The sequence below is a fragment of the Anser anser genome (genome assembly GCF_964211835.1).
Source record: "Anser anser genome assembly, chromosome: 1".
Taxonomy (NCBI): domain Eukaryota; kingdom Metazoa; phylum Chordata; class Aves; order Anseriformes; family Anatidae; genus Anser; species Anser anser.
The window spans coordinates 59,178,350-59,249,308 of record NC_139720.1 but is presented as its reverse complement, the minus strand read 5'-3'; the positions used below and the strand labels follow the sequence as shown (position 1 = coordinate 59,249,308).

At 43.1% G+C, this 70,959-nt stretch overlaps 2 protein-coding genes and 1 long non-coding RNA gene across 10 annotated transcripts in view; 1 reads left to right on the top strand and 2 right to left on the bottom strand.

Annotated features, from left to right (window-relative positions):
* NFYB (nuclear transcription factor Y subunit beta) overlaps positions 1-9,073 on the bottom strand; it is a 19,239-nt gene extending 10,166 nt beyond the window's left edge. The window contains exon 1 of one of the 6 annotated variants that reach the window (XM_083812190.1): positions 9,030-9,073. The gene's annotated coding sequence lies outside the window, so the exon portion shown is untranslated. Of the gene's footprint in view, positions 1-698; positions 2,797-5,306; positions 7,856-8,655; positions 8,840-9,029 lie in introns of those variants that run through there. The other 5 variants (XM_083812186.1, XM_083812189.1, XM_083812187.1 and 2 more) reach the window with 5 other exon arrangements.
* Positions 9,074-17,746: 8,673 nt separating this feature from the next.
* Positions 17,747-56,078, top strand: TXNRD1 (thioredoxin reductase 1). 3 transcript variants are annotated; one of them, XM_083812086.1, is made up of 15 exons: positions 17,747-17,902; positions 30,045-30,154; positions 32,375-32,497; positions 35,157-35,229; positions 35,346-35,465; positions 36,335-36,477; positions 36,601-36,716; positions 38,480-38,705; positions 41,041-41,133; positions 42,803-42,879; positions 44,553-44,709; positions 46,780-46,887; positions 48,968-49,063; positions 51,145-51,279; positions 54,495-56,078. In XM_083812086.1, the coding sequence occupies exons 1-15, from the start codon at positions 17,827-17,829 to the stop codon at positions 54,555-54,557; spliced, it is 1,716 nt and encodes a 571-aa protein (XP_083668212.1). In that variant the 5' UTR covers positions 17,747-17,826; the 3' UTR covers positions 54,558-56,078. The 3 variants fall into 3 exon arrangements, with proteins under 3 accessions (XP_083668212.1, XP_083668213.1, XP_083668214.1); XM_083812088.1 differs by lacking the exon at positions 17,747-17,902 and adding an exon at positions 21,874-21,956; XM_083812087.1 differs by lacking the exon at positions 30,045-30,154 and having other exon boundaries at positions 17,761-17,902.
* A 5,061-nt stretch (positions 56,079-61,139) lies between these two features.
* On the bottom strand, positions 61,140-64,437 carry LOC310881063. Its single transcript, XR_014572105.1, has 3 exons — positions 64,354-64,437; positions 64,068-64,231; positions 61,140-63,471 (listed from the first exon to the last, which is right to left on the bottom strand). It is a non-coding gene; the product is annotated as an uncharacterized lncRNA (long non-coding RNA).
* Between the last annotated feature and the right edge of the window lie 6,522 nt (positions 64,438-70,959).

Below are 70,959 nucleotides of genomic sequence, written 5' to 3'. Positions count from 1 at the left end.
ATCCACATTTTGTCACAGGACACAACGCTCATATATACAACAGCAAATGCTTCTGCCCAGGCAACCAGTTACCACATCACATTTGCTTTTCTAGAGGAATAATGAAATTTCTCAAACGCTACCATCAGGTGCTCAGTAGAAAGCTCAGACCAATATAAAACTGTGGCAGACAACGGTTCTACTTTCAAAGGGGTTATTTTAATGGTGCCAAGTACAAGTTGGAATTTGAGTCTCTTAAAACTTGAGCAATCTTGGCTTTTTTCCAGTTGCAGATGTCTTGAAAATTAGCGTATTAAAAAATAAACTTTTCCAGAGCATTTAGCTCCCATACTTCCCAGATATCAGGTCTTTGTGGTTTGTTTTTAAATACTTAAGATTGTAATGATGCTACTTTTGGAGAGGGGAAACAATTCAAAAAATTATGGATGGAGAAGGGGCTCCCAGCACATGCAGATCTCTTTCAACATTGGCTCACAGATTCAAAGATATATTTGAGTGCATTTACAGACACCTTTGCTCCAGATTTTCTTGGCTGTGGACAACATTTGACAAGTCTGCTAACACTCTGTTGTTCACCTGCTCCTAGAGAGTCAGCTCTGCCATCCCCATTCGGTACCCCGTGCCATCCCCGTGCTCCTCCTGCCACAGCCGTTCCCGCTGGCCCCACCACCACGCGCAGCCCCGCGAGATGCAGGTACCTTGCCTGTCCTTAGGGAACCACCTCTGTCCCAACAGGGAGCGGTGGAAAGGGAAGGACTTTATTGTCGCCGAGCCCCTGCAGCTCACTTGCCTCCATTTGCCTGAAAGTGGGGGGGAGGCAAACTTGTGCTATTTTTGCACCTACCAGAAACATGAGTAATTCAGCCTGTCTCAAATCTGAACTTTGCCTGTGGCCACAAGGGCTGGGTTTTTGCTTTCAAACTTTGAAGCAGCATCCGGTGCCACGCTTGGCCACAGATGCGCAAGTAACCCGAGTGCTGCACGCATTCACGGCAATGGTGCCACCGCTGGAGGTGGCCTCGGCGCTGTTTCAAGTAAAAACTCTTCTACCTCTTCTTCACTGTACTGAATGCTGCACACATGCACCTGCTGCTTTTTTAAAGGCACTTCTGGTCATTTTTGATGGGCATTTGTAAAATGTTTTTGCCTCTCACTCAGCAGCTCTGTCCAAAGGAAGGGCAGCACTTTAGCTTTCCGCGTGCCAACTGCCATGCCAATTCACTCTGTCTGCATGCTGCAGGCTCTTCGCTTAACGTTGATTTTCAGTTTTCCAAAGGGTCTAGACTTTGCTTACTCAGCTCACTGTAATGACAATGCAAGGATATTGCAATCCTGAGCATCAAGAACACGAAAACTGACATCACCCTTCCTTAAAACAGTCGTGTCACTTTTCCTTCCTCAATCTGAAGTGATTACGTTCTGCAGTCGGCTATATCCCAAAAGCTGCTTCCAAAATTAATTTCGGATTTTCTGGTAGTCTTGTTCTCAGTTTCATCTCTGAATTTAACTCCAAATTATGGACTCCACAAACTTTGAGTTTATTCATCCCCAGCTCTATTTTAAATGCCTTGAGGTTCCCCTCCACCCCCGTCTCTTTCTTTTTTTGCTGTTCTATGAACTGTATCTTCTGAAATGTTTCCTTCTTCTGACTGCAATATTCTTCAAATTTCTGCAGTGATGTGACAATTCACTTGTGTCTGCTCACCCATTCTGCAGGCACTTGCATTTTGTGCGTTATCCTTAGCGTCTAGCACTATGTAAACACTAAAACATCTCCATATGTACCCATCTGAAGCTTTACTGCCAAGCCCCTGTAACATTAAGGAACCAACACGCTTTCATTAGCCCCACTGGCCTTCAAAAGACAATTCCTGTTTGAGTCTCTTCCAAAAGCCTCCTGCATCTCTTGGCAGCTTTGACCTCATTAGATTAATGCATTCTCCAGGTTCCATATTTACTTTTATTCTTTTCTGTGTCCACATTTCCATTTCTACTTATAATATGTGTGTCATCTGATAATTAGCAAGAATTTTCTGAGGGGAAGCTTATCAACATTACTAATCAAAACCAGCAATTAGATCAGCAAAACTGAAAGGAAAAGGCTCGCAAAAGAAAAAGGCAGATCTGTCTCCGATCCGAAAGCAAACAGGCATTGACAGCCTACTATATACTGAAATTACTTCTGTGGGTATTACTGTAAGAAAGGTTTTTAGCTGCCAGGACAACCTTGGGGCAGCAGAGTATGGGCAGCATAACACCCTTCTGTGTAACACTTGGCAGGGCCAGGTGCTAATCCAGGATCATGGGACAATTTGGCTGGATCACGGGGGAAATTATGGCTGGAAGGGGCTCAGGAGGTCTCCAACCCAACCCCCTGCTTGAAGCAGGGTCAGCTCTGAGCTCAGAGCGGGTTGCTCAGGGCTTCGTCCAGTTGTGTCTCAAAGACCACCATGGATGGAGAGGGCCCAACCGCCCCAGGAGCCTGCTCCATTGCTGGGCTGGCTTCATGGTGAAAAGTTTTGGGCCCCTCACTATGAGAAGGACATTGAGGCCCTGGAGCATGTCCAGAGAAGGGCTACGAAGCTGGTGAAGGGCCTGGAACACAAGTCCTGTGAGGAGCGGCTGGGGGAACTGGGGTTGGTTAGTCTGGAGGAGAGGAGGCACAGGGCAGACCTTATTGCTCTCTGCAACTACCTGAAAAGAAAGTGTGGGGAGCTGGGGGTCGGCCTCTTCTCACAGGTAACTAGTGACAGGACTAGAGGGAACGGCCTCAAGTTGTACCAGAGGAGGTTCAGGTTGGAAATGAGGAGACATTTCTTCTCAGAAAGAGCAGTCAGGCATTGGGACGGGTTGCCCAGGGAGGTGGTGGAGTCACCGTCCCTGGGGGTGTTCAAGGAAAGGTTGGATGTGGTGCTTGGGGACATGGGTTAGTGGGTGATAGTGGTAGTAGGGGGATGGTTGATCTTGAAGGTCTTTTCGAACCTTAATGATTCTATGAAAAGGAGCAGCATTTCTACACATTACTCCAACCCCAGCAAGTTCTGTGGGAGAACTGCAGTCAGATTTCATTTTGTTTTTTTAGTTCAACGCTAGATCACGGTATTTGAATTTAGCAACTGCACTTAATATATCGTACAGTCACCCTACTAATATCTCTTTGAGTTCAGAGTTTGACACAAACATGACTTTGCCTAAAAATGTGGCCACTTCTATCTTACTTCATATGAACACACAGTTGTTTGTTCAGGTATTACAGTTTAAACTTCAGATGATCAAAACTCAAGCAGTCACTTAAATCACCATATATTTAACACTGGATGTCAGCACAGAATCCGTAATACATACAGCACAATCCAACCCTGAGAAAATACTGCTCTAAATACGTTTCTAATTTATTTCCCTCAAAGCAAACAAAAAAAAAAACAGCACAACCTTCCAGTGTCACTATAGCTGCTCTGAAAATGCAATACAACGTAGCATGGAAACAACATGCTGCCTGCTGTAACTGAAGTTCCTAGGAGACTAAAAAAAACCAGCAATTCTTAAGCTGGCAGGCTTAGTGGGAAAAGAGTGACTTCTTTGGATGGAAGTAGCTGTTAAATTTCATAAACAGACAGAGTCCTGGAAGATATAATCCTAAAATTCATGTTCAGAAAAGGGCCGGGTGGGTGGGTAATCTCAGAGCAGCCCTTAGACCTGCCACAACTTTCTTAAAAACACTATTTGCAGATTATATATCTCGTTTGCACGGTGGCAGTTTTGGCATGCAGAAATTGCGATGTTTTTTAATACAAGGTGGTGTCTCCTGCATCTGTGTGGCCACCGAATCACATGAGGAAGGAGGGCTCCCAACACATTGTTTAGTAGCAGGCACTACACTAAACTGCAGTTTTGTAAACTAAACTGCACATCTGTGAAATGCACTTCCATTTTGTAGATCATCCTTCGCCTCCAGCACAAGGAAATTAATGAAGCTTCTCCATACATACACATACTGACTGAAACAAGACCAAGAACCAAGGATGTCAGAAGTGACAACATGTCAGTTTTAAAAATCATGGAATTGTAGAATCATTTAGGTTGGAAAAGACCCTTAAGATCCTCAAGTCCAACCATCCACCTAATGACTCAGCCCACTGCTAAGCCAAGTCCCTGAGCACCACATCCACATGCCTCTTAAATACCTCCAGGGATGGGGACTCCACCTGGGCAGCCTGTTCAATGCCTGACCACCCTTTCCGTGAATAAATTCTTCCTGATAGCTGACCTAAACCTCTCCTGGTGCGACTTGAGACTGTTTCTATGTTGGGAAAAAGCATCTGAACACAGAAGCAGCACAAAGTTGATTTTTTTCATGACACTGTTATCTCTAATAGAGAAGACCAAGAAGATACAAATGAACAGATCCAGGAAAAGTAACCCCAGAAATATGTTGAAAGGGAAACACTCCAGATCAAGGGCATCAAAGAAAACTCAATGATAAGCTGCAAGTGAGTGCACATACAGGTTTACTCTGCCATCTGGTAGAAAGTTTTCTGGGGGATGCTTAAAAAATATGCTTCTGTCAGCTGCTGACAACTCAGACTGTTCCCAGAATATATCTACACTGAATGAATAAAACCTCACTACCTTAAAGGAAATCTTGCATCCTGCTTAATCTTAAAAGCTCTTAGTGGTATCTCTTAGAGCTCTTAGAGTGGTATCTGTGGCTCAGCCAAATGGTAACTAGGTGAGAACACAAGCCCAGAACCGCTAGCCCTGAGGAGAGGATGGGTCTTAGACTTACACGAGCATAAAAGGCAAAAACAGAATAAAAGATAGGAAGATCTTGCCTTCAGAACTACCTGACAGCAGTTTGTGAAACTGGTCTCTCAAGGGAAACCATGTCTGTCTCGTCTTCTAAGCACTTAATGAGGTATTCATGCACACCACCACTCTCCCAAATCTGCTGTCCCACAAGAGGAACAGCAGAAAATTGTATGTAATGAACCGAAGCACTTGGAACTTGCCATGTGGCTGTCCCTGCCATGGAAGCAGGACAGAAATGGTAACTAAAGCAATAGGTACTAACTACTTCAGCTGTTGTAGATTTGTTTTGCCACAACCCCTTATCACAGGAAATGCAAGCCTGAAAACCTGTACATAACATCCAACAGAGACCATGAGGTTTTACTTGGCTTTCTGTACCTTCATTTGCTGCTCCTACATCGAAATACTGGAAGACTTTTTAAAATTGAAAATACAACATTAATTCCCTTTGATTTTCAGTGACTTCTGGAGAATTTGATTTTCCACTGAATTCTCACCTGGCAGCGAAGCACTGTCTCCTACAGCAGAAAACACTGACTGGGAAATGCAGTCGCGGGCACAGGGCATCATTCCAGCAGATCCACAGAAACGTAAAGATAAAACCCCTTGGCACGTGCCCGGAACACAAACAGAAGCCGTGCTGTCTCTCTCAATCTCGGGCTCCTCTAATCTCTCGCAGTGTTCTCCCCACCAGCACAACAGCCTCAGGAGTGGCAGATTGATGCCGAGAGGACCCGACAGCTTCACTAACACTTGTTAGCCTGCACTGAGCTCCTTCCCCTGGACCGCAGGGAGGAATCCTCCCCCTTATGAAATCCAAGCAGGGCCTCTCCACCCTTCCACCTTCCCCCACACATCAGCACTATCTGATGACGCCAGACACATTTATGGCCCATCTTACCAGCCCTAATGTCACAGGCCATGAGTTCCCTCCGCCCTCACCCTGCAGCGTGGATCCAGCTGTGCTCTAGAAAGCGGTGACTCCTACCCACGCTGAGGAGCTGCTCAGACACACCGTTAGCTGCAATATATACAGGTGGACTAACAATGCATACATTTTTACATCAAGTGTGAGTGGATCGGTGATACGGAGAAGATGTCTCACCGTCCATGACTTCATTTCAGGCAGTAAGAGAGAAGAGAGAGAAGCTGGAGACAACCTGAGATGAACAAGGGAATTTAGGTGGCTTTGTTTTTTTTGCAGAAGCCAAAGCAGGGCAGCAGTGATGAAGAAACACAGCCCCAGCTCCCTCCTGCTGCAGCACTGACTGTAAGGCTATGTTTCCATATTAAGTTTTTAGTGCTTTCCTAACATCTCTGGTGAAAGACTAAGCTCATCTGTTTACTAAAACAGCAATCCATAAATCCTTTTTCTTTTAGAAATTTGCTAACATTTGTAAGTTGACTATGTTTTTTCCATCACTGTGGTATTATCTCAAGTAAGTTGTCAAGAACAATTTATTCCTCTCACGCAACAGGGCAAGAGTTTCACAAAGCTATTTCAGGACAGGCCACTATTTTCAGGCAAAATCATCGAAACTGTTGACACTTCAATTTATTCTATCAATGTTATTTATAAATGTTGATCAGCATGTGTGTACAGTGGCATATTTTGCACTTTTTCTGAGCATCCTGCCACTAAAATATTAATTCCCAAATACATTTCTCTAAAGTACTATTGCAAAAATGTCAACTGAAAAGTGGCTTACAAGTGTTCCCCCCACTTTTTTTTTTAAATTTTGATAAAAGAAGATGCAACTTCAAAACAGTTTAATAGTGTTTCATGTTTCCTCTCTTCACGGTATCTTGGACTGCCTTCTTTTTCCTCTCAAATTCTGTACGCTGCCTCCCTCCCTTCATGTAATTATTACCACAAATAAGAGGTTCTGTATTGAACTTTGAACTGCTGTAATTGTCAAATATTAAAGCCTAAAGAGTAATATCCAGTCGTCTTGGCTTCTTTCAAATGTAACTTCATGGCTATAAATGCCAACAGCCAAGACCATATATAATCACCTGCACAATGCAGAGTACAAGGAACTCATGCAGACCTCATAAATAATGATTCAGATTAAACCATCTTGGATCTCCCAGAGAATTACAAATGGATCTCTCCTTTACATTGAGCTGTCATGCCATAGGCCACAAAAGGAAATTAAAAAAAAAAGTAATCACTAAGTTCGCTGTTTAAAAACGCTGTGCTAATGATTAAGCATTTCTCCATTTCTGCAAGCCAATTAAAGCCAGATTCTGAATAATGCCCTAAGCAGATCCTTCCATTTTGCCGCTATTGCCTGGGCTCCTTTTGAGAAAGCGGCGATGTTTTTTCGTTGTTGTTTTTAAGTTGACAATAACATCTATCCAAATCAAATAATGTATCGGCAAGATAGGCAAGGGCTGAAATCCACATTTTCACTTCCCTGCCTAAGTTGAAAAGTTCAGGCCATTGACAGCAATTATTTTGCCCCCCCAAAACCAATCCAAGCCCACTAGATAACTTTTACGTGACAACTCTTTACAAAGCCAAATCTTTTTGGCTAAGTCTCAATACAACTGGTAAAGCTAGAATTTGACTGATTTTGTGTTCTTGCAGTATTACACTTCCAATGGGACCTGCAATACGTTTCTTTCATCTTGTGCATCCTAATAGCTGCAGAAATATTACTAGAACACGTGGTTGTTTTCCTTTCCAATGTGATTGCCTGTGAATAACCTACACGGTGCTCTTCCTTTCGGGATCACTGACTACAGTTTCTGGACGGAGCAGCGGCTGGCACACGGAAGCATGCCTGGGAACCAGGGGAGTCTCTTGCTCGCACAACGCACGCCAGCTTCGCAGACAGACATCCAGGAGGGACCAGCTGCCCATCTCTCCCACCTGCCACCCGTGTTACTGGTTAACCCGCCGGTGTCGCTGGGGTTCGCCAGCCCGGCGAGCTGATCGATCTCACATCCTGACCTGCAACAGCACCCGGCGTTGGGGCAGGAGAACGAAATGGCCCTACCCAAACCTCCAGCGCTCCCCACCACCGCCCTGCGCCCTCCGTGCCCCACACACCCGCTCGCCGGGTGCCTCTCACCCCTTGCTTTCGGCCCGAAGGGCGCCCCGCGCTCCCCGTTATCCGGCAGCCACTTCATCGTGGCTCCCCACGCCGCGGGGAGCCGGGGCCCCGCCGCACCCCGGGGCCTCTCCCCGCACCTAACGCCCTTCGGGGGAGCCTCGGCGGCGGCCACAACGGCGCCGGCCCCAGGCCCAGCACCGGGCGGCCGTGGGCGTGGTGGCGGGGCCCGCCAGAAGCGCGGCGGGGCCGCGGCCCCCCGCACCGGGGCGAGGGGAGGGGAAGGGAGCGGAGCGGGCACGGCGGGGCCGCCACAAAGCCGCCCCCCGCCGCGCAGGGGGGCCCCGGGGCAGCCCGGGGCTCGGCGGCAGGCCGGCCCGCGGCGGGCACGGCCGCGGGGCAACCGCGCTCCCGTCCCCGCCTCCTCCTCCTCCTCGGCCACAAAATGGAGCCGGGAGAGGGGGGGGCGCCTCCCGCAGACGGAGGGGGCACCGGCGGGGGCGGCCGTGCCGAGCCCCCCCCCCTCCCCACCGCCTTCTCCTCCTCCTCCTGCTGCTCCCCGCCCGCCTCGCTTCGCCTCCCCGCTCGGCTCGGCTCGGCTCCGCTCGGCTCGGCTCCCCGGCGGCGCTCCCCCCGCTCCCCGCGGCCGGCACAAAGCGGCGAGCGGCCGGGCCCCGGGGCTGCTCGCCCCCCACTTCCTGGTCCCCGCGGCGGCGGCGCGGCGGCGGCGCCGGGGCCCGGGGAGGGAGACGGACATTTCATTCGAGCCTGCAGTGGAACCGGTTACCAATCATTGGCCGGAGCCAGGCACAAACCTCCAGTGCGGCCCTGGTTGGCTCCCTCCGCAAATCGGCTGTTTGGTTGGACAGAAAATGGCTGCGAAGGAACCAGTCCCAGCGCGGAGCCCCGCTTCCCGCAGCCGGCCTGCCCTCCCTCCGCGCCGCCTCCCCGCCACGCGCGCCGGCTCTTCCCCTCAGCGCGCTGCCTCCCGCCGGCACGGCTCGGCTCGGCCCGGCCCTGCCCTGCCCTGCCCGCCTCCTGGTGCCCGGCCCGGGCAGCCTGGGACGCCCCCCCCCCAAGAGCTGGGGAGAGGGGCCATGCTCGCCCCGCACCGCCGCCTTCCTCCCCGCTCGCCTCGGTGTCGGGGCGCTGCTTGCTTACGAGCGTCCTCGCACCCTCTCTTGGCCTCGATCAGGGCTGCCCCACACCTGCGCCCGGCTTCGTTAGTTGTGGGGGAACTATATTACGTGCCCCCAGCGGCTTTGCTGCTGCCCCGGCCTCTTGCAGGCTGAGGAGGAAGAGGCTGAGGAAGGCGAGGGCGTTGAGGGCGTTGAGGGAGGAGGGGTGCCCACCGCACCTCGGCCCCAAACGTTTTTTGGAACAAAATTTTAGTGAGAGGCGCTGCGAGTCTGTCCTGCCCCTTCTCTCTACAGAAATAAAATCCCGCTGCAGACCTGAAAGCGTTATTCCCTCCCCCCCAATGACACAGGGCCTAAAGGGCCTGGTTTCCTTCCACTTTCAGGCTTTGTTACTGTTCTTAAAATATATGGCCTGCTCGGTGAAGATGATCGTTGGGCTGGCTTCTCCACTGAGGTTTATAAACCTCTCTTAGGAAGCATTTATATGAAACACTTCATAATCCACCGATCCTGCCGTTCACTAGGATTGGAGAGAGTGATTTTTTTGTAGGTGAAGGCAGCCAAAGACATTCCTCACACCGGCCGTCAACGTGTGCCTATTTGTGATCTCCACAGTAGAGGTAACGAGAATGAGTTTGTTTCATACAGGTTTTAATAACCTGTAGTAGTTCTTCATTATTTGGGAGTCTTAAATATTCTACTAAAGTGTAGTAAAGAAACTTATGTTTTACAATGGCCTTTGTTAGCGTTCTTTACCAAGTTAATACCTGATACACAAATACATTCCTCTCCAAATTTTCTTCTGGCGTTTGGATTTAAACAAAGCAAAACCCAATAAACCTTATAAATTGCCCCTTGTTTCCACTTAGGAATGTTAGTTTCTTATATTTCAATATATCAGAAAGATTCATATTCACTCAAAATGTCCGTGGACTGTGTTCCAAGTTTAAAAGGAAACATCAAATGAGACAACTTTTGCATGGCCTCAGGTTTTTACATCAAATGCTATATGTGGCTTCGTTCTGCCTCCTGGGTACTGTGAGAAGTAATTAGTTATTTTTTTTTAAAATACCTGGAAGATGTAAAGTAATAAAAGAACATTTGCTAACTTTGGGGCCTTAGGGAAGGCATTTCCCCTTTATCTATTTTATAGCTTGTGTACACTGAATATAATACCACGACAATACCCTATTCATCTTGCAATGCTGTTTTAAGATCCTTCCACGGATTCTCTCGTCTCAACCTGGAATTTCACAAGTGAGTAGAAAGACAAATGCTCGCCATTGTGCAGGTTCTTCAGGGCATAGCGTAGAAGGTGCCTTTTGTTTTGGACAGCTAGTTGGCATTTTGATTGAAAGTGTGGCCCTTAAATCTTATTACCGTATGTTTTTCAAACTCTAAACAAAAATACTAATTGTTTTACCTGTGTTGGTTTTGCTGACATTTCTCACGGTTGTATTGATGAAAAAATTACTTGTCCAATGATATTATTCAACGTTTTTCTTTAGGACAGCATAGTGGGAACAAGTGCTCCCTGTTACTGGTGACAGAAGAGCTCTCAGTAGTTAAGTATGTCAGCTAGCTGAAACGAGGAGATCCAAGACAGAGTTCTTCTTTACCTACCTCTTATCTTGTGTTCCTCCATTAGTAACAGCTTCTATCGCACATTTAGCACGGAGTCTTTAATTGGTTAATTATTTTATCCATATGCTAAGCACATTCTTAAGCTCCATATATTTGCAACACCATGTGTTCTATTTGTCCCGTATACCCTGACAAAGTGCATTTCAACCTGTCCGATCTGCATCTCCCCTCTGCACAGATTTAGGGGTGTCTTGTGAGAACCTTGATAAATCATCTAGTATGATGCTTCCTGCTTTGTTATCTAGCTACTTATCAGTCACAGTCTCAAATTCCTCATCATGGCATTTAGATGTTAAATTTTCCAGGGCTGAATGTAATTTCTCCTGTCTGTAGTGTGTTCCTTATGTTCTGCAGTCAATCCATTTCTCCTTTTAGACCAGCTCAAATTCTGTCTATACAAAAAGAGGGGAAGAATTTGCAAGAGCGGGTGGAGTTAACTGTAGTAAGATGTAAGAGTTTTGTGAGGTTGTGATCTATTTTGTGAGGTTGTCATTGATGTCTGAAATTTCCAGTAAGGAAATCAATATCTTCACATATCTTCTGTTCTATCTGGTTAGCTAAGAAAGCTCTCAGAGGTGTGAGCAAGTGTGCTACAGGTGTTACTACAGAACCTTCTTTAAACCAGGATACATCAGTCCACTGCAGAATGTGTCTTAATTGTGGTCTGGACTCTGTCATTTGAAAAAATGTGGTTAAAACAAGAAATTACAATTTTAATAGAAATAGCAGTGGATGGTAGTAGGGGGTTCATCCAACATCCTCCAGAGTTCTCATTACTGTGCAATTCTGAGTCTAACAGACTGGACATCTTTTCATTCTTAGCGGATCTTTCTAATGCTTGTTATCTCCTCTTGTAGGTTAGAGCATTCTTACTTGTATTAGACAGTCCTAATTAAAAGATACTTGGAATATACTACAGAGCCAAACAGTGCTATGTGAAAAAAAAAGACTGAGTATGGAAATTCAGGAGAAATTTTCTACAGGTAAGTAACCAAGCTCAGGAGTCACAGCAGGGTGAGATCAGATGAATGAATTAAAGTTCAGGACGTTTTTAATTTTCCCATAGATCTGTAGCTCTCACATACGTTGAAAAGAATCTTCAGCTACCCCAGTGTAGCTTGCTTTTAGATTGTATTGCCCTTTAAACAGTAAAAATTCTGCCACATTTTGAAGGAACTCCATGCTCAGGAAGCATTCATGGTGTGGTCCCACAGCTCTGAAAGGGAGTCATGTGCAGGGGCTGTATTGTGACGGTGCACCTGAAAGGCAGCACTTTAATAGCAGGCGGCTTTGACAGCCCCACCGTGGGGACCAAAGGAGGTGTTTATTCACAGAGGATTGGTATCCAGCCAAAAAGGGGGCTGGGCAAAGTGTGATTCTGAAGTGACTGCAACTCGTTTGGGTGGTATGGTGCAAGCTTGGATTCAGTTCCCTGCACGCTTCTTGTATAACCTTGGGCAAATTACTGTAAATCAAGGCCATCAAATGTCAATTGAGAGGTGCATAAATACCTTTGAAAGTCTGAATTTTAATTATATTGTGCCTCAATTCCCCATCGGCTACATCAGTAACAATACTACTTTCCTAGCTGGAGATGAACTGTAAATTGCTTAGATACTAAGAGAACAAGACATGTAAGGGTGAAGCCATTTCCTGAAGACTTCTTGAGACTGAAATAATTTTTGAGTGATTTCCTTGCACTCAACTGCTTTTTTTTTTTTTTTCTCCATAAGATGTACAGAAATTTAGTATGTTGGTATGTATACCACTAAGTAAATTTGATTAAAATTGGCCAACATTTCAAAAGTTACTGAGGGAGCTAAGACAAATAGGCAGTGCATGAATGCATAAGTCTTGTTCCTTTAGATAAAAAGAAAAATCAACTCATTGTTTTCACCCGTGGAACAGCTAGTCGAGCAAGTAGATCCAAAGATACTACTTGTAGTTTAGATGTACTAGTTACTCTCAGCCAGGTGGGATTAAGTATGGCTAGCAGCAATCCCTTTGAAATGTACCTGCAGCACAACTGACTTGTAATCGGGTAATTGATTTGTTAAAACATGTCTAAAGCATCAAGTATAAACGTACCACAAGAGCAACAAAGAACATCAAAGTACACGTGCAAGAAGGTGGTCCAGACAGAATCATTTAAAAGATAAGATGAGATCTTGGCAGAAGTCTTGGCCATGAATAATACAACAACAGTTGGAGGTAAAACTCTAACTCTGTTTTCCACAAAGCAATGCCACACTTTTATTGAGATGCAATCTGACGGGAGCCTTGCTTTGCGATTATGCAATTATAGCCTCCTGGATAAAAAAAAAAACAACATTTGCAACGGTTCGGGCTCCTTTTGAAACACAGGGGGAAAATATCAATGTTCATTTTAAATGGCAAAGGATAAAATTATTTGGCTTTTCAAACCTTATGACAAGTAATACGAAGTATAGAAAAAAAAGCTTCAGTATCTCTAGTAAAACTTATTTTTCTATAGCTAGATATATGGCACATTTGCAACCGTCATTCACATGGGTTTATTTGTTATCATCTGCACTCAGCTGTATTCTGTGGTTATGTGTTTTTGGTCTTCTCCTATTATCAGCTATATGTGGGATTGAATTTACCCAGTAGCATGAGTATGGCGAAAGACATCTTACTTAATTCTGCTGTGCAAGAGAACAAGCAGCTGCTTAATGGCTGTGCAGTGAAACCCGACATCTCCCATGGGTGGAAAAGCCGTGTTCCATTACAGCTCTGTTTTGGGCATTGCCAAGGGAGCCCAGAAGGCACGTTAGATGAAGATGGGAAGTGAAGACGTGGACTATTGCCCAGTTCAGTTGTGATTACGAATTTACAGTTAGGAAAACCCTAAGACTGCCAGTACTGATACACCTGGCTTATGGAGTAGGGGCTCCAGAGGACTACAGAGCTAAGTTTTGCTCTGTATCATCAGATCTTCTTTTCAAAAGGGTATGTTCCCACATTTTGTCCATGTGTCTGAATTGCACAATGGTAATAGATTTGATGGCTCAGTTTTGCTTGGAATAACTGGAGGAATTCAGCATTTTCTTGGAAGTATCTGACCTTTGCAGAGGCTGTGACACTTGTCAGTATTTGTAGTTTCACCTGTAGAGGTGACTGTATGGGATTCCAAACTGCAGAGTTGAAAGCTTACCACTGTGTCAGTGGCATCACTCAAACAAAATTGTTTTCCGAGTCAGAATCTGTTACAACAGGCGGATTGTAACTGTGCCCCTTAACTATTGCTAAGATACTGACACTGTCACATTTGTAGTGTAGGCAGAGACATAGATTTCTTCTGTCAACTTAATCATGAAAGCTTGAATTCTAACTTGAATTTGTCCAAACTAAGGGCTAGGGATGGATAGGCCCACTCTTTAGAAGTGGAAGCCTGTCTCTGGAAGATGAGCTGCCATCTGGAGATGCCTGTCTTTCTCTGCAGGCTACAGAAGGAGCTTAGATCAAGAGCTTATAAGAGAGGCCCAACTCTTAGGTGGCTGATGTAAGGTAAGAAGAACCTAAGTTTGCAGAAATGACAGGTATTTCAATGACATGCAGAAAATACAAGGACTGTGCCAGCTTTAATAATGTGAATATTTAGGTTATTTTGCATTCAGCACCAATAATTCTGCAACTTATAAGGAGAAAGTGGCACGTTGGTGCGCTTCATTTACTGAGACAAACCTTCCTCCTAGTTTATATATAGACAGAATATACAGAAATCTATTATTTTCGTGATCACTTTTATAATAGCCACAGGGAACTGGGAATCAATTAGCTCAGAAACAACTGAGTGGCTGGCCCCACTGATATATCCTTTAGATTATCACGGCTCTGTTGCAGGGTTCTTCACTGGGAGTCATGCAGCAAATATGTTTGCTATAAATTATCAAGATTTCAAAACAGTGTGAGACACCTTACATTTCATCTTTATAAAGAATGTTATCAGTTAATATCTTAATGTAATTGCTATTTTTATTTATACTTCTTACACATTGACTGAATTTATCACAGCTGATCTCTTAGCACCAACAATGGTATTTTATGCAGCCTATGCTTTATGATAGTCCAGTATTCAAGGCAGGATGCTATGTGTGAGATTTTCAAGGCTTTCTTTTTCTCTACATATATTTTTAACGAGACAGTTGTTGCTGTCCTGCTTCTTAACATGGCATTTTTGAAGATCTGCACTAAATTTTCATGTTGATGGAACTAACAGACTAGAAGACAAACCCAAAGCAGATTTAAATCAGTACTTTAGAATGGAACTGAAATAGGCTTTCAGTTTCCCAAAGACTTCAGGGCTCAGACTTATCTATGACTCCAACAGGGATTTAAATTCATGTCTGTATCAAGGAGATACTACAGGATCCAGGGTGTCCTTAAACTTTTATGATCCTGAAGACTGCTTCCTATGTGTGTCCTTGCTACTGGAAAAGAACAGCGTGAAGATTATTTATGAGGGGGACAGCAGTAGAAATTGAAATGTCAGGCATGTTCTAAACAGAGAGGAATATAAAGTCTCTCTCCCAAAGAGTCGAAACAAAGAGAGAAAGGCAGAGAATAAGGAAAAGGTGTGTAATGGACAGACAAGGCATCAGGAGATCTCACTAGTAATACGGCATTTTTCTTTCATCCTCTTCCATGTGGCATTCTTGTTATTATGTTTTGCTTTCATTTCAGTGGCCCAGCACTGGACCTCATGTATGCGTGCACGTCAGTTGGCTAAGAATAAATTCTAAGATAAATGGATGTGCCTGGCTTTGCATAAGCTTCAAAAAGTGTAATTTCTAGGAGAAGTTAAAATAAAAACTTAGATACTTCTTGGACTTGCCCAGAAAGAGATCTAACCTGGGGAACATAGTAAAAGCAAACAGAAGACCTCTATGGAGAATCACACAAACATGCTGAAAAAGTAGATATAACTGGAGAGAGGATGATCTGGCAAAATAATAAATCAGCAAAAATAGAAAGTTTTATAGGACCTTGGGGTTAATCACAACCTGTGACTCATGGGAATGCATGAAGCCCATGGAAAAACTGGAAAGGAGATTTCTTACAAAGGCTCAGATCAGGAGTGGTCTGATTAAAAGAACAGTTAAGGAACATAAGTTCTCAGGCTGCATTTTGAATGGCCTGAAGGCAGTATTAATGAGGTGGTTCTAATAACTAGGGTAAGAGGTGAGGTGTGCAAGTAAACTGTGTAGGAAGAAGCAGCAGATTGGGAGGAGTGGGATGATGAAGAAGGTGAAAATGAATGCTAGTCTTTGGATGCAGTATCAAGGCTCTGTTCTGCAATGACAGACGCTTTGGGTTACTATACTTAAAATTTTAGAGTGATTTTGGAAAATTAGTATTTTGGATGCATTGTTATGCAGTCTTACGAAACATCTCAAATGTTAGACTTAATTTTTTCTCCTTCAATATGTCTTCACCACATCAACATGAGTTTTTTTTTTCTTTTCCTAATGAAAGCAAACGTGATGAGAACATAACTGAAAAACAATAAGCAAAATGAAATATTGTGAATGATTTCAAGGACAGAAATAGCACACCAAGGTATTCTTTAAACTTGATTTTTCTCATGTTGACTGATTGTCAGCTTGTAGTCCCCATTTTATGGAAATATTGAGATGGGGTTTGGCAGAATAGAGTTCCTTCCCTAAGCTTATTCAGCAAATTATTTTAATAACTTTAATTCTGAAGCTGTAATAACCCCTGAATGCATGTAACGGTTATTATCCCCATTATCATCATAATTTATGCTGTTACAGATATCTGTATTGAAGACATTATTTCTGAAATCTCAGTGATCATTCCCACAGTGAGTTCAGAGACTTTTTTCCACTTATAAATCTAGTTGTCTTTTTTTATTTTTTATTAGAAACTCCAGCTGACACTGGAGATCTCACTGCAGAGTGAAAGAGTAATACAGCATCACAAATGGGAATTGCTGAATTCTTGTGTGCAAAAAAGCTGAGGACTGTGAGGTAATGCCTCAAACCTTAAGATTCCAAAGTTTTTATCCTGTTGTCTTCCCTTTTTATTAGTCCTTTCCTCTGTCACTCATCATTACTGTTGTGTCAGAGTAGAGAGCCTGTGTGTTTCAGCGTTGGGTATAACAAGCATTAGAAAGGTAATTGCAACTCTTCAGGTGTTATAAGCTAAATAGACCCTATAGTTGCATTTTATGTTGGGGGATACTTGGCATGAGTGCCTTCCTCAGGACCACAGAGCAATTCTACAGTGGTGTTAGGAACTGGATTAGGAGCTCCTGAGTCTACAGCGTGCGTTTTGTTGCAGTGCCTTAGCATTAAGCATTTGTCCTTGCCAAGGCCAGCAGCCTCCATACCCAGCCTGCAGCCCAGCAGCCAATTTGTGCGACTGAAAAGCTTCATCCACCAAAAAAAATCTATTTAAAAAAAAAAAAAAACTTTCCAAAAAAGTCATCGTTTGCTGTAAGCAAGAACAGATTGGATAAATTGCCACGTTTGGTGTAACAAGTAAGGGCGAAGGGTGAAGAAAGTTCAAATGGGAGCCGAGGGTAACAACAGCGTGCTGTTCTGCTGGTGTACATCTCTCATCACTCTTTTTGTCTTCTGTGTTTACGCCAGGAATCTCCTTGGCAGGCACTGCTCTTGCCCTGCTTTTGTGCGAGAGCCACCACAACGGGGCCACGAAGGAGGCAGCGCTGAGAGCTCGCTATGACAAGTGGCTCCCGGATCCCCGAGGGGAGCGGGGCGATAAGCTTCATCAGGCTCGGTGCCTCGCACAGCTTCTCCTCCAGTTAGCGTCCTCTCGGTACGATTTCTGAGCATTAACTGCCAGAAAAATGCTTCTCGGACACCTGCCGAGTTCCCTCCTAACGTCGGCCTGCCCCGGGACGGCCGGGGGCTGAGGCAGAGGCCGCGCTGCCTCTCACCAGCCCCCGGCCGCCCCGCTGCCCCCCTCACGGGAGGGAAACAACGGGAGGGGGAAGCCGAGGCCGAAACCCCCCGGCTCCGCTGGGCGCCGCCTCACGGCCCCCGGCCCGGCACCGACAGCCGCGAGGACCCCGGCGCCGCCTCGGCACCGCCAGGGGTCGCGCCAGGCCCGGGGCTGGGTCTAAGCCCGGCGCCATCGCGCTGGAGCCGGGCCGGGGGCTGAGGCACGGCATGGGGGGCGCCTTGAGGAAGGGCAAGGCGGTGCGGCAGGCGCCCGGAGGCTGCCCGGAGGGAAGGCGCCCGGCAGGTAGAGAGGCAGCCGCCGGGGGGTCGTGGCTGAATCGCCGGGGGTTGCGGTGTGCTTGGGGTAGCGAGCGGGGAAAATGCACCGACGGGGGCGTCTGCGTGCCGCACAGCCCCGCCGGAGTGAAAGCGCTCGGGGTGCAGTGCTTGGGTGGGCATCCGCTGCTCGAGGGGTGTTTTCAGCTCTGCCAGGTGCCTGGGAGAGGGGCCTGTCTGGAAAGCCCGACTTACGTATTCGGTGTTTGAAGAGCACTGAAACGAAAGCGCCTCGGCAGCTTTCAGGTAACACGTTTTAAGGTTCGTTTTGCAGAATGGAAATCGTCAGTGGCTTGGCAAACAAAAAGCAAAGGTGTCTGTGCAGTAAGTGTCTGTGCAAGGCAGGAGCTGGCGAATACAGTAACGAGGTTTATAACCCTTTAAAACTCTTGAAATAGGCTTATCATTATGGCTGCTTATTGCTTAGTAACTTTCAGTTAAACAAACATAAAGTTAAAGGCATGGCATTGGAAGCACTGGATGGTCTTTTAGCCCGACAGGAAAGTCTGAATGAAAAAAGAACTTTTTCAAGGATTTGTCCAAAGCATCCAGTTGTCCCTGTACTTCCCGGGTGATGCAGCTCCCTGAGAGCACTTACGGTTAACCCACAGCAGTTACCCCATTAGGGAAGGTCCCTCACCTAATGCTGCCACTACCACATTCCTATTAAGAGTAGAAATGCCCAATTTAGCTTTAAATCAGATACCAAAAGCTAGGCAGGTATGGTACCACGGAGTTTGAGGCAGAATAAATAGTCGTTTAGTTATACCCAACCCAGTTCCTCTGGACAACCGTGTTATCTGCTGACACAACCTCAGAAAGGAAGCCTGCATCTTAACGAGCTATTTCAACCTTGTGAACCTGAGTCATTTGGGCTAACCTGACTTAAAATAACATATTGTTTGGGCTTGAATATATACGCTCTGCTGTATCTTGGTTTTTCAGCGTAAGACATTACTATTCCCTGCTGCCCATTCTACAATACTGGGAGTGTCTTAATGTAATTCTCCAGTAAAGTTGCTTTAAACTGTGATGTTAAGCTTTATATTTCAGCATCTAGGTAGCTTTGCTTCTGGGATGGTCACATACTAGTGGATTATTCTGTCAAGCCCAATGAAGAAACAAGTCAAATTTTTCAATATCTGTCAAGGACAAGAGATGAGGGGAGTTGTGGGTGGTGTTAAAAGAGGTTAAATAGAAGATGAAAAACAAATAATTACTGAAATGCAAATAGCGATGTGTAATTTACTTGAAAACTGAAACATAATTCAAATAAGCTAGTTACTCATTGTTTAAATGCCACTGAAACAGGGACTATCTTAAATTAACTTTCTACAGTTAGTCATACCAGGGAGTAGATTAGTTTTGATTATTTATTTATTTATTTTTACCTCTATGTACATCTCTCAGACAAGGTGCATTTAAACTTGTGTGTCCTTTCAGAAGCAGGAGGAAGAAATTGGGTAATTCCTAGCTTTAAGAATTTCTTAAATTACTTTCTGGATCTTTTCCCACCTTTCCACCATTTCAGCAATGGGAATAATAAATTCAGAGTTTTGAATTCACTGAAAGATCTAAAATGGTGTTTAACAAAACCAAAAAGTAGTAAGCCAGTAATGAGAGAAACTGTCAAGGAAAATTATGGCTATCATAGGAAAAAGTAAAAATTCTAAGATTAAATGCGTATATATGTTTTGCGTAACATAGCTATTAAAAACATTCTCTTGTCCTTAGCTTGTGCTCTTAAAAAGGTTATCCTACAGTTCTCAAATAGTATTTAGTTTACTTTACCAGTTGCATTTCAAATAAGCAGTATTTATGACGCACTTTGTGGGTGTAAAGGTATGAAAACTGGAAATAACTCAGAAGATAATGCTTTTCCTGACTTCTTGTTAATTCATCTTCACACAAGTTATTTTTTTTGTGTTATTAAACAGACCTTTTATTGCAAAAAGGAATCATGACAAATATCAAAAATGACACTCAAGTTGCACATCTCAGAATTAAGATATCCTAACTTGCAGCTTTTGCCTTATAAAATATGCTGAAATATACTGTTTTTTTCTGCAGGGCTCCTCAAGTGCTGTTTCCCCCCCCCAGCCCAGATCCTCATGCTAGATGAATTTTATGAATGGCTGTGTTTTCAGTTCAGTTTGACTTGCATGTAAGTTGAAGTTGTCCAGCTCCTTTCAGGACTGGGCACTTGGGACACAGCACATACCCCCTGGTGGACCTGGAAAGGTCTAGTAGACTTGGAATGAGATTTGGGTTGGATTCTAGCAAGTGAGTTAACAAAGTATTGTTCAAATAGTTGCTGCTCATTTCTGGTGCTAATGTGAGAGGTCCTAGCTCTGCACTGGGCTACCAGCACTGGTGGTTATTGAGTTGCACCGACATTCACATGTGGTGAGCACGTGAGTAATGAAGCCCCAATTTTTTAAAATTTATTTCTGTAGTATTTCCTGCAAATGTTTGACCATATAATTTGCCTGTGAACTGCTCAGGTGTAACAATAACAAATGTGTCATCGCACCCTTTGTGGAGCAGACTTGGCTCCTGGAGGTGACATCATGGTTGCCCATGCTCTTCCTTCTCCCCTTTTTCACAGTTATGGCACCCCCTTGATTTCCATTGTGACTGGGAGTAGTGCTTGTCCCTCACAATGTACTGTACTGGTCCTCTTTATTCCAGGCCATTGGTATGGTTTCTCTGTTTTCAAGACTTTTTTGGAGAGAAGTGGCGGCTTGTTCCTGTCTGAAGTTTATTCCTTCATTAAGCCTATCTTGGACATCCCTTGGTAGGATGTCTTGCTGTCTGTTTGGCTGTGCTTGCAGAAAGCAAACCTAAGTACCAGATGAAATAATGCACTCTGGCTTAATTCAGTATGTGTGTTGAATTGATAACTTATTGTCCTTTTTCCATTGATTTGAAGTGAGTGAACTTTACACCTGCTGTCTCCTGATAAAACTCTGTCTTTGATGCCTCCTGTATTTTTGCTTTCCTCCTGTTGAATGGATGTACGGCAGTGACATAAAGCTACACCAGAGAAGGTTCAATCTGGACATTGGGACAAATCTCATAACTGTGAGGGTGGTCAAACACTGGAGCAGGCTTCTTAGCGAGGTGGTCAGTGTTCAAGAGGCATTTGGACAAAGCCCACAATAACATGCTTTAGCTTTTGGTTAGCCCTGAAGTGGTCAGGCAGTTGGACTTGATGATCTTTCTAGGTCCCTTCCAACTGAACTGTTGTATTCCAGTGCAGCTGCCTTCCAGTCCATAGCACCTGGACTTAGGTACTTCCTGAGAAATTCTTTTTCAGATCTTGTTTTTCTCATTCATACTTTTCAATAACCTCCTTTTTGAACGTGGTGTCACGTTGCACGTCTTCCTGAAAAAGCCGTCCTTTGACTTGCCAAGCCGTACCTGATGTTTTCTCTCTTTCCTCATCTCCAGCTTGGCTTACTTTCTGTCTTTCTTCTAAAAAGCTCACAGCAGTTGCTTTCCTCAGCTTATTGTCGTTGCTGTTTGTACTCTCAATGCCTTGTACTGTTGATGCCGTAGTCAGACTTATCTGTGTTAAACCCTGTGTGACCCCTGTTTTTGTTGGCTGCTCCAACGCTATCTACCAAGCACTTCTATTTGCATACTTTTTTTTTTTTTTTACTGTGTGCTTCCTCCTTTTGTATTTGTATCTCCTGCAATTAGAATCTTAAGGTAGCGTCTACAGATAAGATTTTGTCTCCCTTCTAATGGTGCGTGTCCTTTTCTTCCCTTGGTGCTATTACTTGGCGTGGGATAGAAAACAGTAGGAGCCTATTGTAGAGTAGTCCTGAGCTTTTCTTTAGGAATGTGCTAATGCACTGTAGTGCAATTTAAAGTAGTAAACTGAGATATCTTCTTACTTCATCTTCTGCAGTAGCAAACTTGCCTGTTGTGCTTGTTGACTGAGCTGCTCAGAGAAGAAGGCATCGTTTGGCACCGCCGCCTCCCGCGTGGTCTGGCACTGCGTTCCCACTGTGGCGGTAAGGAAGCTCTCTACTTCCTTAACTCCACCACTGTTTGCACAGCCCGACACAAAGCAAGCACGCTTGTGTGCGTTGTTTCTCACTTCATAAAAGTGAGGTGTTTGTTGCTTCCCGCCCATCCTTCACAACCCTTTCCAGTCAGGCCCTTGCTGGAATCTGCGTGCTGTAGGTTGGTGGTGGGTTGTAGTAGTTACGTAGCAGGAGAGGTTTAAGGGCAATGATCTGCTGGGTTATGCTGTTTTGTTCAGCTCGTAGAAATGCAATATCATTGTTCGCTGGGCTGCTACAAGCAGGAATAAATTGTTCCACCCAAGTTCTTCTGTTTTCCAAGGACGAGAAATATTGATTTTTCTGGGTTAAAAACACGTGCTTCTTTCCTCCTATTAAAAGCCCTGCTCAGATTAAAAACAAGTATGTCAGGCATCCAAACAAAGCACCCAAGTACTTTTCACAGTGTAATAACTGCCTTAAACTTTTTGCACGTTCTAGGAGATGGTCTGCAAAACCTTTGTGTTTCCTTTAACCTTGCTCACTTTTAATATTGACTTGTTTGGCAAAAAGAATGATTCTGGGTGGGACGTTTTCCTCCATTTTTTGATGTTTTATATGACTCAAAACACCACCCTAATTACAAAGAGATGTGTGGGGCTGGATAAATGGTTTTAACTGTGGTAGAGACAGTAAAGGCATGGCTGGTGGCAGCAAGGTCTAATGAACGGCAGAGTACCAGGAGATCCTGTTCCCAGCCCTGCTGAGTGCTCACCCTGCTGAGTTTCACCTCCCAGTGCCTCAGGTGCCACACTTGTGGCTGGTGGTACTTCCTCCTCTAGCAGCAGAGTATTAATCACAGTCTGTAGTGGCCACAGGAATTTCCAGAAGAAAAAAAAATCAGGAAGCTCAGCTTTTGCAGGTCATCCCAAATGAAGGGTGAGCACAGTGAGAATGATACACCTACAGGTAGTCATACCAGAAATCAGCTTCCTTTGTTTTGATTTGGATTACTCAACACATCATACTACCAAGGGTAAATCCAAAAGCAGCAGGGACTTTTGATGGGAGTAGGCAAAACTGCATGTTAAAAGTTACTGGCACTCTCAGGTGATGATTTCCATGAAGATTGCATATAAAGCTTTATATGGGATGTTAAAAGTTTTACTAAAGTTCCAAAGCCAGAGAACCTTTATCCTAAGTTTTTCATAACCTATTTAATTTAGCTCACAGTGAAATAACATGGAATAAAATAAAAGATGGAAGTGTTCAAAGATACCTAATTAATTTAGCATTGCTTTCCTTTTTACTAAGGAAGAGAGGGTCTGAAGTTTACCTCTGGTTAATGTACACAGCTTGCTCTGTTTCAGCCAATAGTTTATACTGTAGATGCTCTAGAAATATTTGAGGCTAGCATGTGATGTTATGCTCACAGAAAACATCCCTATTAATGCTAATTAGAGGAACCTCACTAAATCCTATATGGTTTACTGTAAACAGTTACATAAGAAGACTTTCTAAGACAAGTAGCAATCAATGGTCTCCTGCCAAAGGCTTTGGTAGTGTGAGAGCTATTAGGAAAGTCTGTGTGAAAACCTGGATCTTGTTGGAGTGGGCTATCAAGTTCCCTAATTTTTATGGCAAAAACGTGTCTCAAGATTTTTTATCACGAGCCATGGAGTATGATGCTGTCCCTGCTGAAATCAGTGAAGCAAAATAGTTTGTCATACTACAGTTGGACTTTGTGGCACTGCTGCATGGACACTTAGAAAAATAGAAGGAAAATAAACGACTGGAAGAAGGAGTTACTTCTTTTGCTAGGAACTGAGGCCAGTTTCAGAAGCCCTTTTGCAGACTATCAGGAAGGGACAGATAATGGCCTGGCGTGCCTGGCTGTGTGCGGGCTGAGTAGGAGATATTTTGGTCTTGAGCTTCTTGCCCCACATTAGCAACTTTTCTCGTTCTTGGATGCAAAGTTGGTGCATCGCAGTCTGCTCATGATACAAGGCTGACCCATCCTGAGTCAAAAGCAGACTGAAGGATTTTGCTCAGTTGGTCCCCAGATGCTAATTAGAAAATTGAGCTGAAAGGGGTGAGTCTCGTCACTTAGGGCCTTCATTCGAGCAAGAGCTTTTGAAGGGGCGTAGTGAGCTTTGAATCAGACCCTCAGAGAGAAGTCGATTGAAAATGTCTTGTGTGCTGTGGCATTCATCATTCCTCTGTCAGGATTTCTTCTTTGTCTTGTCTTGGTTTTGTAATTCTTGCTTTGCTAGGTAGAGGTTTGTTTAAAAGTTGTGAGTACACTTCTATTGTTCTTTGAGAAAACAGAGCTATGAAGTGTTCCATTATTTCCTATCTTGTTCTTAGGTTAATTGTGTTTAATTTGCTGGGGATAATTACATTTTTTTTTCTCCTATTGCTTAGAACTTAAGTCGAAAAGCACTCAGAAGAAAATCTGTATTTACATGATTTTTTCCACTTACAAAAATGCTTTTAAATGCCTTTTTTTCTGCCCAGATAGTTGTAATAAAAAGGAATTTATGCTTTCATGAAGGACATCTGTGTTTTGGGGTAACCCTATGGACTTTCTTTATTAACAGAAATCTATGCCAAAGTGGAGCCCCAGTTTCTGTTAATGTAGCTGTGTTTCAACCAAGTGTAAAGTTGCGTTATTCGACGTTATGTCTTGATGTTGCTCCCAGTCAAGCTATGCTTTATTTATGGAAGAAGTCTTATGCTCTTAGGTATAAAAAGCGGATTAGGAAGAATACAATTGAAACTAAAGCGCTTTGCAACAGCATACTGAATAGATATAAACCATAACAGAGTACAGAAGACTTCAGATTTCTTAGGAGAATGTGCTTCGCTCTTTTATTTGTAAGTCTTGAAGCTTGGTGGGTTTTGGTTTCAACGGGGAGTCAGAATCCAGCTATGCACGAAATTCCCTGTTTGCATTTATTCTTGAATTCAGTAAGTTTAGGGCAATGAGTGTCGAAAAGGGTGTCAGTGGGCCAGGTTACACACCCCAGTCTTGTGGTGAAGTTAGGGCTGACTTGGATCTGCTCTCTTTTATATAGATAGCCAGTAATTGCAAGGAAAACGATTATTACTTAATGAAATAACTCATACCAATGGGATTAAGGATTTGCTGGTGTGACATGGAGAGAGCATAAAGCCAAGCTCCTCTTAAAGCCAAGAAAACCTGTGCATCTGCTTTCTGGAGAGATGTTTCCTATGAGAATCATTGCAAACACGTAAACACCTTTGGGGCATTTCAACAATATGTCAAGTCACTGCTATTTTCTAGGCTTCCACATGTGGTGGTGCTTTGTGCTATGTGAAGAATGCATGCGTGGGAAGCTGGCAGATAACAGAACAGACCTGTGATCCAGGGAGAAAAGGGGGGAAGCCTGCCATGGGCAGGGATGCCACCCACTGGATCAGGTTGCCCAGGACCTCATCCAACCTGCTCTTGAACAGTTCCAGGGATGGGGCATCCACAGCTTCTCTGGGCAGCCTGTGCCAGCACCTCACCACCCTCTGAGTGAAGAATTTCCTCATAACCTCTCATCTAAATCTCCCCTCTTTTAGTTTAAAAACATTCTTCCTTGTCCTATCAGTATCTGCCCTTGTAAAAAGTTGCTCTCCATCTTTTTTATAAGCCCACTTTAATACTAAAGGTTGCGGTGAGGTCTCCCCAGAGCCATCTTTTCTCCAGCTCTCTCAGCTTGTGGCCCTCCTCTGGACTTGGCTCTAACAGCCCATCCTTCTGGTGCTGGGGCCCCAGACGTGGATGCAGTGCTCCAGACAGGAGCTCAGAGGGGGACGATCCCCTCCCTCCACCTGCTGGCCACTCCTCTGTGTTGCAAGCTTCTGCTGGTGCGTGTGGGTGTGAAAGCTGAATGAGGCAGTTTTCTTCAACTTCTGGGTTTTGATTTGTTAATATTTGACATTTAGGAGGAAAAGCAAAGATCTTATCTAATAGTGTAATTTCTGTGCAGTGATGACACAAGGTGTTTTACCCATCTTTAAGGACAAGTAGCCAATTTCAGAGAGAAGGCTAGAGGTGCTTGTACTAGGGTGTAGCATATATCCTGGTCCTGCGAGTAGGCAGCAGGATTGAAGGCTCCCATACGCCAGCCTTCAGTAGTAGCACTTGCTCACTCACTCACTCAGTGCTCACTTCTGATTAACAGTGCTCGTCAGTGGGCGCTGAATTGTGTGTATATAAGTGATGTCAGGTTGGTTTGTCTTCACGTTAGTGACTTAGTGTGGGATCAGACTTTGGCTGTGTACAGGTGGGGAGGCAAATGTACCTCTAAGCTATCTTTAAACTTCCTCTGGTGGGGCAGCCAAGTGCTGAATCAGCTCTTGGAAGGAATGAGAATAGCCACAGGGCTGCTGGTTTACCCTGTCAAAGGTAACGGTGGTTTTTGGCCAGGATCACTAGAGCACAGCACACGCAGTCCTTATCTTAGCAAGCCCTGACACTTCTACACCAGCCAGCTCAGTTGCTTCTCTTGGCTAGCTGTGAGGCTGCTCTGTGTCTCTGGCACAGTGAAAAATTAAAGCATGTGAGGTGGGTTGAGGGTCTAACTTATACCACTGGCTCATCAAAATATAGTTTCTACTTACCATTTTTTTAATTTCTCATCCCCTGATCCTGCATCTCTTGAAAGTACAGGTGCATTGTGACTCCTCTGCGATAAAGCCAGTTTAAGAGGTTTTCATCCTTTCCTGCCTTCTGCCCCACGTTTCTATTCCTTCATAGTTTCACTAGTTCAGCTGATTGCAGTGCAGCCTCTCAGCGTGGATTTGTGATACGATCCAGGCTGGAGGCATGCATATTTTAAAGGTTTGGGTTTTTTGTTGTAATCTGGATCATGTAATGGCTCCGTTGCCCATCACTTCCAAATATTTGAGCTTGTGCAACTGGGGAGGTAGTGACCTGTCCTGAAAGGGCAGAAGTGAGCAGGGAGAAGGAAAAGCTGAAACTTTCTCCACCTACAAAGCTAACTTGAGCAAAAGGTAAATCTTCATTGTCGTATGAAACATCCTGCATTCCTCAGCTGCCTGGGGATAAGACTTTAAAGCAAGCCACATGACTGCTTATAAGCATTACAAAATTAGAGGCATCTCCTACACTACTGAAGATGGCTATTTTTTAATTACATGATTTTGTAAAAAATATTGCGAAGTTCCTTCTCATTAATAATGGCTTCTGTGTGACATACAGAATCCAGCTAAATCACCACATACTTCTGCCTTGAAGCACCTCAGGCTACTTCACGGCGAGCAGTTGCAAGGCCTGGGCTTTCTGCTTAGCCCCACGTCCTGCCCGCGCAGCTGGTGAACACTTCTGCAGAATAAGGCAATTCTTATCCTGGAGTATTTCTGCTCATGAAGCGGGTCTGGGTTGTTCTCTAGGGCTTGTCAGGTTCCTCTGTGGTCAAGGCCTTCTGAAACCAGCCGTGCCTTTCTTCACCCCCCACCAGGAGTTACACAAGTCTAAAGTTCAGAGGCCAGTACCAGCGCGAACTTTGGTTCATGAGGAAGCTGTCTCCCAGTAAGGATATGAGTTTAAAACACCACAGTTTTTTCTTTCTTGATCTGCACAAGAAGTGGCAGTGAGGCCTAGCGTAGTCTGCATCAGAAATTTATTCAGGTAAATGCTAGAAAGGCGGTTTCTTGGCGGATTTAACAACCCGCTGAGTCAATCTAGCAGTTGTGCTGCTACCAGTGAGAGAAATCCTGCTGCCTCCTCTTCCTCCGCTCTGGTCAGTGTGGATGTGCCGGCTCCCTTGTACCGGCTGTGGCACTCGGGGGGGTCCTCCTGTGAATGGAGGGACCTGGTTAGCCTGGTCGAAAACCACCCATGTTTTTTCTTCTCCTGGGTTAGTGCATTGGTTTAGCTCGTGTAAGGGTCTCTTGGCTGCCAGGGCCAAGAATGCGGACAGGGTATGGAGACAGGAGGGAGAAGAAAAAACAGCATGGTGGAAGAGAGTAGGCTTAGACCCACGAAGGCTTATCCCCTTCAAAACCAGCGACTTGGTGCCTCAGCTCGCTCCACGTCAGGGAGCACTTGGCAGGCAGCAGGGGAGGTGGCGCGCAGCAGCCTCTGCCTGGATTGGGACTAACGAAAGCCAAAGAGTGGCAGTGGGGAGCTGGAGCCTTGCTGGATCGTCCTGAGGTAGCCATGAATTGCTGCAGGTTTGCTGAAGTCAGTGCTGATGCTGACCAGCAAAGAGAATAGTCCCACATGTTGCATATCTCAGAATTGTCCAGAGCAGGTGACCCAGGTGGTGTTTAGCAATCTCAGTCTGAGAAATGGTATCTGCTGATCGATTTCTGGAAGGCATCGATTCACAAGCAGTGGCTGTTATAATTGTCGTTAATGGATGGACTTTTATGGGGAGCGAGCACATGATGCAAAAGCATTTTTTGCTTTGTCATTCTGTCTGTGGCAAATTGCCTGGGCCAACAAGGGAGAGGCCCCTAGCAGTAATAACCTGCAGACAAAAGTCTTTCAAGTTTCTGCCAGAGGTTACGGTTGCCTTTGGGTTTTGGGGCTCTTGCTAAAGCTGTGAACCTCTAGCAGAGATCTGCCTGAAGATAGAGGTGCTTATATAAATGTCTGTGTTGTCTAACTAGTAGGTTTTTATCTGATTTAAGATACAATTTTACATGAACATTCCCGAGGCTGTTCAGACTTGCAGGAAAAAAACTACAAGACTTCAGTTGCTTTAGGTACCCTCAGGACTGTAGCTTTGATAATATATTGAAGAAAAATCCCTCCAATGTGCAGATGGTGACCAGTGTTCAAACCTGTGTTTTTGCTTTTCCCAGGTGTGTCTGTGTGTATATGCAGACATGAATTCCTGGGTTCTTTCCCCAGGCTAGAATAGGCCAAGAATTATCCATCGTTAATATTGCTATTAACTCTTGTGTAATGACTCAGATCTTTAAACCCCTTTGTCAACATCAGTTGAGTACTCTTCCTAATACCTTTGTGAGATAGAAGAATTTTATCACCAAGCTGCAGAAAGGAAAACCAAGACAGCAAGCTTACAAACCAGTTTTCAGTGAGTGCCTTTTTGTGTTTGTGTGCGTCTGGGTGAACGCTTTTCAGATTTGTGGGCTCCCCGCCCAAGGAACGTATACACGCTCAGTGTGGCTGTCTAACTATGTGCACGTGTCAGAGTTTGTTAATTAACGATGGTCGTGCAGTGCAAAGGATGTATGTGATTAAGCACAAACAAGTGTGTACTGACCCATTTGTTGGAAATGAAGGTTAACGTAACTCAGAGTTATGTATAGGAAGGCAGAGCTGATAGTGGCTTCCAGACATATATCAGATTTTTTTTTGCCATGCAATGCCAAATGAAGTATCACCATGTGTAGAGATGTTATTTTTTTAATGCTGCTAATATTTTACCTTTTCTGTAGGATATCCTTATCAGTTGTGACCAGTGAGCAGGCACAGATCTTTGCTAGACTTTTGAAAATGCTTATTTAAAGGATTTCAAAGGAGGAACAAACTCTGTAAGGCAGAAATTATTTGGAGGGGAAAGAGGGGGGGGTTGCATGGGGGAGGGGGGGGAAGTGATTGTATCGTTAAATTGATTTGAGAGAAGTTTCCAGGGGAACTAATTGAAAGAGCAAAATCAGAACTTTTAACTCACTTTAAAACATTTAGACTGAAAAAAACGATAGCACAGCAGCATTAAAAAGGTACTTTGTGAGTAAGAAAAGTAGAAATCACCATTTTCCTTTTAGACTGAAGTTTCAGGCTTAGCCACAGCAGATCGTATTTCCTTGCTTTGTTTCAGGCATCTGGTCAGATTGGCAAAACGTCCTGGAATCCTAGCCAATTCTCGTATGGGATTTTTATTAAAGAGAAAAATACAGCAAGTCATCCTAACGTTGCAAATGACTCATCAGTTGCCTTAGGAAACACTCCCCTGAGACAGGCGTGCTGCCGATGAGGAAGTGATGAAGCCGCCAAGGCCACTCCCCCAGACAATTTCGCTTCAGGAGCACAACCTACATAAAGGGCGCCACTCCAGACACTACATTATTTTATACTTTATTTCGCAGAGAGTGCACAGAAGCTACAAGAAGTGCAGTGCGAAGTAACCACAGAGACTTCACAGCCAGGTGTTTTTGTGCAAGAGAAGCAAATAGGAGGTCATGAGAAAACTTTAAAGGTAGGGGGACATGCATTTTAAACTCTGTAATTTAGTTTTGACATGGAAAAATAAGAAGAATGTAGACTTAAAAAATATAAAATACAGTTCTTGGGAGAAGAAAGGAACAGATCCATTCTCAGTATGGGATCACAGTCCTGATTCATGGTCAGGAACAAGTTGCCCCCTTAAATGGGAAGCAAAGCTTGTCAATATCCTGGCGGTTTTAGAGCGGAGTTCCAGGAGATGGTTTCAGCAGGGAAGGTTATAATCTACTAAGCGTGATCTAAGCTTTTAGTATGTTTTCATCAAGAGCTAATGAAAAAGGAGCCAAACGATAGGTTTGTTCCATTGAATGGAAGCATAAAAAGAAACCTAATAGTTCCACCATTGATGGAATAAAAGCTGAAGCTTCTTAGTCCACATGTAAAAATACAAAGCATTTTTCCTAAAAGGAAGAGAAAAAAAAATTGGCATGATTGCAGTCAGTGATCTAAGCAAAATCCATGTATAGATATTGTAGTTTCTTTATACTTACATCTGTACGCATCGTAAAGATGCAGTTCTTGGTAGTTTGGTCAGATGACTGCGTGGGAGGTAAGTTTGAGTCTGCCCTTAAGCTTCACACCATCCTGTTGCCGCTGAGCAAACAAGAAGGCGTACTTCAGAAATGAACAACGTGCTTTCTCTCGTTCTGTGTCCCTAAATATGAATAAAGTGAAATTGCATACCATAATGCAATACATGCTCCTTTTTCAATGCTTCTGTTTGCAGCAGGAAGTTTGGCTAATGACTGTTAGAAAAACAGAAAAAAGGAGAACTGAGTGAAGACAAGATTCAGTGGTAGGGTTATACATTGGGGTGGCAGAGCAGGAAGAGAAGAGGAAGGAAGACAAGGTATTTTGGGGTGTTTTCACAGCAACAACAGATGTCTTCTAGGTTTTGTTTCTACTAATAACATGCTGCCAAGGGTTATGAAAGACTAATACGAATGTAACTTCCTACAGGCAGAAGTAGAGTCTGAATTTTTGCTGAAATTGCTGTGTGGTGTGGTGGAGTGACAGGGATTTTTTGTCACTGATACAGATGCGCTGGCACCAGTTATGCTTGGAGACAGGGACTAGTCTAACCTCAGAGGAAGGCAGTTGTAGAATGGCTTGAGCACAAAGGGAAGCTTAATGCAAAACAAAATTTAGATGAGAAGAGAGGGAAAACGTCTCTGTTTTCTTGTATTCTGTTTACCATGGCAGAAACACTTGAATAAAAGTGACCAGATTTGTAAAGTGACGTAGTGAGGTTTCTTTATTTACTTTTTTTTTTAAAATCTTAAAAGTTTTATCATGTGTTTAGTTGATACTCAGTGATTTGTATCAGTTGAGGCATCCGGTGTTTACTCACTCCAAATCTTGTTGGGCATTTTGAGAGGCATTGAGAATTTTCCCAGCAACTTGAAGGAGCTGAGGGTCTGAAGTCCTGATTCACTGGAACTCCACAACTTGAGTACAAAGAGTCATTTTAGAAAAGGTATATGAAGATTAATGTAATGTTCTATGTGGCACATAGCTGTCAGAATGCATTTTAGGACTTAGGGGGTGATTTTTTCTGTGGTAGTAGTCGTCTGATCCAAAAAAAAAAAACAACAGAAACTCTCATGAAACTTTAGTGATCACACTTACCTGTTTGATTCCAAAGTTAGCTACAGTACTAAACTAGTCATGTTAAAAAAAATGTCGTTTTCAGAAAGTGTTTTCTTTGGTTGGTTCTATTTATTCAGTTGGTAAGGCTGGTAATTGCAGATTGTTATGGTGTATATTGTTGTATTTTCCTACTCATATATGCAGCAGGAGGGGGAAAAAAAAAAACTAATTATGGAAGTCCAGGGCAGATGAAAAGAATAAAATAAATCCATAGAATGCCTGTGTCAGCAGGTATGCATCTCATCCTGGTGCCCACAGTATGAGGAGGCACTGGAGTTGTGGTGATGTGGAAGACTAAGCTCTGCAAGGAAACCCGGGTCTCCAAAGAACAAGGAAATTCATAGTTTGGTATCTAATAGGTACTGAGCTATCCAACAATGGATTAAGAAGATGAAGATTTAAAAAGCTAATTAAAAGCAGAGCTGAGAAAACAGAGATGCGCTTACGTACACATATCACAATATTTGCTGCTGAAAATGCTCATTTTTGAGCACCATAGGTGATGTTTCAATATTCTCTAATCCTTTTTGCTTTCTCTGTTCAGGCACATAAAGAAGGCAATCCTCAGAAACTGCTGGAAATGAACGGGCATACAGCGGTGCCCCATTCCTACGACTATGACCTCATTGTCATCGGTGGGGGCTCAGGTGGTCTGGCTGCTGCCAAGGTATGGGACAGAAAATACAGATTTATACTTCCCTTTTAAGTGGGTGGCTGACATCCTCAGCATCTTGGATCTGGGTATCTTTAACACTTGTAGAAACTTTTCTGCCTGTTCAGCAGGGCTTCTTTTGAAGTTACCTCCAGGTTAAAGACAGTCTTATCCATATCATAGGTATAGAATACAATATTATTTTCCATATGTTTGGAAGCAGAAAAACATAAAAATGTCGTGGTATACATTTCAATGGAGTGAAACTTGGTTCCTCTGTATGCCCACTGATCAGAGATGATGCTTTTAGAAACCAGTGGGTGGACATCTTAACAGCGGGAGAGTGCACAGCTGTGGTGGATTGTAACATGCAGTATATCTGTAATCTATTTTGGTAGTTTGCTGCTTACCTATCAATAGGGGGGCACTGTTGTCGTGGCTGAGGATGAAAGATAAGATCTACCAAAAATTCAGAGGACCTGGAAAGGGAAGGTGCTTAATACAAAAGAGTAAAACAGAACTTGCAGGAATGCAAAGCCGGCTTGGAGTAATGAAAAGCCATCTGTTGAAATTTCCATAAGGAGGCTGCTTTGCTTTGCTCTATGCATATGCGAGGTTGTGAGACTGTAGCTGTGATGATTATTGCATCATTTCTCAGCTGTGGGATGGAAAAGGTGTGTGGCTAGAGAGATAAATTACCTTATTCAGCATATAAAGTATATTGCCTCTTAGTGTACTCACGTGATTGTGGAGCAAAGGATGGTAGATCAATAAAGTCAACATTGCTATCAGTAGTAATGTGTGTATTTCAAAACAGCTTCGTTCAGTTGAAATGAAGCTGGTTTATGTGTGTAGGCTTCTGACTAATACTTAGTTTATTCAATATTTTTAGTGCTTTAAAAATGAAAACACAAGAACAACAAAAACCAACCATACAGCTCTTGTACCAAGTTCCAGATATCTACAGCAATATAACTAGGTTGATTAAATGTGTGTTTTTCATTAAAACATAAGCAGTTTTGTGTGAACAACTCCCCTTTCCTCTCCATACAGTGCTCAGAGCTTTTTGTTTTGGAGGCTTGTCTCCACAGTGAGTGCCAGTGCTGCTAAGCTGACTCTGAGCAGCCCAGCCACAGACCCAGATCAAAACTGCCGGGCCACCACTACCAATTCACAGAGAACAGCTCCAGCCCTAAGCAACCTTGTGTTCACACTGCATTGCACTGAATCCAGCAAGGTCTGAAAGCCTACAGGGCAAGTTTTGTTGCTGTGGGCTTATCACCGTGCAGAAGTGGTTATATCTGTTCGTGATCTCTATTGAGGTGGCAATACAGTGCTGTGCTCTGTTATGTGAACACGTAGCTGAGTGTAAGCTTGGGAATTGTGCGTTCTGGTTAGACAGCTAACGCTGGTAATGTGCTTTCAAACTGTTGTTTGAAAGAGTTGTTGTAAGGAAGCGTTAATAACACATCTTAATCCCTAAGCACCTTTCTGAGAAACTTTATCAAAGGTGCTACTAATGCATAGAAGTGAGCCTCTTGGCCAACCTTGATCTTTAATTGGAAGCAGAAATCTCATACATTAACATTTTCCTAAGGTGTCTACTGCCTATGTTGTTTGAAATATGATTTGTGTTTTGCATGAAATAAGATGCATTTAAAATTGAAATTTTGATTGTCAACTATTTGGATTAACAAGTCTTACTAGTAATCTAACGCTGAAAGCTGTCCAACTCCTCCCAAACCAAACCCAAGGCCTTAGGGTAATATCCTGTGCCTATAGTTGCTATTACATGTCTGAAAATTCATCATGTGATGCAGCACAGTTGTAGTTATTCAAAGTACCAAAGCTATTTTGCTGCATCTCATGGAGGAATCTTTTGTTTCTCAGTTCTCTAGTGCTTAAGTGTTTTTCTCTGGTATCAGTTATTGCCACGGATTTTTGCCTTTCTCTTAAAAATCACAAAGGGAATACTAGAGTCAGTATAGAAATTCCAGTTCTCAGAATCATGCACACACATTGCTTCTAGATTTGCTAATGAAACTTCTCAGGGGAGTTATCATAAAATAAATCATTGCTTTTCTAGAACGGATGACATCTGTGCATCTTGAAAGTCAAGTCAGCTTACCACATGTTAACTAGGGTGAAGAGCAAGAGCTGATCCTGACAACTGCATGTTGTACACAAAATTGAGTGTTTCTTTTCTACAAGGAGAAAGACTGGATGAGCGTAGTGGTAATGCTTGGCCACGTGAATGCTGATGTCATTGTGTGATGTGGTTTCAAACAAACATTTGAGGAACCATCTATGAATGGAAAACTGGATTAATGAAGAACTTGTTAAATATACTAAAAGCAAATGTCATGTTGGGAAATATTGTAAACAAAATGACAGGATGGAGGCGAGAAGAGGTTTGACTCCCAGAGTCCTCTATCAACTGGTGCCATGCTCTTGTTTAGCAGAGTAAATGCCTGTTTTTCCCCTTCGTCTTTTTTTCCTACTGACTGCACAGACTAATTCTGAAGATTAATGGCTGTCTGGCTGTTCTCTTGCAAATCATTCATTATTGCTTAATTAAAAGTCACAAAGCTTTTCATCAATGCATGATGTTATCATCTATTCCAAATTTAACCTCTAATATTTAGATACATGTCTTACTTAATTTGTTTTGCAGGAGGCTGCCAAATATGAAAAGAAAGTGATGGTGCTGGATTTTGTCACACCTACGCCTCTGGGAAATTCATGGGGTAAATTTTTCTTCATTGCAAATTTGTTATAAAGGAACATTATTTACTAAGAGTCTGTTTGTACTTTGGGATCAGCCACGCAGATGTGAAAAGTGCATTCTGTTCCTTTCTCTCAGGTCTTGGAGGAACTTGTGTAAATGTGGGCTGTATACCTAAAAAATTGATGCACCAGGCAGCTTTACTGGGACAAGCCTTGCAAGATTCACGCAAATTTGGATGGCAGTTTCCAGAAGAAGGTACAGAAGGAGAACTTTTTTTTTTCAGTTTTGTCATTTGTGCTGAAAATCCAGAGGTTCTTTCACAGTCAAGTGCTTGTTGCACTTATGTGCTGGCTTTAACAACGTTAGGCAACTTCAGAGTGACTATGCATAAACTTAAGTGCTTTTCAAGTTTAAAGGCACAGGACTTACTGCCTTGCAGCACTTGATCTGTTTTTAATATGTTCTCATTGTGTCAGTATTTGATTTATTCCCCCTGCTGTGTGAATAAAAGCGCTAAGATACTACTCCATTTCTGAATGTAACACAACATCCAAAGGAATACCCCAGAATGTTGTTTGTTAGAAACAGAAACTTAGTAATAATTGTAGGCAAGGGTTACTGTTCCCTCAGTCTGCATTGCTACTACATCAGAAGCTGAATTTTTCTTTAGATTAGATCTAGTGTGCATGGTTATAGGATTGGGATCTATTAAGGGTGTAATTCTATAAGGGGGAGCATGCAGAGGCACCTCTGAGATGCATAATCTTCATTTGTTGAGCAATGTCACCTGCTCAGAGCATGTGTCGTTAGAAAACTATTGATAATATGCAAAGTCTAAGTGTTCAATGTGTCAAAGGCGATGGCTGTGCTAATAAAGGGGGGGAAATATCTCAAATGCTTGACAGAAGGCAAGTCATTCATTGCTTAAGGCATATCTGTTCCACTGTGACCTCTCGTTTTGTCTCTGCTGATGTAGTTCTTTGAATTTCAGTAGAGTTAACCTTGGAGCGAAATAGAAATAGGACAAAGGTGACTGGGTCATGAAAAAAGTCTGGGAATATAGGGCTGGCTATGGAAATAGAGGTCTGTCAGATTGAGACAAAAATCTGTTTTGTTTCCAACAGTCAAACACAACTGGATGACTATGACAGAGTCTGTTCAGAATTACATTGGCTCACTGAACTGGGGTTATCGAGTGGCACTGAGAGAGAAGAAAGTCACATATGAGAATGCATATGGAGAATTTGTTCAGCCACACACAGTTAAGGTACTGCCTAGCCCTGTTTGCTGGGTCTTCCTGTAGTGTTTTCTGAATACAGGTGTTCGTCAAAGAATATTTCCCTTAGTAGGACTACAAGATACTCACTTGGGACTGTTGCTTTGTTCACAGGCAACAAATAAAAGAGGAGTTGAAAAACTGTACACAGCTGAGAGGTTTCTCATTGCCACGGGTGAAAGGCCACGCTACCTGGGTATCCCTGGAGACAAGGAATACTGCATTAGCAGGTAAAAATAGGGAAGAATATGAAGTCATTCACTGTGTGTAAATGCTTAACCTGTAGGAGACGGTGGTAAAGCATAAGCAGCGCTTGCTTGCATGCTGTTGTTTCTCTATATTGTTTCTTTCTGCTTCTTAGAGGAAAGTAAGGAGAAGGAGAATAGCTATAGACACGTCACGGTGCTGGGAACATTGTCTGGTGGACACCACTGGACTGTGGGTGGTAGGCTAGAACAGTGCCATTTCTAGCTGGTAACAGAGCAGCTTGAGAATCCCAGAAATCATTTGCGTGTGTGTCATAAAATTAATTCATCATTTGTGCCCCAGTTACACGCTTTCTCCTTATTCTTTATGGTCTTTCCATTCACGTACTGAGTTTTGTTCTTAATGAAGAGAACAGTCTGTATGGAGGGAAAACTCCGGCTCAGATGTCAGGGAAAGAGGGAGTTTGAAAGTAGCTGATGTTGTGAAGCTGGTTGAAATGTATCTGCCTTCATGCGCTGTGGAAGTCTTGGTCTTGAAACTTGAACCAATTTTTTCCCAGCTACTTAGTGAAGTGAATTCAACTTTGGGGAGAACCTGCTTCAAATGTCTGGCTAAAAAAACAAGGAACTTTAGCACAATTTTACACGTGTGCGCGCACACAAAAAAGTGATATGCAGATGAAATGGATAAAATGTGCTTTCGTATCAGGCTAACTGCTATATTACTTACTGTAGAAACACAGGTTGGAATTACAGGCTTAGAAACCTACAATAATGAAATAAATGACTGGCGTAAGCCCCGTGAAACCCAAACACCATGTTGTATGTTTCCCTAATATTAAGTGGAAGTGAAATTAAAGGTAATAGATCGCATAGTTGATAAAGTAGGGCTTTAAAATAACAGTAAGATCGAAGGGTCAGGAATGCCAGAGTTACAGACTATCAGACTGAGGCTGTCTGTTGTAATCTTAACTGGGTTCCTTGAGAGCTAGGAACTATGATGTAGCCTTTAATTACACAGTCACGCTTCATTCCACTGCAGCATTTGCAGAGAACATCTTGTTTAGTGGTTGCCATTGATGGCTGAAAAAGCGACGCTTTTTAAAATTTAAATATTTGGAGAATTTTCTTGCCAAACTCTGCCTGAGTTTGCGCTGAGCAAGCATGATGTCTCCATGAGGTCCTGGTTTCATAGCCTGGGTCTAGCTCCAAGGTGTGGCAGAAATGACACGTTGATGAAGCAGTTGAAAGAAGTGGAAAGCAGGCAAATAAATGTTTGCTCTAATTTTGTACTCCTAGCTCTGCCTGTTACTGTGGTTTGCATTAATTCGTTTTATTGTCTGCACGTATTTAGCACTGTGTATAATTAATTAGCAAAAGGAGAAGTCTTCAAAGAAGTTAAGATGTTGTGTTTATTTACATGCTAAACCCTTTCCTCTTCCTTATAGCTATCGGGAGCTAAAATTTGCAGTAAAATATTTGAAGCAATTCAGAAAAAATATCCTATTTTTTTTCAAGAAATTGTCAGAAGTTTGTTTAAAAAAAAACTCAACATTTTAGTGGCTCTTTGGAGTATTTCATATTTTTGTGTGTGCTCCTAATTAGACTTCTTTAATCTATCATGTACTGATCTAGTATTCTAGCATGATTTCCAAAAATAAGTTTTGTTGTTAGTGATCGGGAAAAGGAATAAAATCCTATTCTTACAAAAGAAAGTAGAAAAATAAAAAGTGCAACATATACTCCCATTTTTCTCTGACTTTCTTTTTCTTCCCCCTTTTTTCCAGTGATGATCTTTTCTCCTTGCCTTACTGTCCAGGGAAAACCCTGGTGGTTGGAGCTTCCTACGTGGCCTTGGAATGTGCAGGATTTCTTGCAGGCCTTGGGTTAGATGTCACTGTAATGGTGAGATCCATTCTTTTAAGAGGATTTGACCAGGATATGGCAAACAAAATTGGTGAATATATGGAAGAACACGGAATCAAATTTATCAGAGAGTTTGTGCCGATCAAGGTAGGCTTGAGGTGGTACTACAATTGATTTTAATACACCTTTCATAATGAGTTAGTGTATGTTACATTAAAATGTTGTTTTGCCTACTTGTCCTGATCCTGCAAATATTGAATATACTTAAATTCTAGCAGATGTTCTGAAGTCTGTGAGACTTCTTGTGGACTGATAAGTAGGAAGATGTATACTTCCTATAAGACCAGGGCTAGTGCATCACAAATAGTCATCTTTTTCGTTGTCAGTTCTCAATTTCTCAGCCAGCAAATACTGCTTACAGTGCCCAGGACCAGTGGACTATCCAGGAATTAAAGGAGCTTTTAAAGTATCTATCTATATCCTTTACTTGGCAGAGACCTTACATACACGCCTAGTTTTTTTGGAATTCCGTAGAGGTACGCATGCAGACAGCTAGGTATATGTATAAGCAAATTCAGGTTGCAAAGTAGATGAGATAAGCTTTGGAGCTTTTCTAATGTTAAATTGCCTTACCAAAGGCTTCAGAGTCCTAACAGTGTTTTTCTTAATGCTTTTCCACAATGATTAGTTCTTAATAATTATAAAATAGGAAATAACATACTAAGCATTTTTCCATTTGGTGTTAAGCTAGTATACTAATGAGTAACACTTTGATTCCTAAAGTATTAAATAGAATGAAGACTGGTTGTTTTGTTTTGAATTTTTTTGTTTGTTTCTTTTCCTCCACACTTAACAATATCAAGAGTAATTTAAAAAATGCTCTTGCCAGTTACCACTTTGTAGATCTGACCCTACAGATGGTCAGGGATGACTATCTAGCTTTTGATTGTTTCAGATTTATCTTTTTGTAAATTCTTCTGGTGGGATAGGAAAGGAGGAAATTAGTCTTAAAAGAAGCAGATCATTTCAACTGAATGTCAGGTGGTTTCCTCCAGCCAGATGCACTCTGCAGAGTCCCTCACCCTAGTCATAAAGTATACTTTTGTTTCATCCTGTCCCTTCAGTATGTCTTTGATTTCAATGCGAATAAAATATATGGTCTTGTTTCTAGTTGAGAATATCCTTTAACTGCTGGATATCTCCTTAGTAGATCTTTTCATCTCTTTCTTGCATTGTTTTTGAAGTTATGCATGTTCTGCCTATTATTCAGTGTGACACTTGAAGACAGAAAATGATTATAAATAATGCCACCTGCAAATAGGAGCAATTTAAGAGCGATCTTTCAAAGTTGATAGGATGGGACAGAAGGTTTGAGTTCTTTTAAATTAAAAAAATAAAGGACGGGGAAACAATCAGAAAATTTCCTTTCCTGACTAGAGATATTCAATATAAAGTAGGAGCTGTGGCAGTTGTTCCTGAGATGGTAAAAGAAAGACTGCAGTTAAACATACAGTCCTCTCACAGTCCAGGCGAAAGAGAACCCGCCTATGTAGCTTCAAATTCCATTTGCTCATTTGGTGTTGATTGTTTAGTGGAGGAAAAAGGAGCCTTTGGGGGGCAAAAAAGCCAGTAGCATCACTTTCTGCTTTGTTTTCTGGTATGTAGAGGTTGCATGTGTTTTGGGAGGGTGTTTGTTTAAAACAAGGCTTTATATTTTATTACCCTCAACAAAGAGCACAGTTGCAAAGATTCATGGTTTTTTTGTTTGTTTGTTTATGTGGGGGTGTGTTTTTTTTTGTTTTGCTTTACTGGAATAGGCTGTAACCCACTGCAGTTAGCAGGATGGGGGGAGGGAAGAAGCTTGATCTGTTGCTAAAACTAGGAATATTTATTTCAGTTTACTTTGAGGAACTTGGAAGGGCTGGGTTTTTTTGTTCGCTTCTTTTTAAACTGCTGGTGTTTTTCAGCCATTTAGAGCCAGCTGCTGCCCTCTCCTGCAAGACAGTTGCAGCTTTATGTATTGGACTAATGTTATTCAACAGGAGTAAGGGCAGGGCTATGACTGTGGCTTCCCCATGGGTGAAAGACACAATGGTCCTCTAGGTGTGGCTTAAGAAAATGTCTGATTCTGTTTCCAGGTCTAGAAGGAGTTCCCTTCCTCCTCGCTTTCCCTGTCCTCAGTTGATACTAACAGCTTCTTGGACAAGAACTTAGCAGTCAATACAACTGTTGTAAACAGAAATGAGGTCTTACTGTGTTAATTATAACAATAAATGCATGGAGATGAAACAAAATATTTCAATATGAAAGTAATAATCACAAATCTAGAGAGTGGTGAAAATACCTTTAGAACAAATGCTTGAATTTTAGGTCATGGTTAATCACTCACTTTTGATCATAAAATACATTGTGGGACTAAGATATATGTGTATACTTTAATTTGAAACTAACCTTTTCTTTTTTTTTCCCCCAAATGTTGTAGGTTGAGCAGATTGAGGAAGGAACTCCTGGAAGACTGAAAGTTACAGCCAAGTCCACAAAGGGGAATGAAGTAATTGAAGGGGAATACAATACTGTGAGTCCTGTCTATATATGTAAAGAATATGGAATAAACTTCCAGTTAATGTTAAGATTCCTAGGGTCTTTTTATCCATAGTTTAGCTTCAATTAAAAAAAATCATTTTCGGTTATTACAATAGGCTAATGGTACACAATCAACATGTAATTAATGTGAGAAAAGTCCTAGAATCCACGGGCATGAGTCCCACGTGCCTTACCAAATCACTTGCATGCTTTTGAAACCTGTTTTTTAGCTTAGGGATTTAGAGGAGGTTGGTCACGTGGAATCAGTTGCAGGATTTTCCCCCAGGGAAATATTTATCATAAACTGTAAGTAATGATTTTTAATAACTGCTGTAGTAACTGAAGCATGCTGTTCTGGAGTTAGCATAAAACAATGGTCCTTACAAGAGCTAAACAAAACAGGTGTTGTTGTTAAGGTGTTGTTAAGATCGGTTGTTGATGCCACATCTTCACAAAAACAAATACCCCATGGCAAGTCAGGCAAGGAATTTCATTATACACTGAAAGCAGTAAAATTACAGTGGAAATGCATGCAGGTATGCCTTTATATGTTTGACTGTTTTCATCACCTCTCACACCATTCATTTTCTTAGGCCTTGAAAGAAAAAAAAATAGTCTGTGCCAGTGACTTCATCTACCTGCACAGTGCATCAGTTTATTCCATAGCAAGGATATGCATTAGTGCCTCTTGAGTACTAATATTACAAGAAAGATAAACAATAACAGCAGTGCTGTTTCACAGAATTGTGATACTATTTTTCTTGGTCCATGGTACTGAAATACTTTTTTTAACTTCCAAATCAGTGCTTTTTTCTATTTATTTATTTTAAGGAAACTTCTGATTTCTCATTGCTACTATATCTTTCACTGAAATGCTGTCACTTGTTATATGAGCTGTGTGTGATGCATTTGAAAACCTTCGGCTCTGAAGATCTGGCAGGTTTGGTCATCTAAAAGACTTGAAGCAGATCTTGGACAACTTCAACACAGTTCTTTTGTCACTTGAGACACATTGCGTAGTTAACTGGGCAGTTCTCCAAGACTGAAAAGCACGAAACACTTTTCTCCATGACAGTATACCTTGAAATTTGTTTTGCTAGTTAAGCTGGCCAAGTTTGTAGTTTGGGTAAGAATTTGGTCTGAACAAATGTCCAAAAAATCACTCTGAACAAATGTACAAACAAATAATATTCAACAAATATTATTTGGCAGTGGCTTGGTTGAGGGCCTATGTAAGTAAATGGTATTTTCTGATCAAAACAAAGATTATTTTCTTCTTATCTGCCTAAACACCTGAGTTTCCTTCCTAAAGAGCCCTTTCTTTAAAGAGCATTTTGGTGTCAACATACAGGAATATGGTATAACAATTTAGTATGAAATTGCAAGGAAATATGATAACAGATTTATTTAGAATACTATTCGTATATTTTTCCACGGAAAGATATTTGGCTGTAGCTAAAACCTCGTATTGTTAGGTCACGATGGTGGTGTGGCTTGTGTTGAACTCAGCGAACATACAATGGGTCACTAATGTGTTCATGTTATTGTGACCAAACCTTAGGTACTGATCCTTAGTCTGTAATTAAAATAATAGATAGCAACAAGCAGGTGTGCTTTTGAGGTTTTAGGAAATCAGTAACATGTGCATTGCTGTTTTGCAGGTGTTGCTAGCAATTGGAAGAGATGCATGTACAAGAAAAATTGGTTTGGACAAAGTTGGAGTGAAAATCAATGAAAAGTAAGGAGAGATTTCTGTATATCACTGACTACACAGCTGGTGTCATTGACAAGTGCAGTGGCAGCAGTGCATCTGCAGTCAGATGCCTTGAGGAGAAATTTGTCTCCTGTTTGGATAGGAGACTATGTAGCAGATAATTGTGTTATCTTGCATAGTACTACCCCATGTTCTTTTTTATACTGAAATGTCAGTTCCTAAATACTGAGAGTCAAATGTGTCTCTTCCATTCTGTCTCAGTTCAAAGACTGGTCTGTCAGCTTCTTCCAGTGACTGGGCTTTCTAGGATCTGTCAGTTGTTTCTCATACTCTCTTACTCCCATCACCTTGTTTTTATCTCTACCACCTCTTGGGGCAGAGATGTGTTTCTTCGTATGGACTTTTAGTGTGGTACGGTTTGTTTACATTTTTAATGTAAATACTACTGTATGTTTATTTTGAAATATAAAATCAAAGTAGCATTCTTAAACTCACAGCTGGAGTTGGTGATGTGTTTTAGTTTTTGGAGAAGTTTATTTCTAGCCTTATCGCAGCTACCTTTGGGAACAATCTGTCTCCTGCAGAGAATTGCAGGTTTAATGTAGTGAGGTCATTGCACCAGGGAGTGGAGCTATCAATAGCATTTTCAGTATTGGTAACTTGAAAATGTATTCCAGATATGAGGGACCTAGACCATGTTCCCTTTGATGAAAAAATGCAGGACCATGAACTTGACTTAGTAGTATGTGGGAGAGCAGTGCAGAGGGCAGCTTGTATATGAATACTGTGACTGATGTTGCTGAAGAGAACTGTTGCAATGTTAAGCAAAGTAAAAAAAATTCCAAAATTCATTTCAAAATTGGCAGACCCATGTTGTCTTGTAGAACAGTACATGTCTTTATTTGTTTGACATTGGGACATCCGTTACTAATTTAATAGAACTAACTATAGAATTAGTAGTATAAACTCCATTTTTATTAACAAAACCAAAAATTAAAAAAGCTGCATCTTTATACAAAAATTGTTACTGGTCCTTCAAATAACTGTGTGACTGTTTCTGCGCCTGTCTGATCAGGTTTACCTGTTAGGTAAGTTTCCTGCAGTGATTACTGCACTATGTCACTTATTAATGAAGTAGGAAATATTAATAATTAAAAACTTCCATTAGCTCAATACATTTAATGCTAAAAAGCTTGCTGTATTCCTTAAGTAGGATGTCTAACAGCTTGACTTGTCTCTGTGAAGAAGCCTGAAGGTTAAGTTTATAGAAACTACTTCACTCACTGGACTGGAATTTCAGTAGTGGAGAAATTATTTTGACCTACAGCTTGAGTGGGAGAATGTCTCTTCCTGTCACTCCTCAGGGTTTCCAGTACACAGTTCAGCTGGTAGTAGCGTATTTTGAGGAAAGCAGTTATGTCTCACCAGAGAATTTATTCAGGAGATGAATCACAACTTCAGGGGCTACCTCCTTATCCAGTGTGTAAATTCCTGTAGTTTTGGTAGAGACCAAAATTTGCACTAGTTTACTTCCTTGACCAAGGTTATAAGATTGTAAATATGACTTCTTTTCCTCAGATGTCAAGTACATGCCTGTGTCTTAAAGCTAAAGGGTTCAATTGCTGCAATGTTATTTACCACTTGAGTCTTCACAGCAGAATACTTACATCTTTTATTTTTCTTGATGCAAATCACAGAACAGGAAAAATACCTGTCAATGATATGGAGCAAACAAATGTGCCATATATCTACGCTATCGGAGATATACTGCAGGACAGGCTGGAACTCACACCGGTGGCAATCCAGGCAGGAAGATTGTTAGTGCAGAGGCTTTATGGTGGGGCAACCACTAAGGTAAGTAACCAATTGCTACAGAACACTCATTGCTCTACTTCTTCTAAGGAGATGTGATGCTCTTAATTTTCAGTGTTATTTGCATTAGTATTTTCGCTTCCTTATGTTTTCAGTGCTGTCCGCAGTTTTGCTACAAACTGAATATGGATACAAAGAAAGCTCAAGTGTGCCAATAAGTCAACACATATTTATACCTGAGAAGTTGAATTCATGAATCCAGTGTTTATATATCATACCTGTGTGATTGTAGGTTTCAGTCAAGTTATGCCAGTCCAAATAGGAGTAACATGGGTACTTTTTACACCTTATCTTTAAGTTGTAAATAGAAGGAAAGGAAGATGCCTTTAAGCAATGTTACCCAAGCAGCATTGATGTGGGTGCTTGTCTCGCCTTCATAACCAAGGGGATTAAGTAGAAAAATTTTTCAATTGTAGAGCCTGCTGTACTCATATCAGATTCTGTTATCAGCCAGATTTAAAGCTTGATTAAGCTGTTTGTTTTAGGTTGGCAGGTATTGCAGTAACAGAATCTTGAATTAGTGTGCCTAATGTCATTATATCAGTCAAGCAAAGTTTAAGTAAACCATAGCTGGAGCCAGGATTTCTTCTTACTGCAGAACTACAGATAGGTCTTAATTTACATTTGATGCCAAATAACTGTCTCTCAGGTTATGAAAATCCTTATGCTACTAAAGAAAGCATCATCGCTCTGAGTGAATCCAAGAAATAAATAACTGCTTAGGTGGGATCCTGGCTTACACTGCTGTTTTAACTAATCTAGAAAGGGTGATTGTAACATAAGGAAGTATTATGGATTGGTGGTGAAAGAATAGTAAACAGCACCTTAATTGATAACTAGACACAAAGAAATTAGAGTTGAAATTAATAGAATAAAGTTGCTGGAAATTAATTAGAGCTGACCAACCTGCTAGCCTTTTGTGGCAAATGATTCATTTGGTGAATATGGGGAGAGCAGTGGATGTTGTTACTTTGATTCTAGTAAGGCTAGAGTAACATTCGCATAGACAAGCTGAAGTATGGGCGAGGCAAGTGGGCAGTGAGGTGGACCAAAAGCTAGCCAAACTGCTGGGCTCAGAGGGCTGTGATCACCCTTAAGAAGTCCGTCTGGAGGCCAGGCATTAGTGGAGTGCCGTAGCACTTGGGTACTCAGTACAGTACTGTTTATCATCTTCCTTAATGATCTGGGTGATGGGACAGAGTCCCTCAGCAAGGCTGCAGATGAATCAAATGGGGGGAAAGTGATTGATGCACCAGCTGTCACTCAGAGGGACCTCATCAAACTGGAGAAGGAACCTCATGAAGTTCAGCATGGGCAACCTTGCTATTCTGTGCCTGGGAAGGTGTTACCCCATGCACCAGCGTGGGTTGGGGATCAACCAGTGCGAAAGTAGCTTTGCAGAGAAGCCCCTTGGGGGGGCTGGGGGACAAGGAGTTTACTCTGACCCAGCAATCTACCCTGATGGCAAAGGCCAGCAGCATCTTGGGCTGTGTCCTGCAGATGCATCCTGGCAGATCATTGCCAGCGGAGTAGTCAGGGCTTTTTGACTTACATGGGTTGTGACTGGGGACACAGCTTTAGTGCTAGCTATTGCTGCAGATGGCTGTAGTTCATGCCTTTGACATCTTCTAGGCTGCAGCTGATGAAAAAGATGCTGGTTTTTGGATGGTGGTGTAGTATTTGTAGCATTACCTCCTAAAAATAGAATGCTCTGTAGAAGCAGTTGAACTGACTGCTTTTTATCTCCAGTGTCACTTGCGATCTGTTATGTTTTAAAGCAGGGCACTACTGCATTTCCTTTTCCTTCTTACTCTATGCCTGTTAATGTCAGTGTGGCTTTGAACTCTCGTTCTGTTCTTGCTGTAGTTAACACCTCTGAGAGGGACAACACCAGAACTGTAGCTTCATTTAAAATAAAGAAAAAGTAGCTTTCAGAGTTACAAATAATACAACTTTTATTCCTGACTTTCAGACTGCTTAATTTTTACTCAGTGTGCTGATGTTATTACTAATATTGTGTGTGTTTTTTGTTTTATTTTGAATACCACACAGTGTGACTACGTGAATGTTCCAACCACGGTGTTCACTCCTTTAGAATATGGAGCCTGTGGATATTCTGAAGAGAATGCAATACAGAAATTTGGGGAGGAAAACATTGAGGTAAATGCCTTAATTTCATCTAGATTTTAAGTTCCAAGTCTGTAATTTAAAATGATGTTAAAAGTTGATTAAAACAACATTCTGTACTCTGATGTAAGGGCAGGAGGAGACTATGTATATTTTTGTCTTTCTTGGCAGTTCCTAAGCATGCTTTAAAAATAGTCCCCAGTTCTGATAGTTCTAGTTGTAAATATGTTCTCTCTTTGACAAACAGGGCTTGTAGGTAGAATACTTATTATTAAAAAAAAATCTTCTATGCAAATACTTCAGGATAAATTAAAGGTGTTGGAACTAATACATTGGTTTCAATGTCAAAGCTGAGCTTTTTGTAGCTACAATGTGGCAAAGTCTTTGTCATGATGATTTTTACTTTATAAAAACAAATGTTGATACACTGTTTTTCCTGTTTATTTTGACTATGTAGGCAGATACCTGTTTAATTTTACTCACTTGAATAATCCTTTTTCATTCACTGGGATTGCTGTCGAGAATGGAATATGTAGGCACTTGGTGTCCCAAGCTGTTCTTACAAAATACTGTGGAGACCACCTTACAGAAAGCATGAGGGGAGGGTGTCTGACAATAATCTGAACTTCTTTTATGTCCACTTGGATCACTTGAGGAGTATTATTTGGGGAAATAAGCACATAAGTGGTGGTTCATAAAGCTGAGAACTGTCTTGCTTTTAGCTTTGTCAAATATACTTTTTGTACGTTGAGAAAAGAGGTACATATGACTTAATATGGCTGCACATCAAGTTCTGTTAACCTAACTACAGGACAGAGGCTGAAATTCTGCTGTGCCCACAGACTTTGTTTATTCAGAGTCAAATTTTTGTTGAGTTAAGTTTGTGCTCTTCCATGTGAAACACTGGACCCTTTATTGTGGAAAATCTACTTCTGTTTCACATTTTTGAAAATGTGCATCCAGAAACATTTGTGTTCTGGCGAAGTCCTAATTTAGTTGATTCTGACCTCTTTATCATGTCACTGTATTGGCTTTTGGTTTGTAAGCTTCAGTAGGAATATTGAGTTGCATCTGTCGTCCAAACCTATTAAATTTCAGTTTTGTATAGCAATGTTTATAATTGCTTTGTAGCTCCATTAATGCAGAAAGCATTGAGCTCTCTCTCCAACTTTGTGAAGGGGCATATTTTTACTCAAGTTGCAATCACTTAGGAACTTCTTTCAAATAGTAATTCGTTTGAGGTTAGCTTATAATGAGAGCAATCAGGAGTACTGGGTAGACCTGTGCCTCAAAACACCCCCATCATTTTCTGGGACAAATCCTACACAGGTGGATGAGCAGATGAGCAGCCTTATCTGAAGCCAGGAGTCTGTTCAGTGATGTTTTTTGAGGTAGACAGGAAAATGTGTTTGGGGCTGTGTGGTTTCTTTCCTTTTTCAGTTTTCTTTTTTTTTCAGTTTTTCTTTTTTTTTTTGTTTTCCTTTTCTTTTCCATAATCTAATCCATAATTTTCTTTTTCATAATCTAAGAGACCGTGCAAAAAGCATTTCCTCATCTGTCCCTAAACCAGGGCTCTGAGGCTATTTCTTCCCTTTTTTCACTTTGGGAAGTATTTTTGCCTTCATCTCAGGTAGATCCGGAGACTGTGCAGCCTTCTGTGAAGAACGCTTGTATTTGTCAAGTTTAATGAGAGCATGGTTACTGCATTCTGGAAGTGTAATATACTTAAAGCTGTGTTTTTTTCCTTAAACTACTGGATGACAGTAATGCTTGTTTTGTAGAGGCTTTCTTCAGCTTTTTTCAAGGGGAAGAATTCTCTACCTGACTTAAAGTATTCCAAACTCTTATGTACATGCCTGATTGCTAATGGAGAGCTGTTAGTTAATGGTTCATCCATGTGCTACATCTCAGTTGTTGAAAGTCTTTACAAGTTATGATTTCCAAAAGTGCTTTGTCCTCCTAAATCTGTTGCAGTCAGTAGTAAAGCTCTGGTTTTGGAAGCAGGCAATGCAAATTTAAGATAAACTGGCAGTTTTTGGAAGATCTCTCTTAGAGAGCAGATGCTCTCTGATATGTAATTAGAACTTTTTCTTATCTGTGCTGTTATTTCCAGGTGTACCATAGTCATTTCTGGCCACTGGAATGGACTGTGCCATCCAGAGACAACAACAAATGCTATGCGAAGATAATTTGCAATATTCGAGATAATGTAAGTGCATCTTTACTTCCAAAGAAAACAGAAATTGTATGTTCATCGTAGGGACCATTGACCCCACAATTATAAATAGGTTATTTTTAACAAGTTAAAAAAGAATTTACATTTTCCCTACCGTTTGAAATGTAATAAATATTTGTAATGATACTTTTGTTTATACAAAAATCACCATCAGTAAAATAGAAAATTTTGCAGTCACCATTTGTATATGGTGTTTTTTGTATATGAAAAATGACAAATAGAGAGCTCTAAGACTGTTCATTAATTTTAACCATTGATTCACTTTAGAAAAAAAAATGGTTAGAAGTCATATCCATTTATCTTATTATCCCTCTTCCAAACCAGGATATGTTTTTTGGGGAGACTATTCTCTCTGAAGTGGAGGTCACTCAGAAATCATTGCATCTTGTGACCTCTGCAAGTCCATATGTGTCTATAAAACTCCTGAGATTTTTCTAACAGGATTAATATATCTTGCCTGCACAAATCTCATTTAGAGTGATAATGCCAGGATTATCCTTGGACTACGATAAGACTTCCTGGTTAAGGAAACATACAGTACCTGCTGAAGCACAAGCAAAATTGCTAATTGCAATAATAAGCTAATAGCATAAAGGTTCAAGCCCTAATGAAGTTTTGAATCTATTTTGCCTATTTTCTTTTATCACCAGTTACAGATTTGTCTTCCTGCAGTCTTCCTAAGCGTCGTGTCATTTTGTGAAGTCTGCAAATCTGCTTGGTTTTGCCCATCTCCTTTTTCTGGAGGAGTTTGCACTAACATGGAAGTTATTTTAGAACCCATACTTATGTTCCTAATCCAAAGTTACTTAAGAAAATAGGAAGACTTTATGGTGATTTAAAATGTTTTCTTGTCCTGAAAATTAGAAGTATGTTTAAACATCTAGAGATTGAGCTGAAAGTTACCCCGGATGGAAACTTTGTTCAGTAACTATTTAAATTTATAGGGGAAACTGTAGTTATCTCAACTTCATTTCTGTGGTTTTATGTTTACATACGTGCATATTTTTAATGGAAAATAAGGATAATTCCATTTTAGTTACTACCTCTTGGTAGCTTTTCTTATTTAAATGAACATTCTGGTAATTCCCAGTCATCAGGCTTACTGAAAGAAAATAACCTTCCAGTGTACTGGTTATCCCCACTCCCTTACATGTGACATTTAGCAGAAGGAGCAGATAACTCTTCATTCCCAACTGGGCTAGGTCTGTGATTAGCAAAATCCAGCTAATGTCCTGAAAGCCACTGAAGCCCACAGCAGCTAGATTTTGCTGAAGAAGAGAAACTCTCTTGAAGAAAAGAAAGTCAAGTTAAAAGGGCTTGTTCCCTTGGTGTTCGGTAAGGATATGTGCACAATTTGGCATATATTGCAGCTGAACAGTAGTGGAGGTATGAGAAGTAATGTATGAAGTCATATTATCTTCTTTGTAACCAGAAGTCTTTCTGTTTGGCGAATCTCTAGGTATATTATCTTCCAATGGCAGTGAACACCGCGACAGCAGTAGTCGTCAGTTTAGTTACCATGCACCTCTTGTCACTTCTCTTAGCCAGAATTTTAGCTTATAGCTCTTTCCAACTATCAAGCAACTAAGCAACTATCAAGTTGCGAGTTCTTCTGTAGGTATGCGCCATACAGCCAGCTAGCATAGACCCTGATATTGCAAACCTTTATGCAAGATGTTTGCCTTTACTTAGTCTTACTGGAATGAGTGGAATAGCTTGCCTGAATAAAGTTTAAGTACGTTTGCAATTTGGACATACACAATAATGGAGTGTAGATCATGATATGTGTTAAATTTGAATGCTCTTGATATAAACAGAAGACTCATGCACAAAGGTGTAAGGAAGCTGATTCGTGAGTTCTTAGTTTAATCTTTTCCTTCTTGGAGAGAGGATGAAATTTTTCCCACTAAGTCCCTTCTGTTAGAGCTAATGATAGTTCACATTCGCGGTTACATTAATTTGTGGTATGTTTTGTGAACTGGTGAAATCAAATACTCTCAGTAAGAGGACCTTACAGGTAACTGTGCTTGCGTTTGATTGTCTTTGTTATTTAGGAGAGAGTCATTGGTTTCCATGTCCTCGGCCCAAATGCTGGAGAAGTCACCCAAGGTTTTGCAGCTGCTATTAAGTGTGGATTGACCAAAGAACAGCTAGACAGCACCATAGGAATCCATCCAGTCTGTGCAGAGGTTTGTATATGAAGTCACCTTCCTATCCCAGCTTCTGTAGCATTCTGGGATAAGCTGCTGGAAACCCAAACATCAGAATTTTATTAAAGAAGTCAGAATTAGGGGAAAGTAGAGGGGAGGGAAAGACAGGAAATTTTCTTTTTTAATATTAAAAAAACTAACATTTAGAGTTAATGTTTATTTATTTATTTATTTTTATTTTCATTTGTGAAATAATTGTTGTCTCCACTAACCCAGTGCTCCCTCTACTGGGAAGTACAGAATCTTCCACATTTTTGAAGGTTTCCAGTACTGTTTCTGCTGAGGTGGTTGTCAGAGCTAATTTTTCTGGATATATGTACTCAAAATAGGCATATAAGCTGGTGCTGTGAAGGGGACCAGCTACATGCCAATTTTTCTATTAAATTCTGTCCTTTTGAAGATCTCTCCTTTACTCTCTAGGTCTTTGTATTTGAATTGAAGTACACAAGGCCACATAACAACTTCTTGTGTTCGTCTTGCTATTTGTCTTTAACAAAGAACTGAATTTTGTCTAACAGGGAGGGAACAGTTCCCCCTTGGTGTAAATCAGAGATGCTCCACTGATTTTAGTAGCATTAGGACCATTTATTTTAGCTGAGAATCCCACGTAACTGTATATGACCTTTGTAGGTCATTGTACAGAATCTGTGTTTTTACCTGCATATTTTAGCTACAGAGTGTAAGAGAGAGCATCAGGATACCAGTCTGTAGAAGTGAAGCCCACTTCTCTTGTGTTTCCAAATTGATGTGGTATAAACAATTTAATATGAGCTCCTTTAATGGAATGGACTGCTAGCAATCTGAATCATCTTCAAAGCATCTGCAATACAGATTCTATTTTTTCCCCCCCTGTAATATCATCTAGCAGTGTTCCTGCAAGCCCTTGAAGAGGGGCAGTAAGTCTTTATCTTATCAGGGGCCCTGTAGAGGGGGAACTTTGAGTGAGGCATTCAAACCTGTGAACTTGAGCAGGATATTAGCATATGCAGTGTGAAGAGAGGCTGATAGTCATAATTTATTCTGGACATCTGAGCTGCTAAAATTGAAGCTGAATAGAATGATGATTAGACATAATTTAGGGAGGTAATTTCAGATAATCATATTTGTTTGAGTGGGGGAGGAAGAAATTGGCTCAGGAGAAATACACTATTTAAAAGCTCCAGGGAACACTGATCATTTTTAATGCCAGTCTTTAGAAGGTTTTTTATGCCTGTTACTTAATTTAATCTCTTATGCAGTAAACAAAAATCAAAGTGCAAGATGGTACTCTTTGACTAAGAAAAAAATGTTTTAAAATTGTTTGGAATTTGTCAGGGCTGTGCATATCTGGCTGAATAAAATGATGTTTATGATGCATCTATATAAAGGCTAAAGGACATGAACTCTGATCTGAGCAGTAAAGCGACAGTGTTGCAGGATCAAATACTGATGTCTTCGCTGGCATTAGTGCTAACTGACTGCTCAGAGCGACTCGTAGAACACAGTGTTACTCAACCTGAAGAAGACTAAGACTGAGGGTCTTATTTCTCGCTGCTTGTAAATTAGGGTGAGATTTCACTTCCCATATTTGAACAGCGTTTTATTCTCCAGAAAGCCTGAACTCCGAATGGAATTTCTTGCAAGGCGAAGTACAAATAACTGCAAGTACAGATTGGTAGAATGTCAGAAGTATAGAGAGTTACCTCTCACTTTGGACTGTACTGCACTGCTTGACATACAGGCACATATAGTTGAGCATCTGTGATGAAGAAAAGGTATTTTCTGAAAGCTGGGGTGATTCTGTGAGTCAGCTAAAAAGTTAGTTACCAAAAGACTCCCAGCTGGCTTACTGGAGCTGGGGAGCTCTGTGGTCCCCAGAGCTGCTGGAACTGGCTAGCAGACCCAGAGCTTGCAGTTGGGACAAGAAGAAAGCAGGTGAAGCTTAAGGCAAGGTTGGACCAGGAGCTTAGGGATGTGGTTTAGTGGGTGACATTGGTAGGGTGATGGTTGGACCAGATGATCTTGGAGGTCTTTTCCAACCTTAATGATTCTGTAATTCTATAGCAACAAATGAAAATTCCCATAGGTTGTCAGTCTGTGGATCAGATCTGAAGAGTTAGAAACCCTGTATCAAGCCATGCACCATAGTTTAAATATATTTTGGTTCTTCTGCCATAATATATTAAACATGCATTTGTCTCCCTGACTTGCACATAATGTTTTACATGCTTGTAGAAAGTGGAAGAGGCATACCATTTATTGATGTTCTCTGACGAGCTCTGGCAGCTTTAATGCAGTAAAGCTTCTACTTGCAGGACTGTAGGGCTTTCAGATCCCCATTATCTTTAGATATTTCAGTGCTATTTGCATAAATGAAATGTGTATGTACTTTATTCTGTGCTAAGTTTATTCTTCCTGAGAGATGGCTTTGATGGCTAATTATTGCAACTTTGAACTATTTAAATAGAAGTGGGTTAGTTTGGTTTCCCTTCTTCCTTTCTATATTACATCTGTGCAAAACAATGCAATTATTTGCATGGTAAAGTTCTAATATTAAACACGGTATTGTATAATTTTTCTTTTTGAATTTTGATATCCTTTAGTTTTTCAATAATTATTCTTCAACATGTCCTTTTCTTTAATGTGACTTGAAAGCAGTAAAGATTTGACGTTTCCAAGCTAGGCTTAAGTGTTTCTTAGCTATTGTCCAGAGGATACAAAACCCAGGCATAATACCCTCATCAGCAATCAGCTCCACATTTCCGTAATATCTGGAAAGACACAGAGGCAAAAGTTAGGTACTCTTCAAATGCTACAGCCTTAGGTTAACTTCACTTACCCAGCGAAGAAGTTGTCTAAGCAATAAAGACACTTGCTTGTTAGGTATACAGGCTGGAGAGTATTATTGCTGAGCTCATTCGCACTGTAAGAACTTACCAGCAGTAAGGCAAAAGGTGCTATAAAGCCATGAGACTTCCTTAATTTTCTTTTCACCATAAAAGTAAGGCCATGGGGTAAATGAAGGGAACAGAGGGTATTTGTGTGTGCGCTATTTAGTAGCAAGGATTTTAAATGTAGGGTTTTTTATTATTATTTTATTACTATAAGAAACGGCTGTGGTTTGAACATTAGGCCCAAATTAATCTTCGGAAGAGAAGGTTGATTCTAGCTGTACTAAAAAGTATTTGTTTTTGTTTTTTTTTCTTTCCCTAAAGGTATTCACCACTCTGTCCGTGACTAAGCGTTCTGGTGAAAGTACTCTTCAGGCTGGTTGCTGAGGTTAAAGACCCCCATTCTTGTTATTGCCAGAGACTGACTTTCATCACTATGGCTGACTTGTGCACTTAAGAAGAGAGGTTTTGAGAGAAGTCATCCTCAGAAGTCTGCAGAAGTGTGTACATTTTAACCAGAGCACTCCGCTCATCTGAGGAGAAGAGCTCTGTGGGAGTCGGTCACTAGTGGTGATGGGCTGGCAATCAGCAAAGCAATGGGCATATTGAACTCTCCAGCTGTTGTTTGGCAGGGCATTTTACAAATGCTTTCATGAAGTCATAGCCTAAAACCTGCATTGTCTGGTGGGCAGTGATGGAAGAACTGCTGGCACAGCTGAGCAACAACTTTGTTTTTCTTCCTTAGTTTGTTACCTGAGCAAAGAGCATCCTAACTCCAGAATGTCACCACAAGTTCAGATAACTGTGTAGTGCCCCTGTGTACCGGGTTTTAACACTCCAATTACAAGTCCTCCTCGTGAGCATGCATTTTACCTGATCAGAGCTGTGTACCAACAGAGGTAAATTATCTGCATGTTTGATCACGAGGAAGAAGGTATCACTGAAAGAAGTTTAGTACCGTCTAGGATAACATCTCTTTGCTTTCAAAATGACTTTCTCTTGACTTTTTAGAGACGCTTGTTTATAAAAATGTTCTTGGTGAGTAAGAGAAAGAATAGTTTTTATCAGGGCCTTGTTATACATAAAGCCTTTTTATTTTGATAGTAACAACGTTGCGTATAACACAGATCTTTTGAGCTGTATCTTGCAGCTTCTGTGATAATAGTTAGTCCAGTTTAGAACTGACAGAATTCCAATTTGGAATGGATTATACTTCCAAGTGTGTTATGTAATTGTATCCAATCTGAATAAATTCTTCCTTTTCAGGTGAGCAGTTGTATGCTGCACGGTTTCAGGTGTGACCTGGCCACTTTAAACACAGTGGTATTGAGGCTTTCCTTCAAACAGGCAAACCACCACCACTCAATTTCTGAAAACCTATAGTGAAAATTCTTCTGTGTAGACAAGGCCTAAGAGCTATATTTAGTTTCGTGTATGTTTAGTTTTGTATTTGATTAAGAAGACAATACTTCTGAAATGGAGGTTTCCATGAAAAGTACAAGCAAGCTCACTCTCTTGCTGGATAAACTCCATCCATATTTATCAGGAAGTGGTAAAATGCCTCTTTGTAACGGAAATGATTGTGCTTTTTGATCTGGTTTCTCATTTCCCTCTCTTTTAGCAGGAAGGTTCAGATTACTTTAATTAAATGGCTCTTGGGAGTTCATTGCGGTGTGAAAATGGGGTAAATTCTTCCGCCCTCTGGGCAGAACACTCCGTACCTAAACTTCGACCCAGCAACAAATCCGTGGTTTTCTACTGAGATTCCTGGAATGGTGCTTTAAGTTATTTTTATAAAGTCATATGTAATGGAAGGATTTTTTTAAAAAAGTTTTATATGACATCAAGAATGGTCTGTTGTGTTGTTTTTCTGGCCAGTTTATTAAATAAATGGAATGTTTGCACAAACAGGTGCTCACTTTGATGGCTCTTCCAGGCCAAGAAAGCAGGGGATAACAAGACGACTTTTTCAGTGGGCCAGAAGAGGGCACCTTGATGATCCCAGCTGTGATTCATTGTAGTCTTTTGAGTTTTGAAGGCAGATTCTTCTCTGGAAACAGGGTATGGGGCTATTTCATGTGCAATTTGTGCATGTTAAACGTATCAGGAAGACACGCTTAAAAATAAGGAATGAATTAGGACCTACTCTACCAGTGTTTGCACAAGTTACTGTCAATGTGTGTTCTGGAAAGCCAGGAGTACAGGTTCCTGAGCTGTTCAGCAGTTCAGCTCTTCATACTGAAGCACAGGAATAGCGTTATTTTCAAGCATGTCTATAAGAAGGTCTGATCCTGGCACGTAGGGAATAAAGATGTGTAATGAGCATGGCTTGGCATGTAGGGAATAAAGACATATATGGGCACGGCTTTGCAAGATTGGACCAAATGTACCTGTTCTTTCTCATGGGTCTTGTTATCAGTGTTGATGTACATTGCTACATTAATGACATAATTCAGAAAGGGGGTTTTATTGCTTTTAATTTACTTTAAACTTAAAAGTGGGAGGCTCTTTTTTTTTTTTTTCCCTAGGGCTTTTTCTTTTCTTCCTCCAGAAGGAAAATATTTTCCGGTGTGTATTTTTGTCATCTGTGCATGATGATAGAGATATATGATAACGTCTCCATCTCCACCTTGAGACTTCAGTGGGAGCTGGCCGGGGCACGCAGCAACAAACCTGCCGCTTTGGCAGCACTGCTCCTTCCTTTGTGCTCCCGCGGGTGTGAATTGTGGGATGGGGTGAGTCAAGGCCTCTCCGGACAAATGCTTCCTTTGGTGGTACTTTGAGGTGCCTGGGAGTTGGAAAGAAGATCCCAGAGAGGCTGCAGGCCATAAGCAAAAGCTATTTGGTGTTTTAGTGAAACTGTTTCCCACGAGGGGGCTTCTTATTCCCAACACCATCAGTGTATTTAACCCAACCTAACAAAACACACGACTTGTAAGTTCCTGTGTGGTGCAGGCAGGCTGCGGCAGAGCGGTGTGTGGTGGGGGCACAGCAGGTCAGCGCCTCGGTGGCATAGGGGATGCAGGAAACTTGCAGCGGCCTCGTTTGTGCTTTTCTTGGCTCTGCTGGCACTGTTTCTCCCTTAGCTGTACGGCTGCTAAAAATACCTGCCTTAAATTAATAGCTTGTGTTTGCATTAAGCTGGTAAGCCTGCACTGGTCACTCCAACACCGCATGCTGAAACTGCTGCTCATTGCACATTTACAGCTGAAACGAGACTTTGAGGTTCCCTTCCGGTAGCTGAAGTCAGATGGATAATGCCCGCTGCACACGTGCTGCCTCTTCCTTAGCGCAGCGATTTTGCTGATCAGAAAGAGCATCCACGCAGCCGAGCTGGGCTCGACAGCTCGTGAGCCGCGAGGTCGCCCCTGAACCTCCTTTTCTCCAGGCTAAACAACCCCAGTTCCCTCAGCCGCTCCTCGTAAGACTTGTTCTCCAGATCCCCCACCAGCTTTGGACATGCTCCAGGGCCTCGATGTCCTTCTTGTAGTGAGGGGCCCAAAGCTGAACACAGCACTCGAGGTGCGGCCTCACCAGAGCTGAGTACAGGGGGACAGTCACTTCCCTAGTTCTGCTGGCCACACTGGGTCTGACCCAAGCCAGGATGCTGTTGGCCTTCTCGGCCACCGAAGCACACTGCTGGCTCATATTCAGCCGACTATCAACCGCTACTCCCAGGTCCTTCTCTGCCAGGCAGCTTTCCAGCCACTCAGCTCCCAGCCTGTAGAGCTGCTTGGGGCTGTTGTGCAGCGGCAGAGGAGCCCCTCCAGCCACCGGTCCCGCAGCCTGGCCCAGGCGCAGGGAGCGCAGCCCCTCCACAGCACGAGTCCTGATCTTCTCTAAACAACCCCAGATTTCTCCTGCACGTTCCCACTGTCTCTGGCCAATTTCCACCTCCCCAGGTGAGAAGTTGTTCCTCAGTTTCTTGTTGTGTCCTTATCAATGGGGGAATGCAAAAAGCAAAGCAACTTTCCAAGACTCGTTTTGGAGAATTAGAAAGCAGGTATTCTTTATTAACAGCGCTGGCTATGTGGGGGATAATTCCAGGACATCCCTGGCTCCCAGGGGCAGTTCCCAGGCCGCAGGCCGACCTCCTGGCCTGGACCCCAGCCTGGCAGCCATTGCTCCTGTCAGCGTGGAGCAGCCATCTCACGTCAGCAGTTTCTCACAACAGTCAGGTGACCTCTGTCAGTGCTGCCATCAGGGGCACCCCGAGACCCTTGTGATGCCACCACAGAGTCACTGTCACCCTACGGCATCACAAAAGGTGGCTGGGCTATAAGTGCCCTGAGCGTCGCGCCTGCGGCCAGTCCGGCTCTTGGTACTCGAGTGCTCGAGGTCCCATTGCTGGAAGGCGAGAGGCGGAGGTGTTGCAGGAAGCACACGCGAAGCCCTTTTTGTTGCACACGATCCATCAAAGTCCTTCGGTAATGTTATCAAATACTTATACATATATGTACCTCACCTGTCCTAAGTGTACTCTCGTGAAGCATAACCTATCATCAGCATATTTGCCACCCTAATAGCAATGTTTGGAATCCATACGAAGAATATTTACTGCTACAGTGCTATAGACAACTTGGTTGAACCTAGCAAGCTAATGTATATTGGCTGATGGAATATTTTCTTCCTGGTTCTATCTGTAGTAGTCCTGCTGGTGGCACGCGACGCGTCGAGCTCCAGCCAGCGACACGAGAGAAGGCATCGAGGTCCTGCCGGCGACCAGCAAGGGAGGTGCTGAGGCCCGCAGGCTGCTGATAAGCGCCTGGCACCAGGGCAGCCTCCCACAGGGGACGACCGTCTCCACGCCGGGGCGGCTGCAGGCACCATGAACCGGCCACAGCAGGAGCAGCCGGAGGAGGCCCCCGGGGACGAGACGTGCCCCATCTGCCTGGGCCAGATGTCCAACCCAGCTTGCATCAACCCCTGCAGGCACTCCTTCTGCCTGGAGTGCATCCGTGTCTGGGCCGCCGAAAGGGTCAGCTGCCCAATGTGCCGCGGGCTCATCATAGCCATCGTGCGCTTGCTGCCGCCCGCCCAGCGCGACGCCTCGTCCCGCCGGCCCCGCAGAAGGTTGGAGCGCAATGTGGGGCCGGGGCGGCGGCAGCAGCGGCAGAGGAGCCCCTCCAGCTATCGGTCCCGCAGCGTCTCGCCCAGGTGCAGGGAGCGCAGCCCCCCCATGGCACGACAACTTGCCCGAAGCTTTTCATGGCACTCGGGGCACTCGGGGCGCGGACTGCCACGGTCCCCGGAGGATGACAACCTCGGGGACATACTCTGGCTGCGAAGGGTCCAGCTGGAGGAACCGGGGTCCGGCGACCACGCGGGCCGGCAGGCCAGGCCCCGAGACTGAGCAGGGCCTCACCTGGGGACGGGTTGGGGGTGGCAGCCACAATTACCCCAGTATTAAATTGACTTTTCCACCCTGCAAAGCCTCTGCCTGCACTTATTCCTGCATCGGTCAGTGGGGGGGGTTGAATGCAGCCCTCTCCTGCTGCCCGCTGCCTGCGCCGTAAATTGTTTTGGGGATGTCTGCTCTTGAAGGGGAACGGCTGTGGGTGGCCGGTCCCCAAGGGAGACTTGGGGATGAGAAGTCATTTGGGGGATGAGGAGTCATCATGGGAATGGGAAACTGTTGGGGACGGGAGCAGCCACAGAGGTGACCTGGCCCCACTGGGGAAAAGGCTGACAGCAAAAGTCTCCTAAAAGCCTGGCAGCAGAGAATGCCTGCCAGCTGGGGAACCGGGCCTGGCAACGCGGAGCATCCTTGGAAGGCGCTGCTGGCCTCCTGCAGGTGCAGCCTAAGGGTACCTAAGAACCAGAGGCTTCCTGAAGATAGCACCACCAAGGGCGAAGGCAAGGAACTGTAAGAGCAACGGACGGTCTGGGAAGGAGGAATTGCTCTGGGAAACCTGCCATCCTCAGAGACTAGGAATCACAGAATCACAGAATATTAGGGATTGGAAGGGACCTTGAAAGATCATCTAGTCCAATCCCCCTGCCGGAGCAAGAACACCTAAATCATATCACACAGGAACGCGTCCAGGCGGCTTTAGAAAGTCTCCAGAGAAGGAGACTCCGCAATCCACCCCGGGGCAGCCTGTTCCAGTGCCCTGTCACCCCCACTGTAAAGGAAGTTTTGTCTCATATTTAAGCAGAACCTCCTGTGTTCCAGCTTGCACCCATTGCCCCTTGTCCTATCATTGGATGTCACAGAGAAGAGCCTGGCTCTGTCCTCCTGACACTCATCCTTTACATATTTATAAACATTAACAAGGTCACCCTCAGTCTCCTCTTGTCCAAGCTAAAGAGACCCAGCTCCCTCAGCCTTTCCTCGTAAGGAAGATGCTCCACTCCCTTAATCATCCTTGTGGCTCTGCACTGGCCTCTCGCTGTCTATCAGTGCTATGTAATAGAATGGACACAAAACAATTTTTCTAATCATATGCCAAGGCGCATTTGCATATATTCCACCTTCCGTGCTTTTTTGCTCATTACAAGCACATCTATTTACAAAAACACTCTTCAACTCTGAATGCAGGATCTTTGCAAAATTATTTCTTTCAAAACATGGACTTCATTGCTTTGTAGTCTTACACATATTCACGTTGGGTTGCACATGAATTGAGTACTCTTTCCTCAGGTTGCTTAGGAAGATGATAACAAAAAACACGTGTCAGAGCAAGAGCTGCAGCCTTGACTAGGCTGGGGATGGGCACATGAGCAATCGGCTGGTGTGCTGTGAAGTACCTTTGAAGGTAAAGTCATGGTGGGAATCAAAGCAACCTGAAAAGGAACCTGGTTGCCACAGAACACTTTAAAGCAGTGTCTCTGATTTAGACATGTTGCCTCCTACGAGTTAGACAGAAGAAAAGGTCTTCTGGAGTCTCTTGTAGCGGGAGGAATGGAACCGACCTGCATTGAAATCTCGCAGCGCTTTAAACCTCCGTGTTGATACATAGCGACTTTTGCTTTAATCTGATGATGTCTTTCCTCCCTTTTGTTCTTCACTTTTTTTTTTTTTTTCCAGTTTTAGACTTGTCTTGGGGAGTTCTCTTAAAGCTTGTTCTTAGCAGTCCTAAAACCATAAAACTTGTGGGAAAGGCAAACAAGGACCCTGATTTCTCACAAAGATCTATGGTGAAAGAACTGAAGTTAGCAGGAAGCTTACATGACAGAAAACATGGAAGGCTGTGGTTTTTTTCCCCCCCCCTGCATTACAGAAAACTAAATGGAACTCCCTGTCACAGGATGGTATGGTCTAAAAATGTAACTATATTGAAAAAGTGATTTATCATAAGCATGCCAGCTGGGAGGTTAATAAAATAATGACCTGGCTGTAGCTTATGGTGCAGATGCCCTTAAACCATGGAGTGCTGGAAGCTTAGGAGGGTAAGTTGCAAGAAGCAACCCTCTGTATATTCATTGTTTTTATTACCTTTATTGTATGCTTTGTATTTTTAATGTTATATTTATGTTATTTTATACCCGTTACCTAATCATCTTGTTCTGGGCGAAGGGATAGCAGATTAAAGACGCCTATGGCATAGGCTGTTCATGCTTGGATTCCCCTCCTTGGGCTCTGCTTTGCAGAAGCCTAACAAAACTGAGTGAGTGTTCCTTGGTCTGCTTGAGACTCGAGCTCCCCCTGCCTCAAAGCTTTCTGCTCCCAAGTTCTGCCAGGGATGAGCTGGAAGGAGGGCGATGCGATGACTGAACCTCAGAGGTTCCTCATTGGGCCCCTTCCCCAGAGATGCCTCCAGTCTGCTCTGGTGTTTTCATCCCTCCATGGCATCTTCCCTGCCCACCTCCCGGGGACAGCATTGACCCTCCTGAGCAGCTCCTGCTTTTCTGCCTGTCTAAACTGAGCCAAGAGCATGTGTTTTAGGGGCTCAACAAGCAGGCCAGAATAATAAGGGGTGAACTTATACTAAACCCATATAAATCACATTGAATTTTAATTAAATATCTTCCCAGGATCTTTTGAACTGTTGAACCGAGTTGGCTGAAAAGGCGTCTTTCACTGAATCTCTACAACACAAACATTTGATACTTTGAAGTAGAAAAAGAAACATTTCTGAGTGAAGTGTTAGAGTTAACAAAAGATTTCCTTTCATCCAAGTTATCGCTAGCCCTGCAGCTTATGTGCAAGGTAATTTATTTCCATTTCAGAGTCATTCTGATATTGCACAGATGTTGCAAGGCACATTTGTACTGCTGCTAAAGAGTATTTGTCCTCTTCCAGCTGCGCTGCAAGTTGAAGTGACGGTGTTGGCATGCCCAAAAGGCATTATCCCGTCTGACCGAGATCTTCCAGCCACCAGCCTCTACGTAACGCAGCCTCTGCACACAGATGCTCTTGTGCACAGCTGCAGGGAAGTCCCTGTCTGTCTGCCCTGGCTGCCTACGCCAACCACAGTGAACACAGAAGGATTATAATCATTGTCTCTGGAGGGTGATTTGTACTGGAAACCACAAGCTCAGTTACCTTCTGTGCTCGCTGCTGACACACTTTTTGTAGAGAAAGTGATTCAACCCAGCTGGCCCTGCCTCCATCTGGTACTTAGCCTGGTAGGTTTCCCATTTAGCCCTTCCCCTCTTCTTTCTGAAGGCTGGTCCTGACAGTGGATAAACCCCATCAAAACAAAGTAGGGAAATATGTTAAGAATCAAAACCATGAGAAATAGGAATTGTCACCAAGGAGCGGTGTTCTGCACTTTCCCTCCTCCCTCAGGTTGTTTTTTTTGGGGCTGATGTGGCTCATGAAGCAGCCAGTAGGGAAGCAATGGGGTGGGAAGACAGGAGAATGCAATCGACCCTTTTGGTGACAGAACTGATCTAATACATCAGCTCAGCCCACTTCACCTCAAGAGGAGGTGAAATCCAATGCCTAAAACCTGGCAAAGCGGGAACTTTATTACCTTGGCTGTTGGAATTCCAGCGTGTGCCCTTGTAATTTCAGTTTTACAGGTTTATTCTGCCCTCACTTCCAGTTCTCATTCCTGAGCATCAGTTTCCTCCCCCTGAACCAATGGACAGGCGGCGGTTTTCTTGCTGATCTTGGAGTTCAGCAGGCGGTGGTGGTCACAGATGGGACCGGCCACCCCCGTGGTGGGACAGCAGGTTCAGGTCAGGCAACCACAACGGGAACTGCGTCGCTGTAGGAAGTCTGTGGACACTGCAGATTTGTGGAGAGCTCTCAGAAATTTCAGCAGCTTGCATCCTTGTGATTTCTTCTCATACTTGCTGCTGAGCCTTAAATCCCACAGATACAATCTTCTGGTAGTGTTTCGCCCTTTTTCTGTGGTGGGTGGAAGTGTAAAAATATTGGGGTTAGTGCTTGAGGGGATAGAGACAGAGAGAGAGACATATCTTGCCCTTAAAGATCTTCGTTGTTACTTTTTAAACAAAATTTTACTTGAATTTTGTGTGATGTGGGAGTTTTGCACAGAGAGCCAGCTTTATCCACCTGATCCCTCATCACCCAGCTTGACACCAAACACTCAGAGGAAGATGTCATTTAGTAGAAAGTCTTACTGTGCGTCTCAAGTTTTCTATTGCAAAGCTGCTTTTTCTTTCCATGGCACCAGTGCTATAAAACTTACACTCTGGGGAGAGGGGCTTCTTTCACACTGAGGTGAGTCAGAAGCGGATTGAAACACAAGGCGGATTTCCGTATTATTTGTATTGCCGTGCCAGTGTCAACAAAGACCCAAGCATGGCAGTGCTGGTCGTGGTCCAAATTTGTAGGTCAAGTTAGGTTTTCTGCACTGTTTGGAAGCTGCAGATGCAAGTGTCTAAGACAGGTGAGGTATCTTGCGGTCTGGAGATGCTGGCACCTTTCCACGGGTTATAGCAGAACCGTCCGCTCCCACTCAAGGAGGGGAGTAAACCTACCTTTTAAATGGCTAAAGACAGAGAAGACACCTCCCACCCCATGGGGTGTGAAGCCTCAGCAGAACTGACAGCTCTGGGATGTGTTTTAATGAAATATTTTGTTGGAGGCAGGTTTCTGTGCTCTGTGTGAGGAGGAGCCATCTCCATATATCAGTTACTTAATCCTGTTAATGGAAATAGAGAACGTTTGTTGCGATGGCACCAAGCTACCTCCAGCTGGCACTAAAAGCTGCCATCCTGGTGGGCAGACAAGCCTAGTTAGGAACGGCTACAGGAATTCATTTACCTCTCACGTTAGGCAAAACAGTATGTGACGACACAGCGCTGTGCAGAAATGCCCAAGCTCCCTCCGAACCAGCCAGCACGGCTGTACCACTGCTGCCCCAGGCCCGGGGCTCCCAAAATTAACTCAGTCAGGTGAATCAATACTTTGATCTCAGCTGCGTCAGGCAGGGGATTCGACTCCTGCCCTACTGCCCTGTCAATACCTGCAGACTAATTAAATTGATTCCTTCCAGCCTTTCTTTTATAACTTGTCTTTATAGGATTGTCAGTGGGTTGTTGTTAGTATGATGTTTTTTTTTTCTTTAACAGACTCCAAAGACCAAAGTGTCTAACTCATATGACTTGTTAATTAAAGTCATAGTCAACAAGCATAAAATTGTACACAGCCATCCAAAAAAAGAATGTGCAATTTGACATGTATTTTAAATCATAACTATCAATAACCAACTTGTTTACAGAAAACAAACCAGCAGAGCAGTTTATAACCTTAAGAAAACTTCACAGAATATTTTTTATTTTTATTTTTTACACCTATGCCTCGGCAAACTGTTCCAGGAGCTCAGCCGAACTGTCATTATTAACTTGCCCCAAATTGCTGAGAATCACCCACAGCACCCTGACTATCTGCTATATTTTTATACTACTGTGTGTCCTGTAAAAAATCACCAGCTTAGTACAAGTCCAGAGCACTCATGGTTTGCAGCTTGGCATAGAGACAAAGTGTTCTAGGCGTATGTAGGTACTGGCTGGCGAAGGCAGAGTCTCGCGGGCAGCATGCTTTCCCTCGAGGAGTTACGTGGATTTAGAGCGTTTTTTGCTTTTGCATGTGGAATTAGACATTGGGCTACAAAATCGATGAAATAATTCTGTTTGAGCATTAACTTAGCAGAACGAAATCTTGTTTTACCGAGGATATATTTGTGTGTTTTAAACAATGCTGTTTTTTCCTAATAAAAAACAGTGTTACTATTCAAAAGTGGAAAATTACATTATTATTCACAGTGAAAAATGTCATTGCTGTGCTGATAACTGTTGACAGGTACTTGTCATGGTTTTGTGCTATGATGTGCTAATTATTCTGAAGTTCAATCAGATGGCATTTTGTGTTTTCGTTTCAACTGTAACAACACAGTACTTGTGACATGTTGACAAGCACGTGTTTAATTGCTCCGTGGTTATCTTCCAAGCTCATGTGTTTTCCACTTAGTTTGTGAAGAAAGTTGCATAATTAGCTCTGAGGCTACAGGGTATGTTGCTTATTATTGTATTTTCATTTTCTCTTTGGTGATAAACACAGAATGGTGACAGATGTGAAAGCCCATCTTTGATGCTGAACGCTACCTCAGCTGGACTGCGAAGGTGGAGAGTCCTGGCTGATCCTGCAAATCAAAGGCATGAAAAGCCATGGTGGGACCCTGTCCTTCTCCTCAACTTCTCTATGCCTCACTTCCCATTACAGGTCTAGAATCAAAAGAAAAAGATCCACATTAGTTAGACATTTAAAAGGTCACCTAACACGTATCTGGGACAGACTTTAGTGTTGGTACTGCTCCAGATTATGTCTGTTGTCCTTCTAGGTGTAACTAGGAGATCAGGATAGGTGCTTGTCCAAGGGTGTCTGAGCTGTCAGCCTGCGGCCATAGGCCCAGACTCAGTGGCTCAGGCACTGCTGTCTGGTCCTGCCTCTTATGGACTTGCCCCAATATCGTAAAGCATGGTAATTCACAGATTCACAGATTCACAGATTCACAGATTTCTCTAGGTTGGAAGAGACCTCAAGATCATCGAGTCCAACCTCCGACCTAACACTAAGTACTCCACTAAACCATATCCCTAAGCTCTACATCTAAACGTCTTTTAAAGACCTCCAGGGATGGTGACTCCACCACCTCCCTGGGCAGCCCGTTCCAATGCTTAATAACCCTTTCGGTAAAGAAGTACTTCCTAACATCCAACCTAAAACTCCCCTGTCGCAACTTTCGCCCATTCCCCCTCGTCCTGTCACCAGGCACGTGGGAGAATAGACCAACCCCCACCTCTCTACAGCCTCCTTTCAGGTAACTGTAGAGAGCGATGAGGTCGCCCCTGAGCCTCCTCTTCTCCAGGCTGAACAAGCCCAGCTCCCTCAGCCGCTCCTCGTAAGACTTGTTCTCCAGACCCCTCACCAGCTTGGTCGCCCTTCTCTGGACTCGCTCGAGCACGTCCATGTCCTTCCTGTAGCGAGGGGCCCAAAACTGAACACAGTACTCGAGGTGCGGCCTCACCAGAGCCGAGTACAGGGGCACAATCACTTCCCTCGACCTGCTGGCCACACTGCTTCTTATACAGGCCAGGATGCCGTTGGCCTTCTTGGCCACCTGAGCACACTGCTGGCTCATATTCAGCCGACTATCCACCAATACTCCCAGGTCCTTCTCGGCCAGGCAGCTTTCCAGCCACTCATCTCCCAGCCTGTAGCTCTGCTTGGGGTTGTTGCAGCCCAGGTGCAGGACCCGGCACTTGGCCTTGTTGAACTTCATGCAGTTGACCCCAGCCCATCGCTCCAGCCTATCCAGATCCTCCTGCAGAGCCTTCCTGCCCTCGAGCAGATCGACACACGCACTTAGCTTGGTGTCATCTGCAAACTTACTGAGGGTGCACTGGACGCCCTCATCCAGATCATCGATAAAGATATTAAAGAGGACCGGCCCCAGTACCGAGCCCTGGGGGACTCCACTAGTGACCGGCCTCCAACCAGATTTGACTCCATTCACCACAACTCTCTGGGCCCGGCCATCCAGCCAGTTTCTAACCCAGCGAAGCGTACGCCAGTCCAAGCCCCGGGCAGCCAGTTTCTTGAGGAGAATGTTGTGGGGAACGGTGTCAAAAGCCTTACTGAGGTCAAGGTAGACCACGTCCACAGCCTTTCCCTCATCCACCAAGCGCGTCACTTGGTCATAGAAGGAGATCAGGTTCGTCAAGCAGGACCTGCCTTTCATAAACCCATGCTGACTGGGCCTGATCGCCTGCTTGCCCTGCAAGTGCCGCGTGATGACCCTCAAGATAATCTGCTCCATGAGCTTCCCCGGCACTGAGGTCAAACTGACAGGCCTATAGTTCCCCGGGTCTGCCCTGCGGCCCTTCTTATAGATAGGCGTCACATTGGCTAGCCGCCAGTCAACCGGGACCTCCCCCGATAGCCAGGACTGCCGATAAATGATGGAAAGCGGCTCAGCCAGCTCCTCCGCCAGTTCTCTCAGTACCCTTGGGTGGATCCCATCCGGCCCCATCGACTTGCGCACATCCAAGCTCCGTAGCAGGTCGCCAACCATTTCCTCATGGATAGCGAAGGCCACATCCTGCTCCCCATCCCCTTCCACCAGCTCAGGGCACTGGGTGTCCGGAGAACAACCGGTCTTGCCGCTAAAGACTGAGGCAAAGGCGGCATTAAGCACCTCAGCCTTTTCCTCATCCTTAGTAACTAGGTTTCCCCTCGCATCCAGTAAAGGATGGAGATTCTCCCTAGTCCTCCGTTTCGCGTTGATAATGAAGTAATGAAGCAACCCGCAGAAGGCTGAGCTCAATGTGAAAGTTATTTGCAGTAATTCCAATTTTCACTGAAGCTGGAAGCTGCCATATTGAATCCTAGCAAGGAGAGCTTTGAGTAAACCTACTAACCAGAGAGAGGTTTGGGAGGAAAAGGCATCATGATCTTTTCTTCTTTCTCCTTTGCAAGGTCATACTTGAATTGGTTCTCCAAATCAGGCAGAAGGTTCTTGGTTTCATAAAGACATTTACATATGCATTAGGTTGACATCAATCAGGATTCATTACATTCAACTGTACAGAAACATTAATTGTGACACTTTTTTTTTTCCGAAATACATTATATGGATTGTTTTACAGACAGAGCCATTAATCCGTCTCCTCAGTTAAAAAATAGTTTAAGTATAAATTAGGTTGAGTTTTTGTTTGCTGCATGCTTAATGGAGCCCGAGTCAGCCCGTCAGACCCAGGACTATTGAGACTTCCAGGCACAAGACCACCCCAAAGACCCAAGACCACTTTGCAGCCCAGCTTGCTTTTATCCTTTCAGAAACTGTCTAGATCAGAAGCATAGATGTCTCTCACAAAGTGATTCATACTTATTGAGAACCTATATGACAGGGAGAAATGATGAGCTGGTGATAAAAATCATTACCTTGACCTTTCCTACTTTATCTGGAAGAACCAGGTACATGGTTGGGACTCAACAGATTTCCTTCTGCTCTCCTTGCCAGCGCTGTCAGCCCCATTGGCTTGGCTATCTGCTCTCTGGGTTCATCCTGCCTGTCCATCGCAGTGCTGCCTCAGCACGCACCGTCACAAGTAGGCTTAAACCTGACAGCTTGAAGGGGAGGGGAGTTAGGTCTGACAATGTTCAGGTGAGAGCAGAAGCTTGTGCTTCTTCTGTGGTGTTCAGTGATTGAGCGTTGACAGTTTTAATGTTCAAGGACAGTTCTGTCTCATTAATTCTCTCTATGTTTAGAATTCAGAACAGCCAAAGTGTTTGAAAGACCAGTCAATCAAGCTGTCGTCTTCTCCCTCTTCACCTTTACATTTATAGTTCCCAGCCTTTCCTTGGCTAAACCTTTTATGCTCCAACCTGGGAAGAAAAGCAGGGGCTCCTCAGAAAGGGACAAACTCTGGGACTAAATTTCAGTATGCCTTCGCTGAACCTTGAGCTGGGGGAGGAAAGGATCTGCCGTCAGAGTTACAGGCTTATACAACGCCACAATTAGATTGCCAAGATGCTCCAGCAAAAAGTATGCATCCAAAGTTTAATATTTATAGCCTAAAAAAATATAGAGGGGAAAAAGTAATTAAAAGTACAACAAAGAAGAATTCAGACATATTTCTCCTTTCTTCTTTGCTGATGCAAAGACCAGCCCCTGTGGTATGACAGATACCCTTATATAAGCCTTCTGCTTTTCTCTTGAAATGACCCTAAAGTTATTCTGTTCTGCTTTTCTGCCTCCTAATGCTATTTCTTTAAAAATAGCTTTTCTCCTCATAGGACTACGTCTTTTTTTTTTTTTTTTTGATATGTAGCCTCTCACTCTGATACTTGAGGGAAAATGCATTCATTTGTTTTCGTACACTGGTGTATTGGCAGCGATCATGCTATGGATATACAAGCTATTCCCTGCTTCCCTCTGCGCTGTAACAATTTTTGCACATAATAGCTAGTGAAATGAGTATCTTGTGGTAGAATTAGGAAACATGGAAATAACTACCAGCGCAATTGCTCTGTCTCTCATGTGGCATGTGCAGTTTAATGCCTTTAGCTTGTTCAAGATTGTTTTACAGTCTTAGTTTCTGTATTGTGCATTTGCCTGTACTTATTAGACAAACAAGAAAGTAACACTTCTCATATGTACACAAGAATGACATCCAGCCTGATGGCAGGGAGCCAGTTCAGGAGCTGTGAACTGGTTGTGTATCTTTGTTTTATGTTATTTGGTTTTGTTCCTACAAGCTTGTGGATAGCCAATGTTCTTCTGAGTAGCACTGTGCACGAAAACAGGCAAAAGTGCCTAAGCTTCTACACACGCACAGCAGAAAAACAAGCTTGAGATTAATCAAATTTTATCTCCAGTGTGTGGCAAGAAAGGAAAATATTACAGTTATGTCAGAGCACTGGGGGGAGCTGCCCTACTCTGGAGACCACAGAAACAGATAAATTGAGGTTTGCCTTGCAACAGCTTGCACTAGACCTGTTCTGCATATGAATGGCGAGCTCGAGTCCCGGCACTTATCATTTTGGCACCCTTCCTGCATTTAAATATTGTTTTGTCAAGCCTTTCAGCTTTTAAAAATGTAGTGACTGCTGTTCTCCAAACGGCTAGTGAACACAGTGGGGAGCGAGAGACGCCTCTCTCACCCAGTTCTCATGTCAGTGTTTTGAGGCCGTACTGGCATGGGCAGCAATAAATATTTTTGCTCTTTCAGAAGCAGCCTGGCTGCTTGTGGACTTGTCTCCTCCTTGCTGGGGTGGTTAAGGACGAGCCAGTGGATCACCCTGCTTCTCCACGGTGGTCTCTGGCCTTTGGGGTTACGACCTGGCCTGGCCGCCTTTGTGTTACGAGGGCCCAGCAGTGCAGGGATGCGGGGTGCTCACCAGCCCTGGAAGCCCTCAGGTCCCCCGTGAAGGACTCGCACCAAGCACCCGATATGCAAGCTGGCTCTTTGGAAGAGCAGCTCAGGGTAGTTACATGTGCTCGTAAGATTTACAGCATTTCCCAAAGAAGGTTAGGAGACCTAGCATATCTGTAGTAAAAGCTGGGATATGTTCCTTCCTCATAAATATTTAAGTTGTGTTCTTAATGGAAGCAGTACTAGTAGGTGTGTCAGCTTACTTTTGTCTATATTCCATTAGGCTTAACAGAAAATGTTCTCATTGACTTTGTCTGAGATTCATTTTCTATGCAAAGTAATTAGAAGCCCACCCTTGTTTTATCAAGACACATGTTCAAATTGCTTTAGGGGGCAGCAACAAAATCCATCTGTCTCACCATTAAGATACTGAAACAAAGGTAAACTCAGTAGAGGTTATTGTGCTTTGTAGCAAAAGGCAGCTGCACAAATA

Excerpts from the sequence above, each read along its gene's own strand:
- TXNRD1 (XM_083812086.1), top strand. The coding sequence starts at position 17,827 with ATGGGGGGCGCCTTGAGGAAGGGCAAGGCGGTGCGGCAGGCGCCCGGA. Across the intron at positions 35,230-35,345 it reads GCCTCTGGGAAATTCATGGG|GTCTTGGAGGAACTTGTGTA; the intron begins GTAAATTTTTCT and ends CCTTTCTCTCAG. Across the intron at positions 41,134-42,802 it reads TTGAAGGGGAATACAATACT|GTGTTGCTAGCAATTGGAAG; the intron begins GTGAGTCCTGTC and ends GCTGTTTTGCAG.